The sequence below is a fragment of the Aegilops tauschii genome, chromosome 5 (genome assembly GCF_002575655.3).
Source record: "Aegilops tauschii subsp. strangulata cultivar AL8/78 chromosome 5, Aet v6.0, whole genome shotgun sequence".
NCBI lineage: Eukaryota > Viridiplantae > Streptophyta > Magnoliopsida > Poales > Poaceae > Aegilops > Aegilops tauschii.
This window is the reverse complement of record NC_053039.3, coordinates 154,069,724-154,141,812: the sequence shown is the minus strand read 5'-3', so window position 1 is coordinate 154,141,812 and position 72,089 is coordinate 154,069,724.

The window sequence follows — 72,089 nt, the reverse complement described above, 5'->3', positions numbered from 1 at the left end:
TTTACACTAGAGTTGAACTTGCTCTATAAGCTAGTTCAAATAATTTTACACTAGAGTTGAACTAGCTCTATAACCTTGTACAAATAATTTTACACTAGAGTTGAACTTGCTCTATAGGCTAGTGCAAATAATTTTACACTAGAGTTGAACTAGCTCTATAAGCTAGTTCAAATAATTTTACACTAGAGTTGAACTAGCTCTATAAGCTAGTTCAAATAATTTAACACTAGAGTTGAACTAGCTCTATAATTTAGTTCAAATAATTTTACACTAGAGTTGAACTAGCTCTATAGCCTAGTACAAATAATTTTACACTAGAGTTGAACTAGCTCTATAAGCTTGTACAAATAATTTTACACTAGAGTTGAACTAGCTCTATAAGCTACTTCAAATAATTTTACACTAGAGTTGACCTAGCTCTATAAGCTAGTTCAAATAATTTTACACTAGAGTTGACCTAGCTCTATAAGCTAGTTCAAATAATTTAACACTAGAGTTGAACTAGCTCTATAAGCTTGTACAAATAATTTTACACTAGAGTTGAACTAGCTCTATAAGCTTGTACAAATAATTTTACACTATAGTTGAACTTGCTCTATAAGCTAGTTCAAATAATTTTACACTAGAGTGGAACTAGCTCTATAACCTTGTACAAATAATTTTACACTAGAGTTGAACTTGCTCTATAGGCTAGTGCAAATAATTTTACACTAGAGTTGAACTAGCTCTATAAGCTAGTTCAAATAATTTTACACTAGAGTTGAACTAGCTCTATAAGCTAGTTCAAATAATTTAACACTAGAGTTGAACTAGCTCTATAATTTAGTTCAAATGATTTTACACTAGAGTTGAACTAGCTCTATAGCCTAGTACAAATAATTTTACACTAGAGTTGAACTAGCTCTATAAGCTTGTACAAATAATTTTACACTAGAGTTGAACTAGCTCTATAAGCTACTTCAAAAAAATTTACACTAGAGTTGACCTAGCTCTATAAGCTAGTTCAAATAATTTTACACTATAGTTGACCTAGCTCTATAAGCTAGTTCAAATAATTTAACACTAGAGTTCAACTAGCTCTATAAGCTTGTACAAATAATTTTACACTAGAGTTGAACAAGCTCTATAGCCTAGTACAAATAATTTTACATTAGAGTTGAACTAGCTCTATAAGCTACTTCAAATAATTTTACACTAGAGTTGACCTAGCTCTATAAGCTAGTTCAAACAATTTTACACTAGAGTTCAACTAGCTCTATAAGCTTGTACAAATAATTTTACACTAGAGTTGAACTTGCTCTATAAGCTATTTCAAATAATTTTACACTAGAGTTGAACTAGCTCTATAACCTTGTACAAATAATTTTACACTAGAGTTGAACTTGCTCTATAGGCTAGTGCAAATAATTTTACACTAGAGTTGAACTAGCTCTATAAGCTTGTACATATAATTTTACACTAGAGTTGAACAAGCTCTATAGCCTAGTACAAATAATTTTACACTAGAGTTGAACTAGCTCTATAAGCTACATCAAATAATTTTACACTAGAGTTGACCTAGCTCTATAAGCTAGTTCAAATAATTTTACACTAGAGTTGAACTAGCTCTATAAGCTTGTACAAATAATTTTACACTAGAGTTGAACTTGCTCTATAAGCTAGTTCAAATAATTTTACACTAGAGTTGAACTAGCTCTATAACCTTGTACAAATAATTTTACACTAGAGTTGAACTTGCTCTATAGGCTAGTGCAAATAATTTTACACTAGAGTTGAACTAGCTCTATAAGCTAGTTCAAATAATTTTACACTAGAGTTGAACTAGATCTATAAGCTAGTTCAAATAATTTAACACTAGAGTTGAACTAGCTCTATAATTTAGTTCAAATAATTTTACACTAGAGTTGAACTAGCTCTATAGCCTAGTACAAATAATTTTACACTAGAGTTGAACTAGCTCTATAAGCTTGTACAAATAATTTTACACTAGAGTTGAACTAGCTCTATAAGCTACTTCAAATAATTTTACACTAGAGTTGACCTAGCTCTATAAGCTAGTTCAAATAATTTTACACTAGAGTTGACCTAGCTCTATAAGCTAGTTCAAATAATTTAACACTAGAGTTGAACTAGCTCTATAAGCTTGTACAAATAATTTTACACTAGAGTTGAACTAGCTCTATAAGCTTGTACAAATAATTTTACACTATAGTTGAACTTGCTCTATAAGCTAGTTCAAATAATTTTACACTAGAGTGGAACTAGCTCTATAACCTTGTACAAATAATTTTACACTAGAGTTGAACTTGCTCTATAGGCTAGTGCAAATAATTTTACACTAGAGTTGAACTAGCTCTATAATCTAGTTCAAATAATTTTACACTAGAGTTGAACTAGCTCTATAAGCTAGTTCAAATAATTTAACACTAGAGTTGAACTAGCTCTATAATTTAGTTCAAATGATTTTACACTAGAGTTGAACTAGCTCTATAGCCTAGTACAAATAATTTTACACTAGAGTTGAACTAGCTCTATAAGCTTGTACAAATAATTTTACACTAGAGTTGAACTAGCTCTATAAGCTACTTCAAAAAATTTTACACTAGAGTTGACCTAGCTCTATAAGCTAGTTCAAATAATTTTACACTATAGTTGACCTAGCTCTATAAGCTAGTTCAAATAATTTATCACTAGAGTTCAACTAGCTCTATAAGCTTGTACAAATAATTTTACACTAGAGTTGAACAAGCTCTATAGCCTAGTACAAATAATTTTACACTAGAGTTGAACTAGCTCTATAAGCTACTTCAAATAATTTTACACTAGAGTTGACCTAGCTCTATAAGCTAGTTCAAATAATTTTACACTAGAGTTCAACTAGCTCTATAAGCTTGTACAAATAATTTTACACTAGAGTTGAACTTGCTCTATAAGCTATTTCAAATAATTTTACACTAGAGTTGAACTAGCTCTATAACCTTGTACAAATAATTTTACACTAGAGTTGAACTTGCTCTATAGGCTAGTGCAAATAATTTTACACTAGAGTTGAACTAGCTCTATAAGCTTGTACATATAATTTTACACTAGAGTTGAACAAGCTCTATAGCCTAGTACAAATAATTTTACACTAGAGTTGAACTAGCTCTATAAGCTACATCAAATAATTTTACACTAGAGTTGACCTAGCTCTATAAGCTAGTTCAAATAATTTTACACTAGAGTTGACCTAGCTCTATAAGCTAGTTCAAATAATTTAACACTAGAGTTGAACTAGCTCTATAAGCTTGTACAAATAATTTTACACTAGAGTTGAACTAGCTCTATAAGCTTGTACAAATAATTTTACACTATAGTTGAACTTGCTCTATAAGCTAGTTCAAATAATTTTACACTAGAGTGGAACTAGCTCTATAACCTTGTACAAATAATTTTACACTAGAGTTGAACTTGCTCTATAGGCTAGTGCAAATAATTTTACACTAGAGTTGAACTAGCTCTATAAGCTAGTTCAAATAATTTTACACTAGAGTTGAACTAGCTCTATAAGCTAGTTCAAATAATTTAACACTAGAGTTGAACTAGCTCTATAATTTAGTTCAAATGATTTTACACTAGAGTTGAACTAGCTCTATAGCCTAGTACAAATAATTTTACACTAGAGTTGAACTAGCTCTATAAGCTTGTACAAATAATTTTACACTAGAGTTGAACTAGCTCTATAAGCTACTTCAAAAAATTTTACACTAGAGTTGACCTAGCTCTATAAGCTAGTTCAAATAATTTTACACTATAGTTGACCTAGCTCTATAAGCTAGTTCAAATAATTTTACACTAGAGTGGAACTAGCTCTATAACCTTGTACAAATAATTTTACACTAGAGTTGAACTTGCTCTATAGGCTAGTGCAAATAATTTTACACTAGAGTTGAACTAGCTCTATAAGCTAGTTCAAATAATTTTACACTAGAGTTGAACTAGCTCTATAAGCTAGTTCAAATAATTTAACACTAGAGTTGAACTAGCTCTATAATTTAGTTCAAATGATTTTACACTAGAGTTGAACTAGCTCTATAGCCTAGTACAAATAATTTTACACTAGATTTGAACTAGCTCTATAAGCTTGTACAAATAATTTTACACTAGAGTTGAACTAGCTCTATAAGCTACTTCAAAAAAATTTACACTAGAGTTGACCTAGCTCTATAAGCTAGTTCAAATAATTTTACACTATAGTTGACCTAGCTCTATAAGCTAGTTCAAATAATTTAACACTAGAGTTCAACTAGCTCTATAAGCTTGTACAAATAATTTTACACTAGAGTTGAACAAGCTCTATAGCCTAGTACAAATAATTTTACACTAGAGTTGAACTAGCTCTATAAGCTACTTCAAATAATTTTACACTAGAGTTGACCTAGCTCTATAAGCTAGTTCAAATAATTTTACACTAGAGTTCAACTAGCTCTATAAGCTTGTACAAATAATTTTACACTAGAGTTGAACTTGCTCTATAAGCTATTTCAAATAATTTTACACTAGAGTTGAACTAGCTCTATAACCTTGTACAAATAATTTTACACTAGAGTTGAACTTGCTCTATAGGCTAGTGCAAATAATTTTACACTAGAGTTGAACTAGCTCTATAAGCTTGTACATATAATTTTACACTAGAGTTGAACAAGCTCTATAGCCTAGTACAAATAATTTTACACTAGAGTTGAACTAGCTCTATAAGCTACATCAAATAATTTTACACTAGAGTTGACCTAGCTCTATAAGCTAGTTCAAATAATTTTACACTAGAGTTGAACTAGCTCTATAAGCTTGTACAAATAATTTTACACTAGAGTTGAACTTGCTCTATAAGCTAGTTCAAATAATTTTACACTAGAGTTGAACTAGCTCTATAACCTTGTACAAATAATTTTACACTAGAGTTGAACTTGCTCTATAGGCTAGTGCAAATAATTTTACACTAGAGTTGAACTAGCTCTATAAGCTAGTTCAAATAATTTTACACTAGAGTTGAACTAGCTCTATAAGCTAGTTCAAATAATTTAACACTAGAGTTGAACTAGCTCTATAATTTAGTTCAAATAATTTTACACTAGAGTTGAACTAGCTCTATAGCCTAGTACAAATAATTTTACACTAGAGTTGAACTAGCTCTATAAGCTTGTACAAATAATTTTACACTAGAGCTGAACTAGCTCTATAAGCTACTTAAAATAATTTTACACTAGAGTTGACCTAGCTCTATAAGCTAGTTCAAATAATTTTACACTAGAGTTGACCTAGCTCTATAAGCTAGTTCAAATAATTTAACACTAGAGTTGAACTAGCTCTATAAGCTTGTACAAATAATTTTACACTAGAGTTGAACTAGCTCTATAAGCTTGTACAAATAATTTTACACTATAGTTGAACTTGCTCTATAAGCTAGTTCAAATAATTTTACACTAGAGTGGAACTAGCTCTATAACCTTGTACAAATAATTTTACACTAGAGTTGAACTTGCTCTATAGGCTAGTGCAAATAATTTTACACTAGAGTTGAACTAGCTCTATAAGCTAGTTCAAATAATTTTACACTAGAGTTGAACTAGCTCTATAAGCTAGTTCAAATAATTTAACACTAGAGTTGAACTAGCTCTAGAATTTAGTTCAAATGATTTTACACTAGAGTTGAACTAGCTCTATAGCCTAGTACAAATAATTTTACACTAGAGTTGAACTAGCTCTATAAGCTTGTACAAATAATTTTACACTAGAGTTGAACTAGCTCTATAAGCTACTTAAAAAAAATTTACACTAGAGTTGAGCTAGCTCTATAAGCTAGTTCAAATAATTTTACACTATAGTTGACCTAGCTCTATAAGCTAGTTCAAATAATTTAACACTAGAGTTCAACTAGCTCTATAAGCTTGTACAAATAATTTTACACTAGAGTTGAACAAGCTCTATAGCCTAGTACAAATAATTTTACACTAGAGTTGAACTAGCTCTATAAGCTACTTCAAATAATTTTACACTAGAGTTGACCTAGCTCTATAAGCTAGTTCAAATAATTTTACACTAGAGTTCAACTAGCTCTATAAGCTTGTACAAATAATTTTACACTAGAGTTGAACTTGCTCTATAAGCTATTTCAAATAATTTTACACTAGAGTTGAACTAGCTCTATAACCTTGTACAAATAATTTTACACTAGAGTTGAACTTGCTCTATAGGCTAGTGCAAATAATTTTACACTAGAGTTGAACTAGCTCTATAAGCTTGTACATATAATTTTACACTAGAGTTGAACAAGCTCTATAGCCTAGTACAAATAATTTTACACTAGAGTTGACCTAGCTCTATAAGCTACATCAAATAATTTTACACTAGAGTTGACCTAGCTCTATAAGCTAGTTCAAATAATTTTACACTAGAGTTGAACTAGCTCTATAAGCTTGTACAAATAATTTTACACTAGAGTTGAACTTGCTCTATAAGCTAGTTCAAATAATTTTACACTAGAGTTGAACTAGCTCTATAACCTTGTACAAATAATTTTACACTAGAGTTGAACTTGCTCTATAGGCTAGTGCAAATAATTTTACACTAGAGTTGAACTAGCTCTATAAGCTAGCTCAAATAATTTTACACTAGAGTTGAACTAGCTCTATAAGCTAGTTCAAATAATTTAACACTAGAGTTGAACTAGCTCTAAAATTTAGTTCAAATAATTTTACACTAGAGTTGAACTAGCTCTATAGCCTAGTACAAATAATTTTACACTAGAGTTGAACTAGCTCTATAAGCTTGTACAAATAATTTTACACTAGAGTTGAACTAGCTCTATAAGCTACTTCAAATAATTTTACACTAGAGTTGACCTAGCTCTATAAGCTAGTTCAAATAATTTTACACTAGAGTTGACCTAGCTCTATAAGCTAGTTCAAATAATTTAACACTAGAGTTGAACTAGCTCTATAAGCTTGTACAAATAATTTTACACTAGAGTTGAACTAGCTCTATAAGCTTGTACAAATAATTTTACACTATAGTTGAACTTGCTCTATAAGCTAGTTCAAATAATTTTACACTAGAGTGGAACTAGCTCTATAACCTTGTACAAATAATTTTACACTAGAGTTGAACTTGCTCTATAGGCTAGTGCAAATAATTTTACACTAGAGTTGAACTAGCTCTATAAGCTAGTTCAAATAATTTTACACTAGAGTTGAACTAGCTCTATAAGCTAGTTCAAATAATTTAACACTAGAGTTGAACTAGCTCTATAATTTAGTTCAAATGATTTTACACTAGAGTTGAACTAGCTCTATAGCCTAGTACAAATAATTTTACACTAGATTTGAACTAGCTCTATAAGCTTGTACAAATAATTTTACACTAGAGTTGAACTAGCTCTATAAGCTACTTCAAAAAAATTTACACTAGAGTTGACCTAGCTCTATAAGCTAGTTCAAATAATTTTACACTATAGTTGACCTAGCTCTATAAGCTAGTTCAAATAATTTAACACTAGAGTTCAACTAGCTCTATAAGCTTGTACAAATAATTTTACACTAGAGTTGAACAAGCTCTATAGCCTAGTACAAATAATTTTACACTAGAGTTGAACTAGCTCTATAAGCTACTTCAAATAATTTTACACTAGAGTTGACCTAGCTCTATAAGCTAGTTCAAATAATTTTACACTAGAGTTCAACTAGCTCTATAAGCTTGTACAAATAATTTTACACTAGAGTTGAACTTGCTCTATAAGCTATTTCAAATAATTTTACACTAGAGTTGAACTAGCTCTATAACCTTGTACAAATAATTTTACACTAGAGTTGAACTTGCTCTATAGGCTAGTGCAAATAATTTTACACTAGAGTTGAACTAGCTCTATAAGCTTGTACATATAATTTTACACTAGAGTTGAACAAGCTCTATAGCCTAGTACAAATAATTTTACACTAGAGTTGAACTAGCTCTATAAGCTACATCAAATAATTTTACACTAGAGTTGACCTAGCTCTATAAGCTAGTTCAAATAATTTTACACTAGAGTTGAACTAGCTCTATAAGCTTGTACAAATAATTTTACACTAGAGTTGAACTTGCTCTATAAGCTAGTTCAAATAATTTTACACTAGAGTTGAACTAGCTCTATAACCTTGTACAAATAATTTTACACTAGAGTTGAACTTGCTCTATAGGCTAGTGCAAATAATTTTACACTAGAGTTGAACTAGCTCTATAAGCTAGTTCAAATAATTTTACACTAGAGTTGAACTAGCTCTATAAGCTAGTTCAAATAATTTAACACTAGAGTTGAACTAGCTCTATAATTTAGTTCAAATAATTTTACACTAGAGTTGAACTAGCTCTATAGCCTAGTACAAATAATTTTACACTAGAGTTGAACTAGCTCTATAAGCTTGTACAAATAATTTTACACTAGAGTTGAACTAGCTCTATAAGCTACTTCAAATAATTTTACACTAGAGTTGACCTAGCTCTATAAGCTAGTTCAAATAATTTTACACTAGAGTTGACCTAGCTCTATAAGCTAGTTCAAATAATTTAACACTAGAGTTGAACTAGCTCTATAAGCTTGTACAAATAATTTTACACTAGAGTTGAACTAGCTCTATAAGCTTGTACAAATAATTTTACACTATAGTTGAACTTGCTCTATAAGCTAGTTCAAATAATTTTACACTAGAGTGGAACTAGCTCTATAACCTTGTACAAATAATTTTACACTAGAGTTGAACTTGCTCTATAGGCTAGTGCAAATAATTTTACACTAGAGTTGAACTAGCTCTATAAGCTAGTTCAAATAATTTTACACTAGAGTTGAACTAGCTCTATAAGCTAGTTCAAATAATTTAACACTAGAGTTGAACTAGCTCTATAATTTAGTTCAAATGATTTTACACTAGAGTTGAACTAGCTCTATAGCCTAGTACAAATAATTTTACACTAGAGTTGAACTAGCTCTATAAGCTTGTACAAATAATTTTACACTAGAGTTGAACTAGCTCTATAAGCTACTTCAAAAAAATTTACACTAGAGTTGACCTAGCTCTATAAGCTAGTTCAAATAATTTTACACTATAGTTGACCTAGCTCTATAAGCTAGTTGAAATAATTTAACACTAGAGTTCAACTAGCTCTATAAGCTTGTACAAATAATTTTACACTAGAGTTGAACAAGCTCTATAGCCTAGTACAAATAATTTTACATTAGAGTTGAACTAGCTCTATAAGCTACTTCAAATAATTTTACACTAGAGTTGACCTAGCTCTATAAGCTAGTTCAAACAATTTTACACTAGAGTTCAACTAGCTCTATAAGCTTGTACAAATAATTTTACACTAGAGTTGAACTTGCTCTATAAGCTATTTCAAATAATTTTACACTAGAGTTGAACTAGCTCTATAACCTTGTACAAATAATTTTACACTAGAGTTGAACTTGCTCTATAGGCTAGTGCAAATAATTTTACACTAGAGTTGAACTAGCTCTATAAGCTTGTACATATAATTTTACACTAGAGTTGAACAAGCTCTATAGCCTAGTACAAATAATTTTACACTAGAGTTGAACTAGCTCTATAAGCTACATCAAATAATTTTACACTAGAGTTGACCTAGCTCTATAAGCTAGTTCAAATAATTTTACACTAGAGTTGAACTAGCTCTATAAGCTTGTACAAATAATTTTACACTAGAGTTGAACTTGCTCTATAAGCTAGTTCAAATAATTTTACACTAGAGTTGAACTAGCTCTATAACCTTGTACAAATAATTTTACACTAGAGTTGAACTTGCTCTATAGGCTAGTGCAAATAATTTTACACTAGAGTTGAACTAGCTCTATAAGCTAGTTCAAATAATTTTACACTAGAGTTGAACTAGATCTATAAGCTAGTTCAAATAATTTAACACTAGAGTTGAACTAGCTCTATAATTTAGTTCAAATAATTTTACACTAGAGTTGAACTAGCTCTATAGCCTAGTACAAATAATTTTACACTAGAGTTGAACTAGCTCTATAAGCTTGTACAAATAATTTTACACTAGAGTTGAACTAGCTCTATAAGCTACTTCAAATAATTTTACACTAGAGTTGACCTAGCTCTATAAGCTAGTTCAAATAATTTTACACTAGAGTTGACCTAGCTCTATAAGCTAGTTCAAATAATTTAACACTAGAGTTGAACTAGCTCTATAAGCTTGTACAAATAATTTTACACTAGAGTTGAACTAGCTCTATAAGCTTGTACAAATAATTTTACACTATAGTTGAACTTGCTCTATAAGCTAGTTCAAATAATTTTACACTAGAGTGGAACTAGCTCTATAACCTTGTACAAATAATTTAACACTAGAGTTGAACTTGCTCTATAGGCTAGTGCAAATAATTTTACACTAGAGTTGAACTAGCTCTATAAGCTAGTTCAAATAATTTTACACTAGAGTTGAACTAGCTCTATAAGCTAGTTCAAATAATTTAACACTAGAGTTGAACTAGCTCTATAATTTAGTTCAAATGATTTTACACTAGAGTTGAACTAGCTCTATAGCCTAGTACAAATAATTTTACACTAGAGTTGAACTAGCTCTATAAGCTTGTACAAATAATTTTACACTAGAGTTGAACTAGCTCTATAAGCTACTTCAAAAATTTTTACACTAGAGTTGACCTAGCTCTATAAGCTAGTTCAAATAATTTTACACTATAGTTGACCTAGCTCTATAAGCTAGTTCAAATAATTTATCACTAGAGTTCAACTAGCTCTATAAGCTTGTACAAATAATTTTACACTAGAGTTGAACAAGCTCTATAGCCTAGTACAAATAATTTTACACTAGAGTTGAACTAGCTCTATAAGCTACTTCAAATAATTTTACACTAGAGTTGACCTAGCTCTATAAGCTAGTTCAAATAATTTTACACTAGAGTTCAACTAGCTCTATAAGCTTGTACAAATAATTTTACACTAGAGTTGAACTTGCTCTATAAGCTATTTCAAATAATTTTACACTAGAGTTGAACTAGCTCTATAACCTTGTACAAATAATTTTACACTAGAGTTGAACTTGCTCTATAGGCTAGTGCAAATAATTTTACACTAGAGTTGAACTAGCTCTATAAGCTTGTACATATAATTTTACACTAGAGTTGAACAAGCTCTATAGCCTAGTACAAATAATTTTACACTAGAGTTGAACTAGCTCTATAAGCTACATCAAATAATTTTACACTAGAGTTGACCTAGCTCTATAAGCTAGTTCAAATAATTTTACACTAGAGTTGAACTAGCTCTATAAGCTTGTACAAATAATTTTACACTAGAGTTGAACTTGCTCTATAAGCTAGTTCAAATAATTTTACACTAGAGTTGAACTAGCTCTATAACCTTGTACAAATAATTTTACACTAGAGTTGAACTTGCTCTATAGGCTAGTGCAAATAATTTTACACTAGAGTTGAACTAGCTCTATAAGCTAGTTCAAATAATTTTACACTAGAGTTGAACTAGCTCTATAAGCTAGTTCAAATAATTTAACACTAGAGTTGAACTAGCTCTATAATTTAGTTCAAATAATTTTACACTAGAGTTGAACTAGCTCTATAGCCTAGTACAAATAATTTTACACTAGAGTTGAACTAGCTCTATAAGCTTGTACAAATAATTTTACACTAGAGTTGAACTAGCTCTATAAGCTACTTCAAATAATTTTACACTAGAGTTGACCTAGCTCTATAAGCTAGTTCAAATAATTTTACACTAGAGTTGACCTAGCTCTATAAGCTAGTTCAAATAATTTAACACTAGAGTTGAACTAGCTCTATAAGCTTGTACAAAGAATTTTACACTAGAGTTGAACTAGCTCTATAAGCTACTTCAAATAATTTTACACTAGAGTTGACCTAGCTCTATAAGCTAGTTCAAATAATTTTACAATAGAGTTGACCTAGCTCTATAAGCTAGTTCAAATAATTTAACACTAGAGTTGAACTAGCTCTATAAGCTTGTACAAATAATTTTACACTAGAGTTGAACTAGCTCTATAAGCTTGTACAAATAATTTTACACTATAGTTGAACTTGCTCTATAAGCTAGTTCAAATAATTTTACACTAGAGTGGAACTAGCTCTATAACCTTGTACAAATAATTTTACACTAGAGTTGAACTTGCTCTATAGGCTAGTGCAAATAATTTTACACTAGAGTTGAACTAGCTCTATAAGCTAGTTCAAATAATTTTACACTAGAGTTGAACTAGCTCTATAAGCTAGTTCAAATAATTTAACACTAGAGTTGAACTAGCTCTATAATTTAGTTCAAATGATTTTACACTAGAGTTGAACTAGCTCTATAGCCTAGTACAAATAATTTTACACTAGAGTTGAACTAGCTCTATAAGCTTGTACAAATAATTTTACACTAGAGTTGAACTAGCTCTATAAGCTACTTCAAAAAAATTTACACTAGAGTTGACCTAGCTCTATAAGCTAGTTCAAATAATTTTACACTATAGTTGACCTAGCTCTATAAGCTAGTTCAAATAATTTAACACTAGAGTTGAACTAGCTCTATAAGCTTGTACATATAATTTTACACTAGAGTTGAACAAGCTCTATAGCCTAGTACAAATAATTTTACACTAGAGTTGAACTAGCTCTATAAGCTACATCAAATAAGTTTACACTAGAGTTGACCTAGCTCTATAAGCTAGTTCAAATAATTTTACACTAGAGTTGAACTAGCTCTATAAGCTTGTACAAATAATTTTACACTAGAGTTGAACTTGCTCTATAAGCTAGTTCAAATAATTTTACACTAGAGTTTAACTAGCTCTATAACCTTGTACAAATAATTTTACACTAGAGTTGAACTTGCTCTATAGGCTAGTGCAAATAATTTTACACTAGAGTTGAACTAGCTCTATAAGCTAGTTCAAATAATTTTACACTAGAGTTGAACTAGCTCTATAAGCTAGTTCAAATAATTTAACACTAGAGTTGAACTAGCTCTATAATTTAGTTCAAATAATTTTACACTAGAGTTGAACTAGCTCTATAGCCTAGTACAAATAATTTTACACTAGAGTTGAACTAGCTCTATAAGCTTGTACAAATAATTTTACACTAGAGTTGAACTAGCTCTATAAGCTACTTCAAATAATTTTACACTAGAGTTGACCTAGCTCTATAAGCTAGTTCAAATAATTTTACACTAGAGTTGACCTAGCTCTATAAGCTAGTTCAAATAATTTAACACTAGAGTTGAACTAGCTCTATAAGCTTGTACAAATAATTTTACACTAGAGTTGAACTAGCTCTATAAGCTTGTACAAATAATTTTACACTATAGTTGAACTTGCTCTATAAGCTAGTTCAAATAATTTTACACTAGAGTGGAACTAGCTCTATAACCTTGTACAAATAATTTTACACTAGAGTTGAACTTGCTCTATAGGCTAGTGCAAATAATTTTACACTAGAGTTGAACTAGCTCTATAAGCTAGTTCAAATAATTTTACACTAGAGTTGAACTAGCTCTATAAGCTAGTTCAAATAATTTAACACTAGAGTTGAACTAGCTCTATAATTTAGTTCAAATGATTTTACACTAGAGTTGAACTAGCTCTATAGCCTAGTACAAATAATTTTACACTAGAGTTGAACTAGCTCTATAAGCTTGTACAAATAATTTTACACTAGAGTTGAACTAGCTCTATAAGCTACTTCAAAAAATTTTACACTAGAGTTGACCTAGCTCTATAAGCTAGTTCAAATAATTTTACACTAGAGTTCAACTAGCTCTATAAGCTTGTACAAATAATTTTACACTAGAGTTGAACAAGCTCTATAGCCTAGTACAAATAATTTTACACTAGAGTTGAACTAGCTCTATAAGCTACTTCAAATAATTTTACACTAGAGTTGACCTAGCTCTATAAGCTAGTTCAAATAATTTTACACTAGAGTTCAACTAGCTCTATAAGCTTGTACAAATAATTTTACACTAGAGTTGAACTTGCTCTATAAGCTATTTCAAATAATTTTACACTAGAGTTGAACTAGCTCTATAACCTTGTACAAATAATTTTACACTAGAGTTGAACTTGCTCTATAGGCTAGTGCAAATAATTTTACACTAGAGTTGAACTAGCTCTATAAGCTTGTACATATAATTTTACACTAGAGTTGAACAAGCTCTATAGCCTAGTACAAATAATTTTACACTAGAGTTGAACTAGCTCTATAAGCTACATCAAATAATTTTACACTAGAGTTGACCTAGCTCTATAAGCTAGTTCAAATAATTTTACACTAGAGTTGAACTAGCTCTATAAGCTTGTACAAATAATTTTACACTAGAGTTGAACTAGCTCTATAAGCTTGTACAAATAATTTTACACTATAGTTGAACTTGCTCTATAAGCTAGTTCAAATAATTTTACACCAGAGTGGAACTAGCTCTATAACCTTGTACAAATAATTTTACACTAGAGTTGAACTTGCTCTATAGGCTAGTGCAAATAATTTTACACTAGAGTTGAACTAGCTCTATAAGCTAGTTCAAATAATTTTACACTAGAGTTGAACTAGCTCTATAAGCTAGTTCAAATAATTTAACACTAGAGTTGAACTAGCTCTATAATTTAGTTCAAATGATTTTACACTAGAGTTGAACTAGCTCTATAGCCTAGTACAAATAATTTTACACTAGAGTTGAACTAGCTCTATAAGCTTGTACAAATAATTTTACACTAGAGTTGAACTAGCTCTATAAGCTACTTCAAAAAATTTTACACTAGAGTTGACCTAGCTCTATAAGCTAGTTCAAATAATTTAACACTAGAGTTCAACTAGCTCTATAAGCTTGTACAAATAATTTTACACTAGAGTTGAACAAGCTCTATAGCCTAGTACAAATAATTTTACACTAGAGTTGAACTAGCTCTATAAGCTACTTCAAATAATTTTACACTAGAGTTGACCTAGCTCTATAAGCTAGTTCAAATAATTTTACACTAGAGTTCAACTAGCTCTATAAGCTTGTACAAATAATTTTACACTAGAGTTGAACTTGCTCTATAAGCTATTTCAAATAATTTTACACTAGAGTTGAACTAGCTCTATAACCTTGTACAAATAATTTTACACTAGAGTTGAACTTGCTCTATAGGCTAGTGCAAATAATTTTACACTAGAGTTGAACTAGCTCTATAAGCTTGTACATATAATTTTACACTAGAGTTGAACAAGCTCTATAGCCTAGTACAAATAATTTTACACTAGAGTTGAACTAGCTCTATAAGCTACATCAAATAATTTTACACTAGAGTTGACCTAGCTCTATAAGCTAGTTCAAATAATTTTACACTAGAGTTGAACTAGCTCTATAAGCTTGTACAAATAATTTTACACTAGAGTTGAACTTGCTCTATAAGCTAGTTCAAATAATTTTACACTAGAGTTGAACTAGCTCTATGACCTTGTACAAATAATTTTACACTAGAGTTGAACTTGCTCTATAGGCTAGTGCAAATAATTTTACACTAGAGTTGAACTAGCTCTATAAGCTAGTTCAAATAATTTTACACTAGAGTTGAACTAGCTCTATAAGCTAGTTCAAATAATTTAACACTAGAGTTGAACTAGCTCTATAATTTAGTTCAAATAATTTTACACTAGAGTTGAACTAGCTCTATAGCCTAGTACAAATAATTTTACACTAGAGTTGAACTAGCTCTATAAGCTTGTACAAATAATTTTACACTAGAGTTGAACTAGCTCTATAAGCTACTTCAAATAATTTTACACTAGAGTTGACCTAGCTCTATAAGCTAGTTCAAATAATTTTACACTAGAGTTGACCTAGCTCTATAAGCTAGTTCAAATAATTTAACACTAGAGTTGAACTAGCTCTATAAGCTTGTACAAATAATTTTACACTAGAGTTGAACAAGCTCTATAGATTAGTACAAATAATTTTACACTAGAGTTGAACTAGCTCTATAAGCTACTTCAAATAATTTTACACTAGAGTTGACCTAGCTCTATAAGCTAGTTCAAATAATTTTACACTAGAGTTGAACTAGCTCTATAAGCTTGTACAAATAATTTTACACTATAGTTGAACTTGCTCTATAAGCTAGTTCAAATAATTTTACACTAGAGTGGAACTAGCTCTATAACCTTGTACAAATAATTTTACACTAGAGTTGAACTTGCTCTATAGGCTAGTGCAAATAATTTTACACTAGAGTTGAACTAGCTCTATAAGCTAGTTCAAATAATTTTACACTAGAGTTGAACTAGCTCTATAAGCTAGTTCAAATAATTTAACACTAGAGTTGAACTAGCTCTATAATTTAGTTCAAATGATTTTACACTAGAGTTGAACTAGCTCTATAGCCTAGTACAAATAATTTTACACTAGAGTTGAACTAGCTCTATAAGCTTGTACAAATAATTTTACACTAGAGTTGAACAAGCTCTATAGCCTAGTACAAATAATTTTACACTAGAGTTGAACTAGCTCTATAAGCTTGTACAAATAATTTTACACTAGAGTTGAACTAGCTCTATAAGCTACTTCAAATAATTTTACACTAGAGTTGACCTAGCTCTATAAGCTAGTTCAAATAATTTTACACTAGAGTTGAACTAGCTCTATAAGCTTGTACAAATAATTTTACACTAGAGTTGAACTTGCTCTATAAGCTAGTTCAAATAATTTTACACTAGAGTTGAACTAGCTCTATAACCTTGTACAAATAATTTTACACTAGAGTTGAACTTGCTCTATAGGCTAGTGCAAATAATTTTACACTAGAGTTGAACTAGCTCTATAAGCTAGTTCAAATAATTTTACACTAGAGTTGAACTAGCTCTATAAGCTAGTTCAAATAATTTAACACTAGAGTTGAACTAGCTCTATAATTTAGTTCAAATAATTTTACACTAGAGTTGAACTAGCTCTATAGCCTAGTACAAATAATTTTACACTAGAGTTGAACTAGCTCTATAAGCTTGTACAAATAATTTTACACTAGAGTTGAACTAGCTCTATAAGCTACTTCAAATAATTTTACACTAGAGTTGACCTAGCTCTATAAGCTAGTTCAAATAATTTTACACTAGAGTTGACCTAGCTCTATAAGCTAGTTCAAATAATTTAACACTAGAGTTGAACTAGCTCTATAAGCTTGTACAAATAATTTTACACTAGAGTTGAACAAGCTCTATAGCCTAGTACAAATAATTTTACACTAGAGTTGAACTAGCTCTATAAGCTACTTCAAATAATTTTACACTAGCGTTGACCTAGCTCTATAAGCTAGTTCAAATAATTTTACACTAGAGTTGAACTAGCTCTATAAGCTTGTACAAATAATTTTACACTATAGTTGAACTTGCTCTATAAGCTAGTTCAAATAATTTTACACTAGAGTGGAACTAGCTCTATAACCTTGTACAAATAATTTTACACTAGAGTTGAACTTGCTCTATAGGCTAGTGCAAATAATTTTACACTAGAGTTGAACTAGCTCTATAGCCTAGTACAAATAATTTTACACTAGAGTTGAACTAGCTCTATAAGCTTGTACAAATAATTTTACACTAGAGTTGAACAAGCTCTATAGCCTTGTACAAATAATTTTACACTAGAGTTGAACTAGCTCTATAAGCTTGTACAAATAATTTTACACTAGAGTTGAACTAGCTCTATAAGCTACTTCAAATAATTTTACACTAGAGTTGACCTAGCTCTATAAGCTAGTTCAAATAATTTTACACTATAGTTGACCTAGCTCTATAAGCTTGTACAAATAATTTTACACTAGAGTTGAACAAGCTCTATAGCCTAGTACAAATAATTTTACACTAGAGTTGAACTTGCTCTATAGGCTAGTGCAAATAATTTTACACTAGAGTTGAACTAGCTCTATAAGCTAGTTCAAATAATTTTACACTAGAGTTGAACTAGCTCTATAAGCTAGTTCAAATAATTTAACACTAGAGTTGAACTAGCTCTATAATTTAGTTCAAATAATTTTACACTAGAGTTGAACTAGCTCTATAGCCTAGTACAAATAATTTTATACTAGAGTTGAACTAGCTCTATAAGCTTGTACAAATAATTTTACACTAGAGTTGAACTAGCTCTATAAGCTACTTCAAATAATTTTACACTAGAGTTGACCTAGCTCTACAAGCTAGTTCAAATAATTTTACACTAGAGTTGACCTAGCTCTATAAGCTAGTTCAAATAATTTAACACTAGAGTTGAACTAGCTCTATAAGCTTGTACAAATAATTTTACACTAGAGTTGAACAAGCTCTATAACCTAGTACAAATAATTTTACACTAGAGTTGAACTAGCTCTATAAGCTACTTCAAATAATTTTACACTAGAGTTGACCTAGCTCTATAAGCTAGTTCAAATAATTTTACACTCGAGTTGAACTAGCTCTATAAGCTTGTACAAATAATTTTACACTATAGTTGAACTTGCTCTATAAGCTAGTTCAAATAATTTAACACTAGAGTTGAACTAGCTCTATAATTTAGTTCAAATAATTTTACACTAGAGTTGAACTAGCTCTATAGCCTAGTACAAATAATTTTACACTAGAGTTGAACTAGCTCTATAAGCTTGTACAAATAATTTTACACTAGAGTTGAACTAGCTCTATAAGCTACTTCAAATAATTTTACACTAGAGTTGACCTAGCTCTATAAGCTAGTTCAAATAATTTTACACTAGAGTTGACCTAGCTCTATAAGCTAGTTCAAATAATTTAACACTCGAGTTGAACTAGCTCTATAAGCTTGTACAAATAATTTTACACTAGAGTTGAACAAGCTCTATAGCCTAGTACAAATAATTTTACACTAGAGTTGAACTAGCTCTATAAGCTCATTCAAATAATTTTACACTAGAGTTGACCTAGCTCTATAAGCTAGTTCAAATAATTTTACACTAGAGTTGAACTAGCTCTATAAGCTTGTACAAATAATTTTACACTATAGTTGAACTTGCTCTATAAGCTAGTTCAAATAATTTTACACTAGAGTGGAACTAGCTCTATAACCTTGTACAAATAATTTTACACTAGAGTTGAACTTGCTCTATAGGCTAGTGCAAATAATTTTACACTAGAGTTGAACTAGCTCTATAAGCTAGTTCAAATAATTTTACACTAGAGTTGAACTAGCTCTATAAGCTAGTTCAAATAATTTAACACTAGAGTTGAACTAGCTCTATAATTTAGTTCAAATGATTTTACACTAGAGTTGAACTAGCTCTATAGCCTAGTACAAATAATTTTACACTAGAGTTGAACTAGCTCTATAAGCTTGTACAAATAATTTTACACTAGAGTTGAACAAGCTCTATAGCCTAGTACAAATAATTTTACACTAGAGTTGAACTAGCTCTATAAGCTTGTACAAATAATTTTACGCTAGAGTTGAACTAGCTCTATAAGCTACTTCAAATAATTTTACACTAGAGTTGACCTAGCTCTATAAGCTAGTTCAAATAATTTTACACTATAGTTGACCTAGCTCTATAAGTTAGTTCAAATAATTTTACACTAGAGTTGAACTAGCTCTATAAGCTTGTACAAATAATTTTACACTAGAGTTGAACAAGCTCTATAGCCTAGTACAAATAATTTTACACTAGAGTTGAACTTGCTCTATAGGCTAGTGCAAATAATTTTACACTAGAGTTGAACTAGCTCTATAAGCTAGTTCAAATAATTTTACACTAGAGTTGAACTAGCTCTATAAGCTAGTTCAAATAATTTAACACTAGAGTTGAACTAGCTCTATAATTTAGTTCAAATAATTTTACACTAGAGTTGAACTAGCTCTATAGCCTAGTACAAATAATTTTACACTAGAGTTGAACTAGCTCTATAAGCTTGTACAAATAATTTTACACTAGAGTTGAACTAGCTCTATAAGCTACTTCAAATAATTTTACACTAGAGTTGACCTAGCTCTATAAGCTAGTTCAAATAATTTTACACTAGAGTTGACCTAGCTCTATAAGCTAGTTCAAATAATTTAACACTAGAGTTGAACTAGCTCTATAAGCTTGTACAAATAATTTTACACTAGAGTTGAACAAGCTCTATAGCCTAGTACAAATAATTTTACACTAGAGTTGAACTAGCTCTATAAGCTACTTCAAATAATTTTACACTAGAGTTGACCTAGCTCTATAAGCTAGTTCAAATAATTTTACACTAGAGTTGAACTAGCTCTATAAGCTTGTACAAATAATTTTACACTATAGTTGAACTTGCTCTATAAGCTAGTTCAAATAATTTAACACTAGAGTTGAACTAGCTCTATAATTTAGTTCAAATAATTTTACACTAGAGTTGAACTAGCTCTATAGCCTAGTACAAATAATTTTACACTAGAGTTGAACTAGCTCTATAAGCTTGTACAAATAATTTTACACTAGAGTTGAACTAGCTCTATAAGCTACTTCAAATAATTTTACACTAGAGTTGACCTAGCTCTATAAGCTAGTTCAAATAATTTTACACTAGAGTTGACCTAGCTCTATAAGGTAGTTCAAATAATTTAACACTAGAGTTGAACTAGCTCTATAAGCTTGTACAAATAATTTTACACTAGAGTTGAACAAGCTCTATAGCCTAGTACAAATAATTTTACACTAGAGTTGAACTAGCTCTATAAGCTACTTCAAATAATTTTACACTAGAGTTGACCTAGCTCTATAAGCTAGTTCAAATAATTTTACACTAGAGTTGAACTAGCTCTATATGCTTGTACAAATAATTTTACACTATAGTTGAACTTGCTCTATAAGCTAGTTCAAATAATTTTACACTAGAGTGGAACTAGCTCTATAACCTTGTACAAATAATTTTACACTAGAGTTGAACTTGCTCTATAGGCTAGTGCAAATAATTTTACACTAGAGTTGAACTAGCTCTATAAGCTAGTTCAAATAATTTTACACTAGAGTTGAACTAGCTCTATAAGCTAGTTCAAATAATTTAACACTAGAGTTGAACTAGCTCTATAATTTAGTTCAAATGATTTTACACTAGAGTTGAACTAGCTCTATAGCCTAGTACAAATAATTTTACACTAGAGTTGAACTAGCTCTATAAGCTTGTACAAATAATTTTACACTAGAGTTGAACAAGCTCTATAGCCTAGTACAAATAATTTTACACTAGAGTTGAACTAGCTCTATAAGCTTGTACAAATAATTTTACACTAGAGTTGAACTAGCTCTATAAGCTACTTCAAATAATTTTACACTAGAGTTGAACTAGCTCTATAAGCTAGTTCAAATAATTTTACACTAGAGTTGAACTAGCTCTATAAGCTAGTTCAAATAATTTAACACTAGAGTTGAACTAGCTCTATAATTTAGTTCTAATGATTTTACACTAGAGTTGAACTAGCTCTATAGCCTAGTACAAATAATTTTACACTAGAGTTGAACTAGCTCTATAAGCTTGTACAAATAATTTTACACTAGAGTTGAACAAGCTCTATAGCCTAGTACAAATAATTTTACACTAGAGTTGAACTAGCTCTATAAGCTTGTACAAATAATTTTACACTAGAGTTGAACTAGCTCTATAAGCTAGTTCAAATAATTTAACACTAGAGTTGAACTAGCTCTATAATTTAGTTCAAATGATTTTACACTAGAGTTGAACTAGCTCTATAGCCTAGTACAAATAATTTTACACTAGAGTTGAACTAGCTCTATAAGCTTGTACAAATAATTTTACACTAGAGTTGAACAAGCTCTATAGCCTAGTACAAATAATTTTACACTAGAGTTGAACTAGCTCTATAAGCTTGTACAAATAATTTTACACTAGAGTTGAACTAGCTCTATAAGCTAGTTCAAATAATTTAACACTAGAGTTGAACTAGCTCTATAATTTAGTTCAAATGATTTTACACTAGAGTTGAACTAGCTCTATAGCCTAGTACAAATAATTTTACACTAGAGTTGAACTAGCTCTATAAGCTTGTACAAATAATTTTACACTAGAGTTGAACAAGCTCTATAGCCTAGTACAAATAATTTTACACTAGAGTTGAACTAGCTCTATAAGCTTGTACAAATAATTTTACACTAGAGTTGAACTAGCTCTATAAGCTACTTCAAATAATTTTACACTAGAGTTGAACTAGCTCTATAAGCTAGTTCAAATAATTTTACACTAGAGTTGAACTAGCTCTATAAGCTAGTTCAAATAATTTAACACTAGAGTTGAACTAGCTCTATAATTTAGTTCTAATGATTTTACACTAGAGTTGAACTAGCTCTATAGCCTAGTACAAATAATTTTACACTAGAGTTGAACTAGCTCTATAAGCTTGTACAAATAATTTTACACTAGAGTTGAACAAGCTCTATAGCCTAGTACAAATAATTTTACACTAGAGTTGAACTAGCTCTATAAGCTTGTACAAATAATTTTACACTAGAGTTGAACTAGCTCTATAAGCTAGTTCAAATAATTTAACACTAGAGTTGAACTAGCTCTATAATTTAGTTCAAATGATTTTACACTAGAGTTGAACTAGCTCTATAGCCTAGTACAAATAATTTTACACTAGAGTTGAACTAGCTCTATAAGCTTGTACAAATAATTTTACACTAGAGTTGAACAAGCTCTATAGCCTAGTACAAATAATTTTACACTAGAGTTGAACTAGCTCTATAAGCTTGTACAAATAATTTTACACTAGAGTTGAACTAGCTCTATAAGCTACTTCAAATAATTTTACACTAGAGTTGAACAAGCTCTATAGCCTAGTACAAATAATTTTACACTAGAGTTGAACTAGCTCTATAAGCTTGTACAAATAATTTTACACTAGAGTTGAACTAGCTCTATAAGCTACTTCAAATAATTTTACACTAGAGTTGACCTAGCTCTATAAGCTAGTTCAAATAATTTTACACTATAGTTGACCTAGCTCTATAAGCTAGTTCAAATAATTTAACACTAGAGTTGAACTAGCTCTATAAGCTTGTACAAATAATTTTACACTAGAGTTGAACAAGCTCTATAGCCTAGTACAAATAATTTTACACTAGAGTTGAACTAGCTCTATAAGCTTGTACAAATAATTTTACACTAGAGTTGAACTAGCTCTATAAGCTAGTACAAATAATTTTACACTAGAGTTGACCCAGCTCTATAAGCTAGTTCAAATAATTTTACACTATAGTTGACCTAGCTCTATAAGCTAGTTCAAATAATTTAACACTAGAGTTGAACTAGCTCTATAATTTAGTTCAAATAATTTCACAGTAGAGTTGAACTAGCTCTATAATCGAGTACAAATAATTTTACACTAGAGTTGAACTAGCTCTATAAGCTACTTCAAATAATTTTACACTAGAGTTGACCTAGCTCTATAAGCTAGTTCAAATAATTTTACACTAGAGTTGAACTAGCTCTATAAGCTTGTACAAGTAATTTTACACTAGAGTTGAACTTGCTCTATAGGCTAGTACAAATGATTTTACACTAGAGTTGAACTAGCTCTATAAGCTAGTTCAAATAATTTTACACTAGAGTTGAACTAGCTCTATAATCTAGTTCAAATAATTTTACACTAGAGTTGAACTAGCTCGATAAGCTTCTTCAAATAATTTTACACTAGAGTTGACCTAGCTCTATAAGCTAGTTCAAATAATTTTACACTAGAGTTGAACTAGCTCAATAAGCTTGTACAAATAATTTTACACTAGAGTTGAACTTGCTCTATAGGCTAGTACAAATAATATTACACTAGAGTTGAACTAGCTCTATAAGCTAGTTCAAATAATTTTACACTAGAGTTGAACTAGCTCTATAATCTAGTACAAATAATTTTACACTAGAGTTGAACTAGCTCTATAAGCTAGTTCAAATAATTTTACACCAGAGTTAAACTAGCTCTATAAGGTTGTACAAATAATTTTACAGTAGAGTTGAACTAGCTCTATAGTCTAGTACAAATAATTTTACACTAGGGTTGAACTAGCTCTGTAAGCTACTTCAAATAATTTGACACTAGAGTTGAACTAGCTCTATAAGCTAGTTCAAATAATTTACACTAGAGTTGAACTAGCTCTATAACCTTGTACAAATAATTTTACACTAGAGTTGAACTTGCTCTATAGGCTAGTACAAATAATTTTACACTAGAGTTGAACTAGCTCTATAAGCTAGTTCAAATAATTTTACACTATAGTTGAACTTGCTCTATAAGCTAGTTCAAATAATTTTACACTAGAGTGGAACTAGCTCTATAACCTTGTACAAATAATTTTACACTAGAGTTGAACTTGCTCTATAGGCTAGTGCAAATAATTTTACACTAGAGTTGAACTAGCTCTATAAGCATGTACAAATAATTTTACACTAGAGTTGAACAAGCTCTATAGCCTAGTACAAATAATTTTACACTAGAGTTGAACTAGCTCTATAAGCTTGTACAAATAATTTTACACTAGAGTTGAACTAGCTCTATAAGCTAGTACAAATAATTTTACACTAGAGTTGACCCAGCTCTATAAGCTAGTTCAAATAATTTTACACTATAGTTGACCTAGCTCTATAAGCTAGTTCAAATAATTTAACACTAGAGTTGAACTAGCTCTATAATTTAGTTCAAATAATTTCACAGTAGAGTTGAACTTGCTCTATAATCGAGTACAAATAATTTTACCCTAGAGTTGAACTAGCTCTATAAGCTACTTCAAATAATTTTACACCAGAGTTGACCTAGCTCTATAAGCTAGTTCAAATAATTTTACACTAGAGTTGAACTAGCTCTATAAGCTTGTACAAGTAATTTTACACTAGAGTTGAACAAGCTCTATAGCCTAGTACAAATAATTTTACACTAGAGTTGAACTAGCTCTATAAGCTTGTACAAATAATTTTACACTAGAGTTGAACTAGCTCTATAAGCTAGTACAAATAATTTTACACTAGAGTTGACCCAGCTCTATAAGCTAGTTCAAATAATTTTACACTATAGTTGACCTAGCTCTATGAGCTAGTTCAAATAATTTAACACTAGAGTTGAACTAGCTCTATAATTTAGTTCAAATAATTTCACAGTAGAGTTGAACTAGCTCTATAATCGAGTACAAATAATTTTACACTAGAGTTGAACTAGCTCTATAAGCTACTTCAAATAATTTTACACTAGAGTTGACCTAGCTCTATAAGCTAGTTCAAATAATTTTACACTAGAGTTGAACTAGCTCTATAAGCTTGTACAAGTAATTTTACACTAGCGTTGAACTTGCTCTATAGGCTAGTACAAATGATTTTAGACTAGAGTTGAACTAGCTCTATAAGCTAGTTCAAATAATTTTACACTAGAGTTGAACTAGCTCTATAATCTAGTTCAAATAATTTTACACTAGAGTTGAACTAGCTCGATAAGCTTCTTCAAATAATTTTACACTAGAGTTGACCTAGCTCTATAAGCTAGTTCAAATAATTTAACACTAGAGTTGAACTAGCTCTATAAGCTTGTACAAATAATTTTACACTAGAGTTGAACAAGCTCTATAGCCTAGTACAAATAATTTTACACTAGAGTTGAACTATCTCTATAAGCTTGTACAAATAATTTTACACTAGAGTTGAACTAGCTCTACAAGCTAGTACAAATAATTTTACACTAGAGTTGACCCAGCTCTATAAGCTAGTTCAAATAATTTTACACTATAGTTGACCTAGCTCTATAAGCTAGTTCAAATAATTTAACACTAGAGTTGAACTAGCTCTATAATTTAGTTCAAATAATTTCACAGTAGAGTTGAACTAGCTCTATAATCGAGTACAAATAATTTTACACTAGAGTTGAACTAGCTCTATAAGCTACTTCAAATAATTTTACACTAGAGTTGACCTAGCTCTATAAGCTAGTTCAAATAATTTTACACTAGAGTGAACTAGCTCTATAAGCTTGTACAAGTAATTTTACACTAGAGTTGAACTTGCTCTATAGGCTAGTACAAATGATTTTACACTAGAGTTGAACTAGCTCTATAAGCTAGTTCAAATAATTTTACACTACAGTTGAACTAGCTCTATAATCTAGTTCAAATAATTTTACACTAGAGTTGCACTAGCTCGATAAGCTTCTTCAAATAATTTTACACTAGAGTTGACCTAGCTCTATAAGCTAGTTCAAATAATTTTACACTAGAGTTGAACTAGCTCTATAAGCTTGTACAAATAATTTTACACTAGAGTTGAACTTGCTCTATAGGCTAGTACAAATAATTTTACACTAGAGTTAAACTAGCTCTATAAGCTAGTTCAAATAATTTTACACTAGAGTTGAACTAGCTCTATAATCTAGTACAAATAATTTTACACTAGAGTTGAACTAGCTCTATAAGCTTGTACAAATATTTTTACACTAGAGTTGAACTTCAAATAATTTTACACCAGAGTTAAACTAGCTCTATAAGGTTGTACAAATAATTTTACAGTAGAGTTGAACTGGCTCTATAGTCTAGTACAAATAATTTTACACTAGAGTTGAACTAGCTCTATAAGCTAGTTCAAATGATTTTACACTAGAGTTGACCTAGCTCTATAAGCTAGTTCAAATAATTTTACACTATAGTTGACCTAGCTCTATAAGCTAGTTCAAATAATTTTACACTAGAGTTGAACTAGCTCTATAGTCTACTACAAATAATTTTACACTAGAGTTGAACAAGCTCTATAGCCTAGTACAAATAATTTTACACTAGAGTTGAACTAGATCTATAAGCTTGTACAAATAATTTTACACTAGAGTTGAACTAGCTCTATAAGCTACTTCAAATAATTTTACACTAGAGTTGACCTAGCTCTATAAGCTAGTTCAAATAATTTCACACTAGAGTTGAACTAGCTCTATAAGCTAGTTCAAATAATTTTACACTAGAGTTGAACTAGCTCTATAATCTAGTACAAATAATTTTACACTAGAGTTGAACTAGCTCTATAATCGAGTACAAATAATTTTACACTAGAGTTGAACTAGCTCTGTAAGCTACTTCAAATAATTTTACACTAGAGTTGACCTAGCTCTATAAGCTAGTTCAAATAATTTTACACTAGAGTTGAACTAGCTCTATAAGCTTGTACAAATAATTTTACACTAGAGTTGAACTTGCTCTATAGGCTAGTACAAATAATTTTACACTAGAGTTGAACTAGCTCTATAAGCTAGTTCAAATAATTTTACACTAGAGTTGAACTAGCTCTATAATCTAGTTCAAATAATTTTACACTAGAGTTGAACTAGCTCTATAAGTTTCTTCGAATAATTTTACACTAGAGTTGACCTAGCTCTATAAGCTAGTTCAAATAATTTTACACTGGAGTTGAACTAGCTCTATAAGCTTGTACAAATAATTTTACACTAGAGTTGAACTAGCTCTATAGCCTAGTACAAATAATTTTACACTAGAGTTGAACTAGCTCTATAAGCTTGTACAAATAATTTTACACTAGAGTTGAACAAGCTCTATAGCCTAGTACAAATAATTTTACACTTGAGTTGAACTAGCTCTATAAGCTTGTACAAATAATTTTACACTAGAGTTGAACTAACTCTATAAGCTACTTCAAATAATTTTACACTAGAGTTGAACAAGCTCTATAGCCTAGTACAAATAGTTTTACACTAGAGTTGAACTAGCTCTATAAGCTTGTACAAATAATTTTACACTAGAGTTGAACTAGCTCTATAAGCTACTTCAAGTAATTTTACACTAGAGTTGACCTAGCTCTATAAGCTAGTGCAAATAATTTTACACTATAGTTGACCTAGCTCTATAAGCTGGTTCAAATAATTTTACACTAGAGTTGAACTAGCTCTATAGGCTTGTACAAATAATTTTACACTAGAGTTGAACAAGCTCTATAGCCTAGCACAAATAATTTTACACTAGAGTTGAACTAGCTCTATAAGCTTGTACAAATAATTTTACACTAGAGTTGAACTAGCTCTATAAGCTACTTCAAATAATTTTACACTAGACTTGAACAAGCTCTGTAGCCTAGTACAAATAATTTTACACTAGAGTTGAACTAGCTCTATAAGCTTGTACAAATAATTTTACACTAGAGTTGAACTAGCTCCATAAGCTTGTACAAATAATTTTACACTAGAGTTGAACTAGCTCTATAATCTAGTACAAATAAGTTTACACTAGAGTTGAACTAGCTCTATAAGCTACTTCAAAAAATTTTACACTAGAGTTGACCTAGCTCTATAAGCTAGTTCAAATAATTTTACACTATAGTTGACCTAGCTCTATAAGCTAGTTCAAATAATTTTACACTAGAGTTGAACTAGCTCTATATGCTTGTACAAATAATTTTACACTAGAGTTGAACAAGCTCTATAGCCTAGTACAAATAATTTTACACTAGAGTTGAACTAGCTCTATAAGCTTGTACAAATAATTTTACACTAGAGTTGAACTAGCTCTATAAGCTACTTCAAATAATTTTACACTAGAGTTGACCTAGCTCTATAAGCTAGTTCAAATAATTTTACACTATAGTTGACCTAGCTCTATAAGCTAGTTCAAATAATTTAACACTAGAGTTGAACTAGCTCTATAATTTAGTTCAAATAATTTTACAGTAGAGTTGAACTAGCTCTATGATCGAGTACAAATAATTTTACACTAGAGTTGAACTAGCTCTATAAGCTACTTCAAATAATTTTACACTAGAGTTGACCTAGCTCTATAAGCTAGTTCAAATAATTTTACACTAGAGTTGAACTAGCTCTATAAGCTTGTACAAATAATTTTACACTAGAGTTGAACTTGCTCTATAAGCTAGTTCAAATAATTTTACACTAGAGTTGAACTAGCTCTATAACCTTGTACAAATAATTTTACACTAGAGTTGAACTTGCTCTATAGGCTAGTACAAATAATTTTACACTAGAGTTGAACTAGCTCTATAAGCTAGTTCAAATAATTTTACACTAGAGTTGAACTAGCTCTATAAGCTAGTTCAAATAATTTAACACTAGAGTTGAACTAGCTCTATAATTTAGTTCAAATAATTTTACACTAGAGTTGAACTAGCTCTATAGCCTAGTACAACTAATTTTACACTAGAGTTGAACTAGCTCTATAAGCTTGTACAAATAATTTTACACTAGAGTTGAACAAGCTCTATAGCCTAGTACAAATAATTTTACACTAGAGTTGAACTATCTCTATAAGCTTGTACAAATAATTTTACACTAGAGTTGAACTAGCTCTATAAGCTAGTTCAAATGATTTTACACTAGAGTTGAACAAGCTCTATAGCCTAGTACAAATAATTTTACACTAGAGTTGAACTAGCTCTATAAGCTTGTACAAATAATTTTACACTAGAGTTGAACTAGCTCTATAAGCTACTTCAAATGATTTTACACTAGAGTTGACCTAGCTCTATAAGCTACTTCAAATAATTTTACACTATAGTTGACCTAGCTCTATAAGCTAGTTCAAATAATTTTACACTAGAGTTGAACTAGCTCTATAGTCTACTACAAATAATTTTACACTAGAGTTGAACAAGCTCTATAGCCTAGTACAAATAATTTTACACTAGAGTTGAACTAGCTCTATAAGCTTGTACAAATAATTTTACACTAGAGTTGAACTAGCTCTATAAGCTACTTCAAATAATTTTACACTAGAGTTGAACTAGCTCTATAGCCTAGTACAAATAATTTTACACTAGAGTTGAACTAGCTCTATAAGCTTGTACAAATAATTTTACACTAGAGTTGAACTAGCTTTATAAGCTACTTCAAATGATTTCACACTAGAGTTGACCTAGCTCTATAAGCTAGTTCAAATAATTTTACACTATAGTTGACCTAGCTCTATAAGCTAGTTCAAATAATTTTACACTAGAGTTGAACTAGCTCTATAGTCTACTACAAATAATTTTACACTAGAGTTGAACTAGCTCTATAAGCTTATGCAAATAATTTTGCACTAGAGTTTGAACTTGCTCTGTAGGCTAGTACAAATAATTTCACACTATAGTTGACCTAGCTCTATAAGCTAGTTCAAATAATTTAACACTAGAGTTGAACGAGCTCTATAATTTAGTTCAAATATTTTTACAGTAGAGTTGAACTAGCTCTATAATCGAGTACAAATAATTTTACACTAGAGTTGAACTAGCTCTATAAGCTACTTCAAATAATTTTACACTAGAGTTGACCTAGCTCTATAAGCTAGTACAAATAATTTTACACTACAGTTGAACAAACTCTATAAGCTAGGTCAAATATATTTACACTAGACTTGAACCAGCTCTATAGCCTATTACAAATAATTTTACACTAGAGTTGAACTTGCTCTATAGGCTAGTACAAATAATTTTACACTAGAGTTGAACTAGCTCTATAAGCTAGTTCAAATAATTTTACACTAGAGTTGAACTAGCTCTATAATCTAGTTCAAATAATTTTACACTAGAGTTGAACTAGCTCTATAAGCTTCTTCGAATAATTTTACACTAGAGTTGACCTAGCTCTATAAGCTAGTTCAAATAATTTTACACTAGAGTTGAACTAGCTATATAAGCTTGTACAAATAATTTTACACTAGAGTTGAACTTGCTCTATAGGCTAGTACAAATAATTTTACACTAGAGTTGAACTAGCTCTATAAGCTAGTTCAAATAATTTTACACTAGAGTTGAACTAGCTCTATAATCTAGTACAAATAATTTTACACTAGAGTTGAACTAGCTCTATAAGCTTGTACAAATATTTTTACACTAGAGTTGAACTAGCTCTATAAGCTACTTCAAATAATTTTACTCCAGAGTTAAACTAGCTTTATAAGGTTGTACAAATAATTTTACAGTTGAGTTGAACTAGCTCTATAGTCTAGTACAAATAATTTTACACTAGAGTTGAACTAGCTCTGTAAGCTACTTCAAATAATTTGACACTAGAGTTGAACTAGCTCTATAAGCTAGTTCAAATAATTTTACACTAGAGTTGAACTAGCTCTATAACCTTGTACAAATAATTTTACACTAGAGTTGAACTTGCTCTATAGGCTAGTACAAATAATTTTACACTAGAGTTGAACTAGCTCTATAAGCTAGTTCAAATAATTTAACACTAGACTTGAACTAGCTCTATAATTTAGTTCAAATAATTTTACACTAGAGTTGAACTAGCTCTATAGCCTAGTACAAATAATTTTACACTATAGTTGAACTAGCTCTATAAGCTTGTACAAATAATTCTACACTGGAGTTGAACAAGCTCTATAGCCTAGTACAAATAATTTTACACTAGAGTTGAACTAGCTCTATAAGCTTGTACAAATAATTTTGCACTAGAGTTGAACTAGCTCTATAAGCTACTTCAAATAATTTTACACTAGAGTTGAACAAGCTCTATAGCCTAGTACAAATAATTTTACACTAGAGTTGAACTAGCTCTATAAGCTTGTACAAATAATTTTACACTAGAGTTGAACTAGCTCTATAAGCTACTTCAAGTAATTTTACACTAGAGTTGACCTAGCTCTATAAGCTAGTTCAAATAATTTTACACTATAGTTGACCTAGCTCTATAAGCTAGTTCAAAAAATTTTACACTAGAGTTGAACTAGCTCTATAAGCTTGTACAAATAATTTTGCACTAGAGTTGAACTAGCTCTATAAGCTACTTCAAATAATTTTACACTAGAGTTGAACAAGCTCTATAGCCTAGTACAAATAATTTTACACTAGAGTTGAACTAGCTCTATAAGCTTGTACAAATAATTTTACACTAGAGTTGAACTAGCTCTATAAGCTACTTCAAGTAATTTTACACTAGAGTTGACCTAGCTCTATAAGCTAGTTCAAATAATTTTACACTATAGTTGACCTAGCTCTATAAGCTAGTTCAAATAATTTTACACTAGAGTTGAACTAGCTCTATAGGCTTGTACAAATAATTTTACACTAGAGTTGAACAAGCTCTATAGCCTAGTACAAATAATTTTACACTAGAGTTGAACTAGCTCTATAAGCTTGTACAAAAAATTTTACACTAGAGTTGAACTAGCTCTATAAGCTACTTCAAATAATTTTACACTAGAGTTGACCTAGCTCTATAAGCTAGTTCAAATAATTTTACACTATAGTTGACCTAGCTCTATAAGCTAGTTCAAATAATTTAACACTAGAGTTGAACTACCTCTATAATTTAGTTCAAATAATTTTACAGTAGAGTTGACCTAGATCTATAATCGAGGACAAATAATTTTACACTAGAGTTGAACTAGCTCTATAAGCTACTTCAAATAATTTTACACTAGAGTTGACCTAGCTCTATAAGCTAGTTCAAATAATTTTACACTAGAGTTGAACTAGCTCTATAAGCTTTTACAAATAATTTTACACTAGGGTTGAACTTGCTCTATAGGCTAGTACAAATAATTTTACACTAGAGTTGTACTAGCTCTATAAGCTAGTTCAAATAATTTTACACTAGAGTTGAACTAGCTCTATAATCTAGTTCAAATAATTTTACACTAGAGTTGAACTAGCTCTATAAGCTTCTTGAAATAATTTTACACTAGAGTTGACCTAGCTCTATAAGCTAGTTCAAATAATTTTACACTAGAGTTGAACTAGCTCTATAAGCTTGTACAAATAATTTTACACTAGAGTTGAACTTGCTCTATAGGCTAGTACAAATAATTTTACACTAGAGTTGAACTAGCTCTATAGGCTTGTACAAATAATTTTACACTAGAGTTGAACAAGCTCTATAGCCTAGTACAAATAATTTTACACTAGAGTTGAACTAGCTCTATAAGCTTGTACAAATAATTTTACACTAGAGTTGAACTAGCTCTATAAGCTACATCAAATAATTTTACACTAGAGTTGACCTAGCTCTATAAGCTAGTTAAAATAATTTTACACTATAGTTGACCTAGCTCTATAAGCTAGTTCAAATAATTTAACACTAGAGTTGAACTAGCTCTATAATTTAGTTCAAATAATTTTACAGTAGAGTTGAACTAGCTCTATAATCGAGTACAAATAATTTTACACTAGAGTTGAACTAGCTCTATAAGCTACTTCAAATAATTTTACACTAGAGTTGACCTAGCTCTATAAGCTAGTTCAAATAATTTTACACTAGAGTTGAACTAGCTCTATAAGCTTTTACAAATAATTTTACACTAGGGTTGAACTTGCTCTATAGGCTAGTACAAATAATTTTACACTAGAGTTGTACTAGCTCTATAAGCTAGTTCAAATAATTTTACACTAGAGTTGAACTAGCTCTATAATCTAGTTCAAATAATTTTACACTAGAGTTGAACTAGCTCTATAAGCTTCTTCAAATAATTTTACACTAGAGTTGACCTAGCTCTATAAGCTAGTTCAAATAATTTTACACTAGAGTTGAACTAGCTCTATAAGCTTGTACAAATAATTTTACACTAGAGTTGAACTTGCTCTATAGGCTAGTACAAATAATTTTACACTAGAGTTGAACTAGCTCTATAAGCTAGTTCAAATAATTTTACACTAGAGTTGAACTAGCTCTATAATCTAGTACAAATAATTTTACACTAGAGTTGAACTAGCTCTATAAGCTTGTACAAATATTTTTACACTAGAGTTGAACTAGCTCTATAAGCTAGTTCAAATAATTTTACACCAGAGTTAAACTAGCTTTATAAGGTTGTACAAATAATTTTACAGTAGAGTTGAACTAGCTCTATAGTCTAGTACAAATAATTTTACACTAGAGTTGAACTAGCTCTGTAAGCTACTTCAAATAAGTTGACACTAGAGTTGAACTAGCTCTATAAGCTAGTTCAAATAATTTTACACTAGAGTTGAACTAGCTTTATAAGGTTCTACAAATAATTTTACAGTAGAGTTGAACTAGCTCTATAGTCTAGTACAAATAATTTTACACTAGAGTTGAACTAGCTCTGTAAGCTACTTCAAATAATTTGACACTAGAGTTGAACTAGCTCTATAAGCTAGTTCAAATAATTTTACACTAGAGTTGAACTAGCTTTATAAGGTTGTACAAATAATTTTACAGTAGAGTTGAACTAGCTCTATAGTGTAGTACAAATAATTTTACACTAGAGTTGAACTAGCTCTGTAAGCTACTTCAAATAATTTGACACTAGAATTGAACTAGCTCTATAAGCTAGTTCAAATAATTTTACACTAGAGTTGAACTAGCTCTATAACCTTGTACAAATAATTTTACACTAGAGTTGAACTTGCTCTATAGGCTAGTACAAATAATTTTACACTAGAGTTGAACTAGCTCTATAAGCTAGTTCAAATAATTTTACACTAGAGTTGAACTAGCTCTATAAGCTAGTTCAAATAATTTAACACTAGAGTTGAACTAGCTCTATAATTTAGTTCAAATAATTTTACACTAGAGTTGAACTAGCTCTATAGCCTAGTACAAATAATTTTATACTAGAGTTGAACTAGCTCTATAAGCTTGTACAAATAATTTTACACTAGAGTTGAACAAGCTCTATAGCCTAGTACAAATAATTTTACACTAGAGTTGAACTAGCTCTATAAGCTTGTACAAATAATTTTACACTAGAGTTGAACTACCTCTATAAGCTAGTTCAAATAATTTTACACTAGAGTTGAACTAGCTCTATAAGCTAGTTCAAATAATTTAACACTAGAGTTGAACTAGCTCTATAATTTAGTTCAAATAATTTTACACTAGAGTTGAACTAGCTCTATAGCCTAGTACAAATAATTTTACACTAGAGTTGAACTAGCTCTATAAGCTTGTACAAATAATTTTACACTAGAGTTGTACAAGCTCTATAGCCTAGTACAAATAATTTTACACTAGAGTTGAACTAGCTCTATAAGCTTGTACAAATAATTTTACACTAGAGTTGAACTTGCTCTATAGGCTAGTACAAATAATTTTACACTAGAGTTGAACTAGCTCTATAAACTAGTTCAAATAATTTTACACTAGAGTTGAACTAGCTCTATAATCTAGTACAAATAATTTTACACTAGAGTTGAACTAGCTCTATAAGCTTGTACAAATATTTTTACACTAGAGTTGAACTAGCTCTATAAGCTAGTTCAAATAATTTTACACCAGAGTTAAACTAGCTTTATAAGGTTGTACAAATAATTTTACAGTAGAGTTGAACTAGCTCTATAGCCTAGTACAAATAATTTTACACTAGAGTTGAACTAGCTCTGTAAGCTACTTCAAATAATTTGACACTAGAGTTGAACTAGCTCTATAAGCTAGTTCAAATAATTTTACACTAGAGTTGAACTAGCTCTATAACCTTGTACAAATAATTTTACACTAGAGTTGAACTTGCTCTATAGGCTAGTACAAATAATTTTACACTAGAGTTGTACAAGCTCTATAGCCTAGTACAAATAATTTTACACTAGAGTTGAACTAGCTCTATAAGCTTGTACAAATAATTTTACACTAGAGTTGAACTTGCTCTATAGGCTAGTACAAATAATTTTACACTAGAGTTGAACTAGCTCTATAAACTAGTTCAAATAATTTTACACTAGAGTTGAACTAGCTCTATAATCTAGTACAAATAATTTTACACTAGAGTTGAACTAGCTCTATAAGCTTGTACAAATATTTTTACACTAGAGTTGAACTAGCTCTATAAGCTAGTTCAAATAATTTTACACCAGAGTTAAACTAGCTTTATAAGGTTGTACAAATAATTTTACAGTAGAGTTGAACTTGCTCTATAGCCTAGTACAAATAATTTTACACTAGAGTTGAACTAGCTCTGTAAGCTACTTCAAATAATTTGACACTAGAGTTGAACTAGCTCTATAAGCTAGTTCAAATAATTTTACACTAGAGTTGAACTAGCTCTATAACCTTGTACAAATAATTTTACACTAGAGTTGAACTTGCTCTATAGGCTAGTACAAATAATTTTACACTAGAGTTGAACTAGCTCTATAAGCTAGTTCAAATAATTTTACACTAGAGTTGAACTAGCTCTATAAGCTAGTTCAAATAATTAAACACTATAGTTGAACTAGCTCTATAATTTAGTTCAAATAATTTTACACTAGAGTTGAACTAGCTCTATAGCCTAGTACAAATAATTTTACACTAGAGTTGAACTAGCTCTATAAGCTTGTACAAATAATTTTACACTAGAGTTGAACAAGCTCTATAGCCTAGTACAAATAATTTTACACTAGAGTTGAACTAGCTCTATAAGCTTGTACAAATAATTTTACACTAGAGTTGAACTAGCTCTATAAGCTACTTCAAATAATTTTACACTAGAGTTGAACAAGCTCTATAGCCTAGTACAAATAATTTTACACTAGAGTTGAACTAGCTCTATAAGCTTGTACAAATAATTTTACACTAGAGTTGAACTAGCTCTATAAGCTACTTCAAATAATTTTACACTAGAGTTGACCTAGCTCTATAAGCTAGTTCAAATAATTTTACACTATAGTTGACCTAGCTCTATAAGCTAGTTCAAATAATTTAACACTAGAGTTGAACTAGCTCTATAAGCTAGTTCAAATAATTTTACACTAGAGTTGAACTAGCTCTATAAGCTTGTACAAATAATTTTACACTAGAGTTGAACAAGCTCTATAGCCTAGTACAAATAATTTTACACTAGAGTTGAACAAGCTCTATAATCTAGTACAAATAATTTTACACTAGAGTTGAACTAGCTCTATAAGCTTGTACAAATAATTTTACACTAGAGTTGAACTAGCTCTATAAGCTACTTCAAATAATTTTACACTAGAGTTGACCTAGCTCTATAAGCTAGTTCAAATAATTTTACACTAGAGTTGAACTAGCTCTATAATCTAGTACAAATAATTTTACACTAGAGTTGAACTAGCTCTATAAGCTACTTCAAATAATTTTACACTAGAGTTGAACAAGCTCTATAGCCTAGTACAAATAATTTTACACTAGAGTTGAACTAGCTCTATAAGCTTGTACAAATAATTTTACACTATAGTTGAACTAGCTCTATAAGCTACTTCAAGTAATTTTACACTAGAGTTGACCTAGCTCTATAAGCTAGTTCAAATAATTTTACACTATAGTTGACCTAGCTCTATAAGCTAGTTCAAATAATTTTACACTAGAGTTGAACTAGCTCTATAAGCTTGTACAAATAATTTTACACTAGAGTTGAACAAGCTCTATAGCCTAGTACAAATAATTTTACACTAGAGTTGAACAAGCTCTATAATCTAGTACAAATAATTTTACACTAGAGTTGAACTAGCTCTATAAGCTTGTACAAATAATTTTACACTAGAGTTGAACTAGCTCTATAAGCTACTTCAAATAATTTTACACTAGAGTTGACCTAGCTCTATAAGCTAGTTCAAATAATTTTACACTAGAGTTGAACTAGCTCTATAATCTAGTACAAATAATTTTACACTAGAGTTGAACTAGCTCTATAAGCTACTTCAAATATTTTTACACTAGAGTTGAACTAGCTCTATAAGCTAGTTCAAATAATTTTACACCAGAGTTAATCTAGCTTTATATGGTTGTACAAATAATTTTACAGTAGAGTTGAACTAGCTCTATAGTCTAGTACAAATAATTTTACACTAGAGTTGAACTAGCTCTGTAAGCTACTTCAAATAATTTGACACTAGAGTTGAACTAGCCCTATAAGCTAGTTCAAATAATTTTACACTAGAGTTGAACTAGCTCTATAACCTTGTACAAATAATTTTACACTAGAGTTGAACTTGCTCTATAGGCTAGTACAAATAATTTTACACTAGAGTTGAACTAGCTCTATAAGCTAGTTCAAATAATTTTACACTAGAGTTGAACTAGCTCTATAAGCTAGTTCAAATAATTTAACACTAGAGTTGAACTAGCTCTATAATTTAGTTCAAATAAGTTTACACTAGAGTTGAACTAGCTCTATAGCCTAGTACAAATAATTTTACACTAGAGTTGAACTAGCTCTATAAGCTTGTACAAATAATTTTACACTAGAGTTGAACAAGCTCTATAGCCTAGTACAAATAATTTTACACTAGAGTTGAACTAGCTCTATAAGCTTGTACAAATAATTTTACACTAGAGTTGAACTAGCTCTATAAGCTACTTCAAATAATTTTACACTAGAGTTGAACAAGCTCTATAGCCTAGTACAAATAATTTTACACTAGAGTTGAACTAGCTCTATAAGCTTGTACAAATAATTTTACACTAGAGTTGAACTAGCTCTGTAAGCTACTTCAAGTAATTTTACACTAGAGTTGACCTAGCTCTATAAGCTAGTTCAAATAATTTTACACTATAGTTGACCTAGCTCTATAAGCTAGTTCAAATAATTTTACACTAGAGTTGAACTAGCTCTATAAGCTTGTACAAATAATTTTACACTAGAGTTGAACAAGCTCTATAGCCTAGTACAAATAATTTTACACTAGAGTTGAACTAGCTCTATAAGCTACTTCAAATAATTTTACACTAGAGTTGACCTAGCTCTATAAGCTAGTTCAAATAATTTTACACTATAGTTGACCTAGCTCTAAAAGATAGTTCAAATAATTTAACACTAGAGTTGAACTAGCTCTATAATTTAGTTCAAATATATTTACAGTAGAGTTGAAGTAGCTCTATAATCGAGTACAAATAATTTTACACTAGAGTTGAACTTGCTCTATAGGATAGTACAAAGAATTTTACACTAGAGTTGAACTAGCTCTATAAGCTAGTTCAAATAATTTTACACTAGAGTTGAACTAGCTCTATAATCTAGTACAAATAATTTTACACTAGAGTTGAACTAGCTCTATAAGCTAGTTCAAATAATTTTACACTAGAGTTGAACTAGCTCTATAAGCTAGTTCAAATAATTTAACACTAGAGTTGAACTAGCTCTATAATTTAGTTCAAATAAGTTTACACTAGAGTTGAACTAGCTCTATAGCCTAGTACAAATAATTTTACACTAGAGTTGAACTAGCTCTATAAGCTTGTACAAATAATTTTACACTAGAGTTGAACAAGCTCTATAGCCTAGTACAAATAATTTTACACTAGAGTTGAACTAGCTCTATAAGCTTGTACAAATAATTTTACACTAGAGTTGAACTAGCTCTATAAGCTACTTCAAATAATTTTACACTAGAGTTGAACAAGCTCTATAGCCTAGTACAAATAATTTTACACTAGAGTTGAACTAGCTCTATAAGCTTGTACAAATAATTTTACACTAGAGTTGAACTAGCTCTGTAAGCTACTTCAAGTAATTTTACACTAGAGTTGACCTAGCTCTATAAGCTAGTTCAAATAATTTTACACTATAGTTGACCTAGCTCTATAAGCTAGTTCAAATAATTTTACACTAGAGTTGAACTAGCTCTATAAGCTTGTACAAATAATTTTACACTAGAGTTGAACAAGCTCTATAGCCTAGTACAAATAATTTTACACTAGATTTGAACTAGCTCTATAAGCTACTTCAAATAATTTTACACTAGAGTTGACCTAGCTCTATAAGCTAGTTCAAATAATTTTACACTATAGTTGACCTAGCTCTAAAAGATAGTTCAAATAATTTAACACTAGAGTTGAACTAGCTCTATAATTTAGTTCAAATATATTTACAGTAGAGTTGAAGTAGCTCTATAATCGAGTACAAATAATTTTACACTAGAGTTGAACTTGCTCTATAGGATAGTACAAAGAATTTTACACTAGAGTTGAACTAGCTCTATAAGCTAGTTCAAATAATTTTACACTAGAGTTGAACTAGCTCTATAATCTAGTACAAATAATTTTACACTAGAGTTGAACTAGCTCTATAAGCTTGTACAAATAATTTTACACTAGAGTTGAAGTAGCTCTATAAGGTACTTCAAGTAATTTTACACTAGAGTTGACCTAGCTCTATAAGCTAGTTCAAATAATTTAACACTAGAGTTGAACTAGCTCTATAATTTAGTTCAAATAATTTTACACTAGAGTTGAACTAGCTCTATAGCCTAGTACAAATAATTTTACACTAGAGTTGAACTAGCTCTATAAGCTTGTACAAATAATTTTACACTAGAGTTGAACAAGCTCTATAGCCTAGTACAAATAATTTTACACTAGAGTTGAACTAGCTCTATAAGCTTGTACAAATAATTTTACACTAGAGTTGAACTAGCTCTATAAGCTACTTCAAATAATTTTACACTAGAGTTGAACAAGCTCTATAGCCTAGTACAAATAATTTTACACTAGAGTTGAGCTAGCTCTAGAAGCTTGTACAAATAATTTTACACTAGAGTTGAACTAGCTCGATAAGCTACTTCAACTAATTTTACACTAGAGTTGACCTAGCTCTATAAGCTAGTTCAAATAATTTTACACTATAGTTGACCTAGCTCTATAAGCTAGTTCAAATAATTTTACACTAGAGTTGAACTAGCTCTATAAGCTTGTACAAATAATTTTACACTAGAGTTGAAGAAGCTCTATAGCCTAGTACAAATAATTTTACATTAGAGTTGAACTAGCTCTATAAGCTTGTACAAATAATTTTACACTAGAGTTGAACTAGCTCTATAAGCTAGTTCAAATAATTTTACACTAGAGTTGAACTAGCTCTATAAGCTAGTTCAAATAATTTAACACTAGAGTTGAACTAGCTCTATTAGTTAGTTCAAATAATTTTACACTAGAGTTGAACTAGCTCTATAGCCTAGTACAAATAATTTTACACTAGAGTTGAACTAGCTCTATAAGCTTGTACAAATAATTTTACACTAGAGTTGAACAAGCTCTATATCCTAGTACAAATAATTTTACACTAGAGTTGAACTAGCTCTATAAGCTTGTACAAATAATTTTACACTAGAGTTGAACTAGCTCTATAAGCTACTTCAAATAATTTTACACTAGAGTTGAACAAGCTCTATAGCCTAGTACAAATAATTTTACACTAGAGTTGAACTAGCTCTATAAGCTTGTACAAATAATTTTACACTAGAGTTGAACTAGCTCTATAAGCTACTTCAAGTAATTTTACACTAGAGTTGACCTAGCTCTATAAGCTAGTTCAAATAATTTTACACTATAGTTGACCTAGCTCTATAAGCTAGTTCAAATAATTTTACACTAGAGTTGAACTTGCTCTATAAGCTTGTACAAATAATTTTACACTAGAGTTGAACAAGCTCTATAGCCTAGTACAAATAATTTTACACTAGAGTTGAACTAGCTCTATAAGCTTGTACAAATAATTTTACACTAGAGTTGAACTAGCTCTATAAGCTACATCAAATAATTTTACACTAGAGTTGAACAAGCTCTATAGCCTAGTACAAATAATTTTACACTAGAGTTGAACTAGCTCTATAAGCTACTTCAAATAATTTTACACTAGAGTTGACCTAGCTCTATAAGCTAGTTCAAATAATTTTACACTATAGTTGACCTAGCTCTATAAGATAGTTCAAATAATTTAACACTAGAGTTGAACTAGCTCTATAATTTAGTTCAAATATATTTACAGTAGAGTTGAACTAGCTCTATAATCGAGTACAAATAATTTTACACTAGAGTTGAACTTGCTCTATAGGCTAGTACAAAGAATTTTACACTAGAGTTGAACTAGCTCTATAAGCTAGTTCAAATAATTTTACACTAGAGTTGAACTAGCTCTATAATCTAGTACAAATAATTTTACACTAGAGTTGAACTAGCTCTATAAGCTTGTACAAATAATTTTACACTAGAGTTGAAGTAGCTCTATAAGGTACTTCAAGTAATTTTACACTAGAGTTGACCTAGCTCTATAAGCTAGTTCAAATAATTTAACACTAGAGTTGAACTAGCTCTATAATTTAGTTCAAATAATTTTACACTAGAGTTGAACTAGCTCTATAGCCTAGTACAAATAATTTTACACTAGAGTTGAACTAGCTCTATAAGCTTGTACAAATAATTTTACACTAGAGTTGAACAAGCTCTATAGCCTAGTACAAATAATTTTACACTAGAGTTGAACTAGCTCTATAAGCTTGTACAAATAATTTTACACTAGTGTTGAACTAGCTCTATAAGCTACTTCAAATAATTTTACACTAGAGTTGAACAAGCTCTATAGCTTAGTACAAATAATTTTACACTAGAGTTGAGCTAGCTCTAGAAGCTTGTACAAATAATTTTACACTAGAGTTGAACTAGCTCTATAAGCTACTTCAACTAATTTTACACTAGAGTTGACCTAGCTCTATAAGCTAGTTCAAATAATTTTACACTATAGTTGACCTAGCTCTATAAGCTAGTTCAAATAATTTTACACTAGAGTTGAACTAGCTCTATAAGCTTGTACAAATATTTTTACACTAGAGTTGAAGAAGCTCTATAGCCTAGTACAAATAATTTTACATTAGAGTTGAACTAGCTCTATAAGCTTGTACAAATAATTTTACACTAGAGTTGAAGTAGCTCTATAAGCTAGTTCAAATAATTTTACACTAGAGTTGAACTAGCTCTATAAGCTAGTTCAAATAATTTAACACTAGAGTTGAACTAGCTCTATTAGTTAGTTCAAATAATTTTACACTAGAGTTGAACTAGCTCTATAGCCTAGTACAAATAATTTTACACTAGAGTTGAACTAGCTCTATAAGCTTGTACAAATAATTTTACACTAGAGTTGAACAAGCTCTATAGCCTAGTACAAATAATTTTACACTAGAGTTGAACTAGCTCTATAAGCTTGTACAAATAATTTTACACTAGAGTTGAACTAGCTCTATAAGCTACTTCAAATAATTTTACACTAGAGTTGAACAAGCTCTATAGCCTAGTACAAATAATTTTACACTAGAGTTGAACTAGCTCTATAAGCTTGTACAAATAATTTTACACTAGAGTTGAACTAGCTCTATAAGCTACTTCAAGTAATTTTACACTAGAGTTGACCTAGCTCTATAAGCTAGTTCAAATAATTTTACACTATAGTTGACCTAGCTCTATAAGCTAGTTCAAATAATTTTACACTAGAGTTGAACTTGCTCTATAAGCTTGTACAAATAATTTTACACTAGAGTTGAACAAGCTCTATAGCCTAATACAAATAATTTTACACTAGAGTTGAACTAGCTCTATAAGCTTGTACAAATAATTTTACACTAGAGTTGAACTAGCTCTATAAGCTACATCAAATAATTTTACACTAGAGTTGAACAAGCTCTATAGCCTAGTACAAATAATTTTACACTAGAGTTGAACTAGCTCTATAAACTTGTACAAATAATTTTACACTAGAGTTGAACTAGCTCTATAAGCTACTTCAAATAATTTTACACTAGAGTTGACCTAGCTCTATAAGCTAGTTCAAATAATTTTACACTATAGTTGACCTAGCTCTATAAGCTAGTTCAAATAATTTAACACTAGAGTTGAACTAGCTCTATAATTTAGTTCAAATAATTTTACAGTAGAGTTGAACTAGCTCTATAATCGAGTACAAATAATTTTACACTAGAGTTGAACTAGCTCTATAAGCTACTTCAAATAATTTTACACTAGAGTTGACCTAGCTCTATAAGCTAGTTCAAATAATTTTACACTAGAGTTGAACTAGCTCTATAAGCTTGTACAAATAATTTTACACTAGAGTTGAACTTGCTCTATAGGCTAGTACAAATAATTTTACACTAGAGTTGAACTAGCTCTATAAGCTAGTTCAAATAATTTTACACTAGAGTTCAACTAGCTCTGTAATCTAGTTCAAATAATTTTACACTAGAGTTGAACTAGCTCTATAAGCTTCTTCAAATAATTTTACACTAGAGTTGACCTAGCTCTATAAGCTAGTTCAAATAATTTTACACTAGAGTTGAACTAGCTCTATAAGCTTGTACAAATAATTTTACACTAGAGCTGAACTTGCTCTATAGGCTAGTACAAATAATTTTACACTAGAGTTGAACTAGCTCTATAAGCTAGTTCAAATAATTTTACACTAGAGTTGAACTAGCTCTATAATCTAGTACAAATAATTTTACACTAGAGTTGAACTAGCTCTATAAGCTTGTACAAATATTTTTACACTAGAGTTGAACTAGCTCTATAAGCTAGTTCAAATAATTTTACACCAGAGTTAAACTAGCTTTATAAGGTTGTACAAATAATTTTACAGTAGAGTTGAACTAGCTCTATAGTCTAGTACAAATAATTTTACACTAGAGTTGAACTAGCTCTGTAAGCTACTTCAAATAATTTGACACTAGAGTTGAACTAGCTCTATAAGCTAGTTCTAATAATTTTACACCAGAGTGAAACTAGCTTTATAAGGTTGTACAAATAATTTTACAGTAGAGTTGAACTAGCTCTATAGTCTAGTACAAATAATTTTACACTAAAGTTGAACTAGCTCTGTAAGCTACTTCAAATAATTTGACACTAGAGTTGAACTAGCTCTATAAGCTAGTTCAAATATTTTTACACTAGAGTTGAACTAGCTCTATAACCTTGTACAAATAATTTTACACTAGAGTTGAACTTGCTCTATAGGCTAGTACAAATAATTTTACACTAGAGTTGAACTAGCTCTATAAGCTAGTTCAAATAATTTTACACTAGAGTTGAACTAGCTCTATAAGCTAGTTCAAATAATTTAACACTAGAGTTGAACTAGCTCCATAATTTAGTTCAAATAATTTTACACTAGAGTTGAACTAGCTCTATAGCCTAGTACAAATAATTTTACACTAGAGTTGAACTAGCTCTATAAGCTTGTACAAATAATTTTACACTAGAGTTGAACAAGCTCTGTAGCCTAGTACAAATAATTTTACACTAGAGTTGAACTAGCTCTATAAGCTTGTACAAATAATTTTACACTAGAGTTGAACTAGCTCTATAAGCTACTTCAAATAATTTTACACTAGAGTTGAAAAAGCTCTATAGCCTAGTACAAATAATTTTACACTAGAGTTGAACTAGCTCTATAAGCTTGTACAAATAATTTTACACAAGAGTTGAACTAGCTCTATAAGGTACTTCAAGTAATTTTACACTAGAGTTGACCTAGCTCTATAAGCTAGTTCAAATAATTTAACACTAGAGTTGAACTAGCTCTATAATTTAGTTCAAATAATTTTACACTAGAGTTGAACTAGCTCTATAGCCTAATACAAATAATTTTACACTAGAGTTGAACTAGCTCTATAAGCTTGTACAAATAATTTTACACTAGAGTTGAACAAGCTCTGTAGCCTAGTACAAATAATTTTACACTAGAGTTGAACTAGCTCTATAAGCTTGTACAAATAATTTTACACTAGAGTTGAACTAGCTCTATAAGCTACTTCAAATAATTTTACACTAGAGTTGAACAAGCTCTATAGCCTAGTACAAATAATTTTACACTAGAGTTGAACTAGCTCTATAAGCTTGTACAAATAATTTTACACTAAAGTTGAACTAGCTCTATAAGCTACTTCAAGTAATTTTACACTAGAGTTGACCTAGCTCTATAAGCTAGTTCAAATAATTTTACACTAAAGTTGACCTAGCTCTATAAGCTAGTTCAAATAATTTTACACTAGAGTTGAACTAGCTCTATAAGCTTGTACAAATAATTTTACACTAGAGTTGAACAAGCTCTATAGCATAGTACAAATAATTTTACACTAGAGTTGAACTAGCTCTATAAGCTTGTACAAATAATTTTACACTAGAGTTGAACTAGCTCTATAAGCTACTTCAAATAATTTTACACTAGAGTTGACCTAGCTCTATAAGCTAGTTCATATAATTTTACACTATAGTTGACCTAGCTCTATAAGCTAGTTCAAATAATTTAACACTAGAGTTGAACTAGCTCTATAATTTAGTTCAAATAATTTTACAGTAGAGTTGAACTAGCTCTATAATCAAGTACAAATAATTTTACACTAGAGTTGAACTAGCTCTATAAGCTACTTCAAATGATTTTACACTAGAGTTGACCTAGCTCTATAAGCTAGTTCAAATAATTTTACACTAGAGTTGAACTAGCTCTATAAGCTTGTACAAATAATTTTACACTAGAGTTGAACTTGCTCTATAGGCTAGTACAAATAATTTTACACTAGAGTTGAACTAGCTCTATAAGCTAGTTCAAATAATTTTACACTAGAGTTGAACTAGCTCTATAATCTAGTTCAAATAATTTTACACTAGAGTTGAACTAGCTCTATAAGCTTCTTCAAATAATTTTACACTAGAGTTGACCTAGCTCTATAAGCTAGTTCAAATAATTTTACACTAGAGTTGAACTAGCTCTATAAGCTTGTACAAATTATTTTACACTAGAGTTGAACTTGCTCTATAGGCTAGTACAAATAATTTTACACTAGAGTTGAACTAGCCCTATAAGCTAGTTCAAATAATTTTACACTAGAGTTGAACTAGCTCTATAATCTAGTACAAATAATTTTACACTAGAGTTGAACTAGCTCTATAAGCTTGTACAAATATTTTTACACTAGAGTTGAACTAGCTCTATAAGCTAGTTCAAATAATTTTACACCAGAGTTAAACTAGCTTTATAAGGTTGTACAAATAATTTTACAGTAGAGTTGAACTAGCTCTATAGTCTAGTACAAATAATTTTACACTAGAGTTGAACTAGGTCTGTAAGCTACTTCAAATAATTTGACACTAGAGTTGAACTAGCTCTATAAGCTAGTTCAAATAATTTTACACTAGAGTTGAACTAGCTCTATAACCTTGTACAAATAATTTTACACTAGAGTTGAACTTGCTCTATAGGCTAGTACAAATAATTTTACACTAGAGTTGAACTAGCTCTATAAGCTAGTTGAAATAATTTTACACTAGAGTTGAACTAGCTCTATAAGCTAGTTCAAATAATTTAACACTAGAGTTGAACTAGCTCTATAATTTAGTTCAAATAATTTTACACTAGAGTTGAAGTAGCTCTATAGCCTAGTACAAATAATTTTACACTAGAGTTGAACTAGCTCTATAAGCTTGTACAAATAATTTTACACTAGAGCTGAACAAGCTCTATAGCCTAGTACAAATAATTTTACACTAGAGTTGAACTAGCTCTATAAGCTTGTACAAATAATTTTACACTAGAGTTGAACTAGCTCTATAAGCTACTTCAAATAATTTTACACTAGAGTTGACCTAGCTCTATAAGCTAGTTCAAATAATTTTACACTATAGTTGACCTAGCTCTATAAGCTAGTTCAAATAATTTAACACTAGAGTTGAACTAGCTCTATAATTTAGTTCAAATAATTTTACACTAGACTTCAACTAGCTCTATAGCCTAGTACAAATAATTTTACACTAGAGTTGAACTAGCTCTATAAGCTTGTACAAATAATTTTACACTAGAGTTGAACAAGCTCTATAGCCTAGTACAAATAATTTTACACTAGAGTGGAACTAGCTCTATAAGCTTGTACAAATAATTTTACAGGAGAGTTGAACTAGCTCTATAATCGAGTACAAATAATTTTACACTAGAGTTGAACTAGCTCTATAAGCTACTTCAAATAATTTTACACTAGAGTTGACCTAGGTCTATAAGCTAGTTCAAATAATTTTACACCAGAGTTGAACTAGCTCTATAAGCTTGTACAAATAATTTTACACTAGAGTTGAACTTGCTCTATAGGCTAGTACAAATAATTTTACACTAGAGTTGAACTAGCTCTATAAGCTAGTTCAAATAATTTTACACTAGAGCTGAACTAGCTCTATAATATAGTTCAAATAATTTTACACTAGAGTTGAACTAGCTCTATAAGCTTCTTCAAATAATTTTACACTAGAGTTGACCTAGCTCTATAAGCTAGTTCAAATAATTTTACACTAGAGTTGAACTAGCTCTATAAGCTAGTTCAAATAATTTTACACTAGAGTTGAACTAGCTCTATAATCTAGTTCAAATAATTTTACACTAGAGTTGAACTAGCTCTATAAGCTTCTTCAAATAATTTTACACTAGAGTTGACCTAGCTCTATAAGCTAGTTCAAATAATTTTACACTAGAGTTGAACTAGCTCTATAAGCTTGTACAAATAATTTTACACTAGAGTTGAACTTGCTCTATAGGCTAGTACAAATAATTTTACACTAGAGTTGAACTAGCTCTATAAGCTAGTTCAAATAATTTTACACTAGAGTTGAACTAGCTCTATAATCTAGTACAAATAATTTTACACTAGAGTTGAACTAGCTCTATAAGCTTGTACAAATATTTTTACACTAGAGTTGAACTAGCTTTATAAGCTAGTTCAAATAATTTTACACCAGAGTTAAACTAGCTTTATAAGGTTGTACAAATAATTTTACAGTAGAGTTGAACTAGCTCTATAGTCTAGTACAAATAATTTTACACTAGAGTTGAACTAGCTCTGTAAGCTACTTCAAATAATTTGACACTAGAGTTGAACTAGCTCTATAAGCTAGTTCAAATAATTTTACACTAGAGTTGAACTAGCTCTATAACCTTGTACAAATAATTTTACACTAGAGTTGAACTTGCTCTATAGGCTAGTACAAATAATTTTACACTAGAGTTGAACTAGCTCTATAAGCTAGTTGAAATAATTTTACACTAGAGTTGAACTAGCTCTATAAGCTAGTTCAAATAATTTAACACTAGAGTTGAACTAGCTCTATAATTTAGTTCAAATAATTTTACACTAGAGTTGAAGTAGCTCTATAGCCTAGTACAAATAATTTTACACTAGAGTTGAACTAGCTCTATAAGCTTGTACAAATAATTTTACACTAGAGCTGAACAAGCTCTATAGCCTAGTACAAATAATTTTACACTAGAGTTGAACTAGCTCTATAAGCTTGTACAAATAATTTTACACTAGAGTTGAACTAGCTCTATAAGCTACTTCAAATAATTTTACACTAGAGTTGACCTAGCTCTATAAGCTAGTTCAAATAATTTTACACTATAGTTGACCTAGCTCTATAAGCTAGTTCAAATAATTTAACACTAGAGTTGAACTAGCTCTATAATTTAGTTCAAATAATTTTACACTAGACTTCAACTAGCTCTATAGCCTAGTACAAATAATTTTACACTAGAGTTGAACTAGCTCTATCAGCTTGTACAAATAATTTTACACTAGAGTTGAACAAGCTCTATAGCCTAGTACAAATAATTTTACACTAGAGTTGAACTAGCTCTATAAGCTTGTACAAATAATTTTACAGTAGAGTTGAACTAGCTCTATAATCGAGTACAAATAATTTTACACTAGAGTTGAACTAGCTCTATAAGCTACTTCAAATAATTTTACACTAGAGTTGACCTAGGTCTATAAGCTAGTTCAAATAATTTTACACCAGAGTTGAACTAGCTCTATAAGCTTGTACAAATAATTTTACACTAGAGTTGAACTTGCTCTATAGGCTAGTACAAATAATTTTACAGTAGAGTTGAACTAGCTCTATAAGCTAGTTCAAATAATTTTACACTAGAGCTGAACTAGCTCTATAATATAGTTCAAATAATTTTACACTAGAGTTGAACTAGCTCTATAAGCTTCTTCAAATAATTTTACACTAGAGTTGACCTAGCTCTATAAGCTAGTTCAAATAATTTTACACTAGAGTTGAACTAGCTCTTTAAGCTTGTACAAATAATTTTACACTAGAGTTGAACTTGCTCTATAGGCTAGTACAAATAATTTTACACTAGAGTTGAACTTGATCTATAAGCTAGTACAAATAATTTTACACTAGAGTTGAACTTGATCTATAAGCTAGTTCAAATAATTTTACACTAGAGTTGAACTAGCTCTATAATCTTGTACAAATAATTTTACACTAGAGTTGAAATAGCTCTATAAGCTTGTACAAATATTTTTACACTAGAGTTGAACTAGCTCTATAAGCTAGTTCAAATAATTGTACACCAGAGTTAAACTAGCTTTATAAGGTTGTACAAATAATTTTACAGTAGAGTTGAACTAGCTCTATAGTCTAATACAAATAATTTTACACTAGAGTTGAACTAGCTCTGTAAGCTACTTCAAATAATTTGACACTAGAGTTGAACTAGCTCTATAAGCTAGTTCAAATAATTTTAAACTAGAGTTGAACTAGCTCTATAACCTTGTACAAATAATTTTACACTAGAGTTGAACTTGCTCTATAATTTAGTACAAATAATTTTACACTAGAGTTGAACTAGCTCTGTAAGCTAGTTCAAATAATTTTACACTAGAGTTGAACTAGCTCTATAAGCTAGTTCAAATAATTTAACACTAGAGTTGAACTAGCTCTATAAGGTAGTTCAAACAATTTTACACTAGAGTTGAACTAGCTCTATAAGCTTGTACAAATAATTCTACACTATAGTTGAACTAGCTCTATAGCCTAGTACAAATAATTTTACACTAGAGTTGAACTAGCTCTATAAGCTAGTTCAAATACTCTTACACTGGAGTTGAACTAGCTCTATAAGCTTGTACAAATAATTTTACAGTATAGTTGAACTAGGTCTATAAGCTAGTTCAAATAATTTTACACCAGAGTTAAACTAGCTTTATAAGGTTGTACAAATAATTTTACAGTAGAGTTGAACTAGCTCTATAGTCTAGTACAAATAATTTTACAGTAGAGTTGAACTAGCTCTGTAAGCTACTTCAAATAATTTGACACTAGAGTTGAACTAGCTCTATAAGCTAGTTCAAATAATTTTACACCAGAGTGAAACTAGCTTTATAAGGTTGTACAAATAATTTTACAGTAGAGTTGAACTAGCTCTATAGTCTAGTACAAATAATTTTACACTAAAGTTGAACTAGCTCTGTAAGCTACTTCAAATAATTTGACACTAGAGTTGAACTAGCTCTATAAGCTAGTTCAAATATTTTTACACTAGAGTTGAACTAGCTCTATAACCTTGTACAAATAATTTTACACTAGAGTTGAACTTGCTCTATAGGCTAGTACAAATAATTTTACACTAGAGTTGAACTAGCTCTATAAGCTAGTTCAAATAATTTTACACTAGAGTTGAACTAGCTCTATAAGCTAGTTCAAATAATTTAACACTAGAGTTGAACTAGCTCTATAATTTAGTTCAAATAATTTTACACTAGAGTTGAACTAGCTCTATAGCCTAGTACAAATAATTTTACACTAGAGTTGAACTAGCTCTATAAGCTTGTACAAATAATTTTACACTAGAGTTGAACAAGCTCTGTAGCCTAGTACAAATAATTTTACACTAGAGTTGAACTAGCTCTATAAGCTTGTACAAATAATTTTACACTAGAGTTGAACTAGCTCTATAAGCTACTTCAAATAATTTTACACTATAGTTGAACACGCTCTATAGCCTAGTAAAAATAATTTTACACTAGAGTTGAACTAGCTCTATAAGCTTGTACAAATAATTTTACACTAGAGTTGAACTAGCTCTATAAGGTACTTCAACTAATTTTACACTAGAGTTGACCTAGCTCTATAAGCTAGTTCAAATAATTTAACACTAGAGTTGAACTAGCTCTATAATTTAGTTCAAATAATTTTACACTAGAGTTGAACTAGCTCTATAGCCTAGTACAAATAATTTTACACTAGAGTTGAACTAGCTCTATAAGCTTGTACAAATAATTTTACACTAGAGTTGAACAAGCTCTATAGCCTAGTACGAATAATTTTACACTAGAGTTGAACTAGCTCTATAAGCTTGTACAAATAATTTTACACTAGAGTTGAACTAGCTCTATAGCCTAGTACAAATAATTTTACACTAGAGTTGAACTAGCTCTATAAGCTTGTACAAATAATTTTACACTAAAGTTGAACTAGCTCTATAAGCTACTTCAAGTAATTTTACACTAGAGTTGACCTAGCTCTATAAGCTAGTTCAAATAATTTTACACTATAGTTGACCTAGCTCTATAAGCTAGTTCAAATAATTTTACACTAGAGTTGAACTAGCTCTATAAGCTTGTACAAATAATTTTACACTAGAGTTGAACAAGCTCTATAGCATAGTACAAATAATTTTACACTAGAGTTGAACTAGCTCTATAAGCTTGTACAAATAATTTTACACTAGAGTTGATCTAGCTCTATAAGCTACTTCAAATAATTTTACACTAGAGTTGACCTAGCTCTATAAGCTAGTTCATATAATTTTACACTATAGTTGACCTAGCTCTATAAGCTAGTTCAAATAATTTAACACTAGAGTTGAACTAGCTCTATAATTTAGTTCAAATAATTTTACAGTAGAGTTGAACTAGCTCTATAATCAAGTACAAATAATTTTACACTAGAGTTGAACTAGCTCTATAAGCTACTTCAAATGATTTTACACTAGAGTTGACCTAGCTCTATAAGCTAGTTCAAATAATTTTACACTAGAGTTGAACTAGCTCTATAAGCTTGTACAAATAATTTTACACTAGAGTTGAACTTGCTCTATAGGCTAGTACAAATAATTTTACACTAGAGTTGAACTAGCTCTATAAGCTAGTTCAAATAATTTTACACTAGAGTTGAACTAGCTCTATAATCTAGTTCAAATAATTTTACACTAGAGTTGAACTAGCTCTATAAGCTTCTTCAAATAATTTTACACTAGAGTTGACCTAGCTCTATAAGCTAGTTCAAATAATTTTACACTAGAGTTGAACTAGCTCTATAAGCTTGTACAAATTATTTTACACTAGAGTTGAACTTGCTCTATAGGCTAGTACAAATAATTTTACACTAGAGTTGAACTAGCTCTATAAGCTAGTTCAAATAATTTTACACTAGAGTTGAACTAGCTCTATAATCTAGTACAAATAATTTTACACTAGAGTTGAACTAGCTGTATAAGCTTGTACAAATATTTTTACACTAGAGTTGAACTAGCTCTATAAGCTAGTTCATATAATTTTACACCAGAGTTAAACTAGCTTTATAAGGTTGTACAAATAATTTTACAGTAGAGTTGAACTAGCTCTATAGTCTAGTACAAATAATTTTACACTAGAGTTGAACTAGCTCTGTAAGCTACTTCAAATAATTTGACACTAGAGTTGAACTAGCTCTATAAGCTAGTTCAAATAATTTTACACTAGAGTTGAACTAGCTCTATAACCTTGTACAAATAATTTTACACTAGAGTTGAACTTGCTCTATAGGCTAGTACAGATAATTTTACACTAGAGTTGAACTAGCTCTATAAGCTAGTTGAAATAATTTTACACTAGAGTTGAACTAGCTCTATAAGCTAGTTCAAATAATTTAACACTAGAGTTGAACTAGCTCTATAATTTAGTTCAAATAATTTTACACTAGAGTTGAAGTAGCTCTATAGCCTAGTACAAATAATTTTACACTAGAGTTGAACTAGCTCTATAAGCTTGTACAAATAATTTTACACTAGAGCTGAACAAGCTCTATAGCCTAGTACAAATAATTTTACACTAGAGTTGAACTAGCTCTATAAGCTTGTACAAATAATTTTACACTAGAGTTGAACTAGCTCTATAAGCTACTTCAAATAATTTTACACTAGAGTTGACCTAGCTCTATAAGCTAGTTCAAATAATTTTACACTATAGTTGACCTAGCTCTATAAGCTAGTTCAAATAATTTAACACTAGAGTTGAACTAGCTCTATAATTTAGTTCAAATAATTTTACACTAGACTTCAACTAGCTCTATAGCCTAGTACAAATAATTTTACACTAGAGTTGAACTAGCTCTATAAGCTTGTACAAATAATTTTACACTAGAGTTGAACAAGCTCTATAGCCTAGTACAAATAATTTTACACTAGAGTGGAACTAGCTCTATAAGCTTGTACAAATAATTTTACAGGAGAGTTGAACTAGCTCTATAATCGAGTACAAATAATTTTACACTAGAGTTGAACTAGCTCTATAAGCTACTCCAAATAATTTTACACTAGAGTTGACCTAGGTCTATAAGCTAGTTCAAATAATTTTACACCAGAGTTGAACTAGCTCTATAAGCTTGTACAAATAATTTTACACTAGAGTTGAACTTGCTCTATAGGCTAGTACAAATAATTTTACACTAGAGTTGAACTAGCTCTATAAGCTAGTTCAAATAATTTTACACTAGAGCTGAACTAGCTCTATAATATAGTTCAAATAATTTTACACTAGAGTTGAACTAGCTCTATAAGCTTCTTCAAATAATTTTACACTAGAGTTGACCTAGCTCTATAAGCTAGTTCAAATAATTTTACACTAGAGTTGAACTAGCTCTATAAGCTAGTTCAAATAATTTTACACTAGAGTTGAACTAGCTCTATAATCTAGTTCAAATAATTTTACACTAGAGTTGAACTAGCTCTATAAGCTTCTTCAAATAATTTTACACTAGAGTTGACCTAGCTCTATAAGCTAGTTCAAATAATTTTACACTAGAGTTGAACTAGCTCTATAAGCTTGTACAAATAATTTTACACTAGAGTTGAACTTGCTCTATAGGCTAGTACAAATAATTTTACACTAGAGTTGAACTAGCTCTATAAGCTAGTTCAAATAATTTTACACTAGAGTTGAACTAGCTCTATAATCTAGTACAAATAATTTTACACTAGAGTTGAACTAGCTCTATAAGCTTGTACAAATATTTTTACACTAGAGTTGAACTAGCTCTATAAGCTAGTTCAAATAATTTTACACCAGAGTTAAACTAGCTTTATAAGGTTGTACAAATAATTTTACAGTAGAGTTGAACTAGCTCTATAGTCTAGTACAAATAATTTTACACTAGAGTTGAACTAGCTCTGTAAGCTACTTCAAATAATTTGACATTAGAGTTGAACTAGCTCTATAAGCTAGTTCAAATAATTTTACACTAGAGTTGAACTAGCTCTATAACCTTGTACAAATAATGTTACACTAGAGTTGAACTTGCTCTATAGGCTAGTACAAATAATTTTACACTAGAGTTGAACTAGCTCTATAAGCTAGTTGAAATAATTTTACACTAGAGTTGAACTAGCTCTATAAGCTAGTTCAAATAATTTAACACTAGAGTTGAACTAGCTCTATAATTTAGTTCAAATAATTTTACACTAGAGTTGAAGTAGCTCTATAGCCTAGTACAAATAATTTTACACTAGAGTTGAACTAGCTCTATAAGCTTGTACAAATAATTTTACACTAGAGCTGAACAAGCTCTATAGCCAAGTACAAATAATTTTACACTAGAGTTGAACTAGCTCTATAAGCTTGTACAAATAATTTTACACTAGAGTTGAACTAGCTCTATAAGCTACTTCAAATAATTTTACACTAGAGTTGACCTAGCTCTATAAGCTAGTTCAAATAATTTTACACTATAGTTGACCTAGCTCTATAAGCTAGTTCAAATAATTTAACACTAGAGTTGAACTAGCTCTATAATTTAGTTCAAATAATTTTACACTAGACTTCAACTAGCTCTATAGCCTAGTACAAATAATTTTACACTAGAGTTGAACTAGCTCTATAAGCTTGTACAAATAATTTTACACTAGAGTTGAACAAGCTCTATAGCCTAGTACAAATAATTTTACACTAGAGTTGAACTAGCTCTATAAGCTTGTACAAATAATTTTACAGTAGAGTTGAACTAGCTCTATAATCGAGTACAAATAATTTTACACTAGAGTTGAACTAGCTCTATAAGCTACTTCAAATAATTTTACACTAGAGTTGACCTAGGTCTATAAGCTAGTTCAAATAATTTTACACCAGAGTTGAACTAGCTCTATAAGCTTGTACAAATAATTTTACACTAGAGTTGAACTTGCTCTATAGGCTAGTACAAATAATTTTACAGTAGAGTTGAACTAGCTCTATAAGCTAGTTCAAATAATTTTACACTAGAGCTGAACTAGCTCTATAATATAGTTCAAATAATTTTACACTAGAGTTGAACTAGCTCTATAAGCTTCTTCAAATAATTTTACACTAGAGTTGACCTAGCTCTATAAGCTAGTTCAAATAATTTTACACTAGAGTTGAACTAGCTCTTTAAGCTTGTACAAATAATTTTACACTAGAGTTGAACTTGCTCTATAGGCTAGTACAAATAATTTTACACTAGAGTTGAACTTGATCTATAAGCTAGTTCAAATAATTTTACACTAGAGTTGAACTAGCTCTATAATCTTGTACAAATAATTTTACACTAGAGTTGAAATAGCTCTATAAGCTTGTACAAATATTTTTACACTAGAGTTGAACAAGCTCTATAAGCTAGTTCAAATAATTTTACACCAGAGTTAAACTAGCTTTATAAGGTTGTACAAATAATTTTACAGTAGAGTTGAACTAGCTCTATAGTCTAATACAAATAATTTTACACTAGAGTTGAACTAGCTCTGTAAGCTACTTCAAATAATTTGACACTAGAGTTGAACTAGCTCTATAAGCTAGTTCAAATAATTTTAAACTAGAGTTGAACTAGCTCTATAACCTTGTACAAATAATTTTACACTAGAGTTGAACTTGCTCTATAATTTAGTACAAATAATTTTACACTAGAGTTGAACTAGCTCTGTAAGCTAGTTCAAATAATTTTACACTAGAGTTGAACTAGCTCTATAAGCTAGTTCAAATAATTTAACACTAGAGTTGAACTAGCTCTATAATTTAGTTCAAATAATTTTACACTAGAGTTGAACTAGCTCTATAGCCTAGTACAAATAATTTTACACTAGAGTTGAACTAGCTCTATAAGCTAGTTCAAATAATTTTACACCAGAGTTAAACTAGCTTTATAAGGCTGTACAAATAATTTTACAGTAGAGTTGAACTAGCTCTATAGTCTAGTACAAATAATTTTACACTAGGGTTGAACTAGCTCTATAAGCTAGTTCAAATAATTTTACACTAGAGTCGAACTAGCTCTATAACCTTGAACAAATAATTTTACACTAGAGTTGAACTTGCTCTATTGGCTAGTACAAATAATTTTACACTAGAGTTGAACTAGCTCTATAAGCTAGTTCAAATAATTTTACACTAGAGTTGAACTAGCTCTATAATTTAGTTCAAATAATTTTACACTAGACTTCAACTAGCTCTATAGCCTAGTACAAATAATTTTACACTAGAGTTGAACTAGCTCTATAAGCTTGTACAAATAATTTTACACTAGAGTTGAACAAGCTCTATAGCCTAGTACAAATAATTTTACACTAGAGTTGAACTAGCTCTATAAGCTTGTACAAATAATTTTACAGTAGAGTTGAACTAGCTCTATAATCGAGTACAAATAATTTTACACTAGAGTTGAACTAGCTCTATAAGCTACTTCAAATAATTTTACACTAGAGTTGACCTAGGTCTATAAGCTAGTTCAAATAATTTTACACCAGAGTTGAACTAGCTCTATAAGCTTGTACAAATAATTTTACACTAGAGTTGAACTTGCTCTATAGGCTAGTACAAATAATTTTACAGTAGAGTTGAACTAGCTCTATAAACTAGTTCAAATAATTTTACACTAGAGCTGAACTAGCTCTATAATATAGTTCAAATAATTTTACACTAGAGTTGAACTAGCTCTATAAGCTTCTTCAAATAATTTTACACTAGAGTTGACCTAGCTCTATAAGCTAGTTCAAATAATTTTACACTAGAGTTGAACTAGCTCTTTAAGCTTGTACAAATAATTTTACACTAGAGTTGAACTTGCTCTATAGGCTAGTACAAATAATTTTACACTAGAGTTGAACTTGATCTATAAGCTAGTTCAAATAATTTTACACTAGAGTTGAACTAGCTCTATAATCTTGTACAAATAATTTTACACTAGAGTTGAAATAGCTCTATAAGCTTGTACAAATATTTTTACACTAGAGTTGAACAAGCTCTATAAGCTAGTTCAAATAATTTTACACCAGAGTTAAACTAGCTTTATAAGGTTGTACAAATAATTTTACAGTAGAGTTGAACTAGCTCTATAGTCTAATACAAATAATTTTACACTAGAGTTGAACTAGCTCTGTAAGCTACTTCAAATAATTTGACACTAGAGTTGAACTAGCTCTATAAGCTAGTTCAAATAATTTTAAACTAGAGTTGAACTAGCTCTATAACCTTGTACAAATAATTTTACACTAGAGTTGAACTTGCTCTATAATTTAGTACAAATAATTTTACACTAGAGTTGAACTAGCTCTGTAAGCTAGTTCAAATAATTTTACACTAGAGTTGAACTAGCTCTATAAGCTAGTTCAAATAATTTAACACTAGAGTTGAACTAGCTCTATAATTTAGTTCAAATAATTTTACACTAGAGTTGAACTAGCTCTATAGCCTAGTACAAATAATTTTACACTAGAGTTGAACTAGCTCTATAAGCTAGTTCAAATAATTTTACACCAGAGTTAAACTAGCTTTATAAGGCTGTACAAATAATTTTACAGTAGAGTTGAACTAGCTCTATAGTCTAGTACAAATAATTTTACACTAGGGTTGAACTAGCTCTATAAGCTAGTTCGAATAATTTTACACTAGAGTCGAACTAGCTCTATAACCTTGAACAAATAATTTTACACTAGAGTTGAACTTGCTCTATTGGCTAGTACAAATAATTTTACACTAGAGTTGAACTAGCTCTATAAGCTAGTTCAAATAATTTTACACTAGAGTTGAACTAGCTCCATAAGCTAGTTCAAATAATTTAACACTAGAGTTGAACTAGCTCTATAATTTAGTCCAAATAATTTTACAATAGAGTTGAACTAGCTCTATAAGCTAGTTCAAATAATTTTACACTAGAGTTGAACTTGCTCTATAAGCTAGTTCAATTAATTTAAAACTAGAGTTGAACTAGCTCTATAATTTAGTTCAAATAATTTTACACTAGAGTTGAACTAGCTCTATAGCCTAGTACAAATAATTTTACACTAGAGTTGAACTAGCTCTATAAGCTTGTACAAATAATTTTGCACTAGAGTTGAACAAGCTCTATAGCCTAGTACAAATAATTTTATACTAGAGTTGAACTAGCTCTATAAGCTTGTACAAATAATTTTACACTAGAGTTGAACTAGCTCTATAAGCTACTTCAAATAATTTTACACTAGAGTTGACCTAGCTCCATAAGCTAGTTCAAATAATTTTACACTATAGTTGACCTAGCTCTATAAGCTAGTTCAAATAATTTTACACTGGAGTTGAACTAGCTCTATAAGCTTGTACAAATAATTTTATACTAGAGTTGAACAAGCTCTATAGCCTAGTACAAATAATTTTACACTAGAGTTGAACTAGCTCTATAAACTTGTACAAATAATTTTACACTAGAGTTGAACTAGCTCTATAAGCTACTTCAAATAATTTTACACTAGAGTTGACCTAGCTCTATAAGCTAGTTCAAATAATTTTACACTCGAGTTGAACTAGCTCTATAAGCTTGTACAAATAGTTTTACACTAGAGTTGAACTTGCTCTATAGGCTAGTACAAATAATTTTACACTAGAGTTGAACTAGCTCTATAAGCTAGTTCAAATAATTTTACACTAGAGTTGAACTAGCTCTATAATATAGTTCAAATAATTTTACACTAGAGTTGAACTAGCTCTATAAGCTTCTTCAAATAATTTTACACTAGAGTTGACCTAGCTCTATAAGCTAGTTCAAATAATTTTACACTAGAGTTGAACTAGCTCTATAATCTTGTACAAATAATTTTACACTAGAGTTGAACTTGCTCTATAGGCTAGTACAAATAATTTTACACTAGAGTTGAACTTGCTCTATAAGCTAGTTCAAATAATGTTACACTAGAGTTGAACTAGCTCTATAATCTAGTACAAATAATTTTACACTAGAGTTGAACTAGCTCTATAAGCTTGTACAAATATTTTTACACTAGAGTTGAACTAGCTCTATAAGCTAGTTCAAATAATTTTACACCAGAGTTAAACTAGCTTTATAAGGTTGTACAAATAATTTTACAGTAGAGTTGAACTAGCTCTATAGTCTAGTACAAATAATTTTACACTAGAGTTGAACTAGCTCTATAAGCTAGTTCAAATAATTTTACACTAGAGTCGAACTAGCTCTATAACCTTGAACAAATAATTTTACACTAGAGTTGAACTTGCTCTATTGGCTAGTACAAATAATTTTACACTAGAGTTGAACTAGCTCTATAAGCTAGTTCAAATAATTTTACACTAGAGTTGAACTAGCTCCATAAGGTAGTTCAAATAATTTAACACTAGAGTTGAACTAGCTCGATAATTTAGTTCAAATAATTTTACACTAGAGTTGAACTAGCTCGATAAGCTAGTTCAAATAATTTTACACTAGAGTTGAACTAGCTCTATAAGCTAGTTCAAATAATTTAACACTAGAGTTGAACTAGCTCTATAATTTAGTTCAAATAATTTTACACTAGAGTTGAACTAGCTCTATAGCCTAGTACAAATAATTTTACACTAGAGTTGAAATAGCTCTATAAGCTTGTACAAATAATTTTACACTAGAGTTGAACAAGCTCTATAGCCTATTACAAATAATTTTACACTAGAGTTGAACTAGCTCTATAAGCTACTTCAAATAATTTTACACTAGAGTTGACCTAGCTCTATAAGCTAGTTCAAATAATATTACACTAGAGTTGAACTAGCTCTATAAGCTTGTACAAATAATTTTACACTAGAGTTGAACTGGCTCTATAGGCTAGTACAAATAATTTTACACTAGAGTTGAACTAGCTCAATAAGCTAGTTCAAATAATTTTACACTAGAGTTGAACTAGCTCTATAATTTAGTTCAAATAATTTTACACTAGAGTTGAACTAGCTCTATAATCTAGTAGAAATAGTTTTACCTAAGAGTTGAACTAGCTCTATAAGCTACTTCAAATATGTTTACACTAGAGTTGAACTAGCTCTATAAGCTTGTTCCAATAATTTTACACTAGAGTTAAACTAGCTTTATAAGGTTGTACAAATAATTTTACAGTAGAGTTGAACTAGCTCTATAGTCTAGTACAAATAATTTTACACTAGAGTCGAACTAGCTCTGTAAGCTACTTCAAATAATTTTACACTAGAGTTGAACTAGCTCTATAAGCTAGTTCAAATAATTTTACACTAGAGTTGAACTAGCTCTATAACCTTGTACAAATAATTTTACACTAGAGTTGACCTTGCTCTATAGGCTAGCACAAATAATTTTACACTAGAGTCGAACTAGCTTATAATCGAGTTCAAATAATTTTACACTAGAGTTGAACTAGCTCTATAATCGAGTACAAATAATTTTACACTAGAGTTGAACTAGCTCTATAAGCTACTTCAAGTAATTTTACACTAGAGTTGACCTAGCTCTATAAGCTAGTTCAAATAATTTTACACTAGAGTTGAACTAGCTCTATAAGCTTGTACAAATAATTTTACACTAGAGTTGAACAAGCTCTATAGCCTAGTACAAATAATTTTACACTAGAGTTGAACTAGCTCTATAAGCTTGTACAAATAATTTTACACTAGAGTTGAACAAGCTCTATAGCCTAGTACAAAAAAATTTACACTAGAGTTGAACTAGCTCTATAAGCTTGTACAAATAATTTTACAGTAGAGTTGAACTATCTCTATAAGCTTGTACAAATAATTTTACACTAGAGTTGAACTTGCTCTATAGGCTAGTACAAATAATTTTACACTAGAGTTGAACTAGCTCTATAAGCTAGTTCAAATAATTTTACACTAGAGTTGAACTAGCTCTATAAGCTAGTTCAAATAATTTTACACTAGAGTTGAACTAGCTCTATAAGCTTGTACAAATAATTTTACAGTAGAGTTGAACTATCTCTATAAGCTTGTACAAATAATTTTACACTAGAGTTGAACTTGCTCTATAGGCTAGTACAAATAATTTTACACTAGAGTTGAACTAGCTCTATAAGCTAGTTCAAATAATTTTACACTAGAGTTGAACTAGCTCCATAAGCTAGTTCAAATAATTTTACACTAGAGTTGACCTAACTCTATAAGCTAGTTCAAATAATTTTACACTAGAGTTGAACTATCTCTATAAGCTTGTACAAATAATTTTACACTAGAGTTGAACTTGCTCTATAGGCTAGTACAAATAATTTTACACTAGAGTTGAACTAGCTCTATAAGCTAGTTCAAATAATTTTACACTAGAGTTGACCTAACTCTATAAGCTAGTTCAAATAATTTTACAGTAGAGTTGAACTATCTCTATAAGCTTGCACAAATAATTTTACACTAGAGTTGAACTTGCTCTATAGGCTAGTACAAATAATTTTACAGTAGAGTTGAACTAGCTCTATAAGCTAGTTCAAATAATTTTACACTAGAGTTGAACTAGCTCTATAATCTAGTACAAATAGTTTTACACTAGAGTTGAACTAGCTCTATAAGCTACTTCAAATATGTTTACACTAGAGTTGAACTAGCTCTATAATCGAGTACAAATAATTTTACACTAGAGTTGAACTAGCTCTATAAGCTACTTCAAATAATTTTACACTAGAGTTGACCTAGCTCTATAAGCTAGTTCAAATAATTTTACACTAGCGTTGAACTAGCTCTATAAGCTTGTACAAATAATTTTACACTAGAGTTGAACTTGCTCTATAGGCTAGTACAAATAATTTTACAGTAGAGTTGAACTAGCTCTATAAGCTAGTTCAAATAATTTTACACTAGAGTTGAACTAGCTCTATAATCTAGTTCAAATAATTTTACACTAGAGTTGAACTAGCTCAATAAGCTTCTTCAAATAATTTTACACTAGAGTTGACCTAGCTCTATAAGCTAGTTCGAATAATTTTACACTAGAGTTGAACTAGCTCTATAATTTAGTTCAAATAATTTTACACTAGAGTTGAACTAGCTCTATAGCCTAGTACAAATAATTTTACACTAGAGTTGAACTAGCTCTATAAGCTTGTACAAATAATTTTACACTAGAGTTGAACAAGCTCTATAGCCTAGTACAAATAATTTTACACTAGAGTTGAACTAGCTCTATAAGCTTGTACAAATAATTTTACACTAGAGTTGAACAAGCTCTATAGCCTAGTACAAAAAAATTTACACTAGAGTTGAACTAGCTCTATAAGCTTGTACAAATAATTTTACAGTAGAGTTGAACTAGCTCTATAATCGAGTACAAATAATTTTACACTAGAGTTGAACTAGCTCTATAAGCTACTTCAAGTAATTTTACACTAGAGTTGACCTAGCTCTATAAGCTAGTTCAAATAATTTTACACTAGATTTGAACTAGCTCTATAAGCTTGTACAAATAATTTTACACTAGAGTTGAACAAGCTCTATAGCCTAGTAAAAATAATTTTACACTAGAGTTGAACAAGCTCTATAGCCTAGTACAAAAAAATTTACACTAGAGTTGAACTAGCTCTATAAGCTTGTACAAATAATTTTACAGTAGAGTTGAACTAGCTCTATAATCGAGTACAAATAATTTTACACTAGAGTTGAACTAGCTCTATAAGCTACTTCAAGTAATTTTACACTAGAGTTGACCTAGCTCTATAAGCTAGTTCAAATAATTTTACACTAGCGTTGAACTAGCTCTATAAGCTTGTGCAAATAATTTTACACTAGAGTTGAACTTGCTCTATAGGCTAGTACAAATAATTTTAAAGTAGAGTTGAACTAGCTCTATAAGCTAGTTCAAATAATTTTACACTAGAGTTGAACTAGCTCTATAATCTAGTTCAAATAATTTTACACTAGAGTTGAACTAGCTCAATAAGCTTCTTCAAATAATTTTACACTAGAGTTGACCTAGCTCTATAAGCTAGTTCGAATAATTTTACACTAGAGTTGAACTAGCTCTATAAGCTTGTACAAATAATTTTACACTAGAGTTGAACTTGCTCTATAGGCTAGTACAAATAATTTTACAGTAGAGTTGAACTAGCTCTATAAGCTAGTTCAAATAATTTTACACTAGAGTTGAACTAGCTCTATAATCTAGTTCAAATAATTTTACACTAGAGTTGAACTAGCTCTATTAGCTAGTTCAAATAATTTTACACTAGAGTTGAACTAGCTCTATAATCTAGTTCAAATAATTTTACACTAGAGTTGAACTAGCTCAATAAGCTTCTTCAAATAATTTTACACTAGAGTTGACCTAGCTCTATAATTTAGTTCAAATAATTTTACACTAGAGTTGAACTAGCTCTATAGCCTAGTACAAATAATTTTACACTAGAGTTGAACTAGCTCTATAAGCTTGTACAAATAATTTTACAATAGAGTTGAACAAGCTCTATAGCCTAGTACAAAAAAATTTACACTAGAGTTGAACTAGCTCTATAAGCTTGTACTAATAATTTTACAGTAGAGTTGAACTAGCTCTATAATCGAGTACAAATAATTTTACACTAGAGTTGAACTAGCTCTATAAGCTACTTCAAGTAATTTTACACTAGAGTTGACCTAGCTCTATAAGCTAGTTCAAATAATTTTACACTAGCGTTGAACTAGCTCTATAAGCTTGTGCAAATAATTTTACACTAGAGTTGAACTTGCTCTATAGGCTAGTACAAATAATTTTACAGTAGAGTTGAACTAGCTCTATAAGCTAGTTCAAATAATTTTACACTAGAGTTGAACTAGCTCTATAATCTAGTTCAAATAATTTTACACTAGAGTTGAACTAGCTCAATAAGCTTCTTCAAATAATTTTACACTAGAGTTGACCTAGCTCTATAAGCTAGTTCGAATAATTTTACACTAGAGTTGAACTAGCTCTATAAGCTTGTACAAATAATTTTACACTAGAGTTGAACTTGCTCTATAGGCTAGTACAAATAATTTTACAGTAGAGTTGAACTAGCTCTATAAGCTAGTTCAAATAATTTTACACTAGAGTTGAACTAGCTCTATAATCTAGTTCAAATAATTTTACACTAGAGTTGAACTAGCTCTATTAGCTAGTTCAAATAATTTTACACTAGAGTTGAACTAGCTCTATAATCTAGTTCAAATAATTTTACACTAGAGTTGAACTAGCTCAATAAGCTTCTTCAAATAATTTTACACTAGAGTTGACCTAGCTCTATAATTTAGTTCAAATAATTTTACACTAGAGTTGAACTAGCTCTATAGCCTAGTACAAATAATTTTACACTAGAGTTGAACTAGCTCTATAAGCTTGTACAAATAATTTTACAATAGAGTTGAACAAGCTCTATAGCCTAGTACAAAAAAATTTACACTAGAGTTGAACTAGCTCTATAAGCTTGTACAAATAATTTTACATTAGAGTTGAACTAGCTCTATAATCGAGTACAAATAATTTTACACTAGAGTTGAACTAGCTCTATAAGCTACTTCAAGTAATTTTACACTAGAGTTGACCTAGCTCTATAAGCTAGTTCAAATAATTTTACACTAGAGTTGAACTAGCTCTATAAGCTTGTACAAATAATTTTACACTAGAGTTGAACAAGCTCTATAGCCTAGTACAAATAATTTTACACTAGAGTCGAACTAGCTCTATAAGCTTGTACAAATAATTTTACACTAGAGTTGAACAAGCTCTATAGCCTAGTACAAAAAAATTCACACTAGAGTTGAACTAGCTCTATAAGCTTGTACAAATAATTTTACACTAGAGTTGAACTATCTCTATAAGCTTGTACAAATAATTTTACACTAGAGTTGAACTTGCTCTATAGGCTAGTACAAATAATTTTACACTAGAGTTGAACTAGCTCTATAAGCTAGTTCAAATAATTTTACACTAGAGTTGAACTAGCTCTATAAGCTAGTTCAAATAATTTTACACTAGAGTTGACCTAACTCTATAAGCTAGTTCAAATAATTTTACACTAGAATTGAACTATCTCTATAAGCTTGTACAAATAATTTTACACTAGAGTTGAACTTGCTCTATAGGCTAGTACAAATAATTTTACACTAGAGTTGAACTAGCTCTATAAGCTAGTTCAAATAATTTTACACTAGAGTTGACCTAACTCTATAAGCTAGTTCAAATAATTTTACACTAGCGTTGAACTAGCTCTATAAGCTTGTACAAATAATTTTACACTAGAGTTGAACTTGCTCTATAGGCTAGTACAAATAATTTTACAGTAGAGTTGAACTAGCTCTATAAGCTAGTTCAAATAATTTTACACTAGAGTTGAACTAGCTCTATAATCTAGTTCAAATAATTTTACACTAGAGTTGAACTAGCTCAATAAGCTTCTTCAAATAATTTTACACTAGAGTTGACCTAGCTCTATAATTTAGTTCAAATAATTTTACACTAGAGTTGAACTAGCTCTATAGCCTAGTACAAATAATTTTACACTAGAGTTGAACTAGCTCTATAAGCTTGTACAAATAATTTTACAATAGAGTTGAACAAGCTCTATAGCCTAGTACAAAAAAATTTACACTAGAGTTGAACTAGCTCTATAAGCTTGTACAAATAATTTTACAGTAGAGTTGAACTAGCTCTATAATCAAGTACAAATAATTTTACACTAGAGTTGAACTAGCTCTATAAGCTACTTCAAGTAATTTTACACTAGAGTTGACCTAGCTCTATAAGCTAGTTCAAATAATTTTACACTAGAGTTGAACTAGCTCTATAAGCTTGTACAAATAACTTTACACTAGAGTTGAACAAGCTCTATAGCCTAGTACAAATAATTTTACACTAGAGTCGAACTAGCTCTATAAGCTTGTACAAATAATTTTACACTAGAGTTGAACAAGCTCTATAGCCTAGTACAAAAAAATTTACACTAGAGTTGAACTAGCTCTATAAGCTTGTACAAATAATTTTACACTAGAGTTGAACTATCTCTATAAGCTTGTACAAATAATTTTACACTAGAGTTGAACTTGCTCTATAGGCTAGTACAAATAATTTTACACTAGAGTTGAACTAGCTCTATAAGCTAGTTCAAATAATTTTACACTAGAGTTGAACTAGCTCTATAAGCTAGTTCAAATAATTTTACACTAGAGTTGACCTAACTCTATAAGCTAGTTCAAATAATTTTACACTAGAGTTGAACTATCTCTATAAGCTTGTACAAATAATTTTACACTAGAGTTGAACTTGCTCTATAGGCTAGTACAAATAATTTTACACTAGAGTTGAACTAGCTCTATAAGCTAGTTCAAATAATTTTACACTAGAGTTGACCTAACTCTATAAGCTAGTTCAAATAATTTTACACTAGAGTTGAACTATGTCTATAAGCTTGTACAAATAATTTTACACTAGAGTTGAACTTGCTCTATAGGCTAGTACAAATAAATTTACACTAGAGTTGAACTAGCTCTATAAGCTAGTTCAAATAATTTTACACTAGAGTTGAACTAGCTCTATAATCTAGTACAAATAGTTTTACACTAGAGTTGAACTAGCTCTATAAGCTACTTCAAATATGTTTACACTAGAGTTGAACTAGCTCTATAAGCTAGTTCCAATAATTTTACACCAGAGTTAAACTAGCTTTATAAGGTTGTACAAATAATTTTACAGTAGAGTTGAACTAGCTCTATAGTCTAGTACAAATAATTTTACACTAGAGTTGAACTAGCTCTGTAAGCTACTTCAAATAATTTTACACTAGAGTTGAACTAGCTCTATAAGCTAGTTCAAATAATTTTACACTAGAGTTGAACTAGCTCTATAACCTTGTACAAATAATTTTACACTAGAGTTGACCTTGCTCTATAGGCTAGCACAAATAATTTTACACTAGAGTTGAACTAGCTCTATAAGCTAGTTCAAATAATTTTACACTAGAATTGAACTAGCTCTATAATTTAGTTCAAATAATTTGACACTAGAGTTGAACTAGCTCTATAGCCTAGTACAAATAATTTTACACTAGAGTTGAACTAGCTCTATAAGCTTGTACAAATAATTTTACACTAGAGTTGAACAAGCTCTATAGCCTAGTACAAATAATTTTACACTAGAGTTGAACTAGCTCTATAAGCTTGTACACATAATTTTACAGTAGAGTTGAACTAGCTCTATAATCGAGTACAAATAATTTTACACTAGAGTTGAACTAGCTCTATAAGCTACTTCAAATAATTTTACACTAGAGTTGACCTAGCTCTATAAGCTAGTTCAAATAATTTTACACTAGAGTTGAACTAGCTCTATAAGCTTGTACAAATAATTTTACACTAGAGTTGAACTTGCTCTATAGGCTAGTACAAATAATTTTAAAGTAGAGTTGAACTAGCTCTATAAGCTAGTTCAAATAATTTTACACTAGAGTTGAACTAGCTCTATAATCTAGTTCAAATAATTTTACACTAGAGTTGAACTAGCTCAATAAGCTTCTTCAAATAATTTTACACTAGAGTTGACCTAGCTCTATAAGCTAGTTCGAATAATTTTACACTAGAGTTGAACTAGCTCTATAAGCTTGTACAAATAATTTTACACTAGAGTTGAACTTGCTCTATAGGCTAGTACAAATAATTTTACACTAGAGTTGAACTAGCTCTATAAGCTAGTTCAAATAATTTTACACTAGAGTTGAACTAGCTCTGTAATCTAGTACAAATAATTTTACACTAGAGTTGAACTAGCTCTATAAGCTACTTCAAATATTTTTACACTATATTTGAACTAGCTATATAAGATAGTTCAAATAATTTTACACCAGAGTTAAACTAGCTTTATAAGGTTGTACAAATAATTTTACAGTAGAGTTGAACTAGCCCTATAGTCTAGTACAAATAATTTTACACTAGAGTTGAACTAGCTCTGTAAGCTACTTCAAATAATTTTACACTAGAGTTGAACTAGCTCTATAAGCTAGTTCAAATAATTTTACACTAGAGTTGAACTAGCTCTATAAGCTTGTACAAATAATTTTACACTAGAGTTGAACAAGCTCTATAGCCTAGTACAAATAATTTTACACTAGAGTTGAACTAGCTCTATAAGCTTGTACACATAATTTTACAGTAGAGTTGAACTAGCTCTATAATCGAGTACAAATAATTTTACACTAGAGTTGAACTAGCTCTATAAGCTACTTCAAATAATTTTACACTAGAGTTGACCTAGCTCTATAAGCTAGTTCAAATAATTTTACACTAGAGTTGAACTAGCTATATAAGCTTGTACAAATAATTTTACACTAGAGTTGAACTTGCTCTATAGGCTAGTACAAATAATTTTAAAGTAGAGTTGAACTAGCTCTATAAGCTAGTTCAAATAATTTTACACTAGAGTTGAACTAGCTCTATAATCTAGTTCAAATAATTTTACACTAGAGTTGAACTAGCTCAATAAGCTTCTTCAAATAATTTTACACTAGAGTTGACCTAGCTCTATAAGCTAGTTCGAATAATTTTACACTAGAGTTGAACTAGCTCTATAAGCTTGTACAAATAATTTTACACTAGAGTTGAACTTGCTCTATAGGCTAGTACAAATAATTTTACACTAGAGTTGAACTAGCTCTATAAGCTAGTTCAAATAATTTTACACTAGAGTTGAACTAGCTCTGTAATCTAGTACAAATAATTTTACACTAGAGTTGAACTAGCTCTATAAGCTACTTCAAATATTTTTACACTATATTTGAACTAGCTATATAAGATAGTTCAAATAATTTTACACCAGAGTTAAACTAGCTTTATAAGGTTGTACAAATAATTTTACAGTAGAGTTGAACTAGCCCTATAGTCTAGTACAAATAATTTTACACTAGAGTTGAACTAGCTCTGTAAGCTACTTCAAATAATTTTACACTAGAGTTGAACTAGCTCTATAAGCTAGTTCAAATAATTTTACACTAGAGTTGAACTAGCTCTATAAACTTGTACAAATAATTTTACACTGGAGTTGACCTTGCTCTATAGGCTAGTACAAATAATTTTACACTAGAGTTGAACTAGCTCTATAGCCTAGTACAAATAATTTTACACGAGAGTTGAACTAGCATTATAAACTTGTAAAAATAATTTCACACTAGAGTAAAACTTGCTCTATAAGCTAGTTCAAATAATTTTACACTATAGTTGACCTAGCTCTATAAGCTAGTTCAAATAATTTTACACTAGAGTTGAACTAGCTCTATAAGCTTGTACAAATAATTTTACACTAGAGTTGAACTTGCTCTATAGGCTAGTACAAATAATTTTACACTAGAGTTGAACTAGCTCTATAAGCTAGTTCAAATAATTTTACACTAGAGTTGAACTAGCTCTATAAGCTAGTTCAAATAATTTTACACTAGAGTTGAACTAGCTCTATAAGCTTGTTCAAATAATTTAACACTAGAGTTGAACTAGGTCTACAATTTAGTTCAAATAATTTTACACTAGAGTTGAACTAGCTCTATAGCCTAGCACAAATAATTTTACAGTAGAGTTGAACTAGCTCTATAGTCTAGCACAAATAATTTTACACTAGAGTTGAACTAGCTCTATAAGCTAGTACAAATAATTTTACACTAGAGTTGAACTAGCTCTATAAGCTACTTCAAATAATTTTACACTAGAGTTGACCCAGCTCTATAAGCTAGTTCAAATAATTTTACACTAGAGTTGAACTAGCTCTATAAGCTTGTACAAATAATTTTACACTAGAGTTGAACAGGCTCTATAGGCTAGTACAAATAATTTTACACTAGAGTTGAACTAGCTCTATAAGCTAGTTCAAATAATTTTACACTAGAGTTGAACTAGCTCTATAAGCTAGTTCAAATAATTTTACACTAGAGTTGACCTAACTCTATAAGCTTGTACAAATATTTTTACACTAGAGTTGAACTAGCTCTATAAGCTACTTCAAATAATTTTACACTAGAGTTGACCTAGCTCTATAAGCTAGTTCAAATAATTTTACACTATAGTTGACCTAGCTCTATAAGCTAGTTCAAATAATTTTACACTAGAGTTGAACTAGCTCTATAAGCTTGTACAAATAATTTTACACTAGAGTTGAACTTGCTCTATAGGCTAGTACAAATAATTTTACACTAGAGTTGAACTAGCTCTATAAGCTAGTTCAAATAATTTTACACTAGAGTTGAACTAGCTCTATAAGCTAGTTCAAATAATTTTACACTAGAGTTGACCTAACTCTATAAGCTAGTTCAAATAATTTTACACTAGAGTTGAACTATCTCTATAAGCTTGTACAAATAATTTTACACTAGAGTTGAACTTGCTCTATAGGCTAGTACAATAATTTTACACTAGAGTTGAACTAGCTCTATAAGCTAGTTCAAATAATTTTACACTAGAGTTGAACTAGCTCTATAATCTAGTACAAATAGTTTTACACTAGAGTTGAACTAGCTCTATAAGCTACTTCAAATATGTTTACACTAGAGTTGAACTAGCTCTACAAGCTTGTTCAAATAATTTAACACTAGAGTTGAACTAGGTCTATAATTTAGTTCAAATAATTTTACACTAGAGTTGAACTAGCTCTATAAGCTAGTTCAAATAATTTTACACTAGAGTTGACCTAACTCTATAAGCTAGTTCAAATAATTTTACACTAGAGTTGAACTATCTCTATAAGCTTGTACAAATAATTTTACACTAGAGTTGAACTAGCTCTATAAGCTAGTTCAAATAATTTTACACTAGAGTTGAACTAGCTCTATAAGCTAGTTCAAATAATTTTACACTAGAGTTGACCTAACTCTATAAGCTAGTTCAAATAATTTTACACTAGAGTTGAACTATCTCTATAAGCTTGTACAAATAATTTTACACTAGAGTTGAACTTGCTCTATAGGCTAGTACAATAATTTTACACTAGAGTTGAACTAGCTCTATAAGCTAGTTCAAATAATTTTACACTAGAGTTGAACTAGCTCTATAATCTAGTACAAATAGTTTTACACTAGAGTTGAACTAGCTCTATAAGCTACTTCAAATATGTTTACACTAGAGTTGAACTAGCTCTACAAGCTTGTTC